We start from the raw sequence: 72,089 nt of genomic DNA, 5'->3' as shown, positions 1-72,089 counted from the left end.
TTGATTATAAATTAATTAAGAAAAGTTCTTAATATTATTAATTAAGAATTTAATTTTTGGAAATTAAATCAAGAGAGAGAATTATTTCTAAAGTGTTTAGAAAAAGGATTAATAATTAAAAGGTGTTTTAATTATTAATGAGAATAATAAATGGGATAATAATAATAATATTTATGGGAAAATTTCAGCTGAAAATTTTGCCTATAAATATACTATTATAAACCCTATTTTTATTCTAACCCCAATTTTTAGAAAAACCTAATTCTCTCCACCTCCTCCTCCTCCTTAACGTCGTTTTCTTGGTGGATACCGGCGGAGTGCTTCACGTTTGAGGAGCAGCTGCTAAAGATCTCCGATCGTTGCTTTTGGATTGCATATTTAAGGTTAGTAATCGATCCCTACGTTTTTACCACGATTTATATGCTTTTATTTGGATTTTATGTGTGTAAAAGTGTTTTACCATGCCTCCGCTGCGATTAAAATCCAACACTACCCAGAGCACTTCGATCGAAAGGCAACGGTTGGGCGACTATTGAGTGTTGGCAGCGTCAAGTTTCCAAAATGATGTTTCCATCAATTGATGTATCTCGTAACTTCATATTTCATCAATGATCAAAGATGTGAGTTTCCTTGAGCGGATAAAAGCCCTCAAGAGTATTTGCAAAAATGAGTTATATACAAGTCTTACCATGTAACTTCATCGATATATGATGAACTTTTGAAACTGATTATACCTTGAACAGTGGTAGTTCAAGTAGTATTCGAAAAGATATAAGTATATTGGATATATTGGAGTATCTTGTAACTTCATCTTTTTAACTTATATCTAGTAAATGATTATCTTATGCATGATAAAGATTTTCAGAAAAACGTTGAGACAAGGTTAGATATATGAGATCACCTTGCAACGATATTTTTAACCAGTTATAAATCGAAACTCTATGTATATTATGCATGGAAGAGGATTTCAAAGATTTTGAAAAGTATATATATATACTGAATATTTTATGACTTCGTCGCGTTAAGATATCAAACTTGGTTCTTGTTTACTTGACCAAGACTTTCATGAGTACTATGAGGATGCTCATATACTGTTAACTACTATACATGTTATTTTGGTGGGCTTGTTGCTCACCCTTGTATTCTTCTTTCATCACACAACAACAGCTAGACAAGATGAACATGACCAAGCTCTCAATTCGCGAGCATATAGGAAATGTTCCGCAGTTTTCCAGTAGGCATTGATGTCGCTGTAGCCGAGGTAGAAACTACCAATAGGCTAGGCTTTCAACTTTTAATGTACTAGACTTATGTATATTTATGAATTGTAATAATGGCAAAGAATATGTAAATTTATTAAGAAACCCTTTAGAGGTGTAATGACTTATAATTGTGGAATAAAATGACTTGTGTTATTTTTGGTATTCATCTCTGAGACTATAACTTGTGGTGTGTGTGTATTATGGGGTCACAGTACGCAGTAGTTGGTTGTTTACTAAGATTAAGTGTTATCAAGGGAAATGGAACTGTGACAACCCGGATCCCCGACCACGGATTTGGGGGTGTTACATAAATGGTATCAGAGCTAAGCATTATAAACCTCAGAGATGATGCGTCGTTAAAATGATAAGTTCACTAAGATAACAAGAACTTTTTCCAAGTTCATAGTCGGACTACCTAACATAGTATTGACAGTTAAAACCCTTACGGGAACTCTTATAGATTTCATGATAGTTACATAGTTCATTATCGTATAGGGTAGCAGGGCACCGAACCCTGAGGTTGAGGAACAACAGCGCGATGATGTTTTATTACTTATTGGAGATCAGATTGTGGATCTGATAGAGCGTCCTAATGAGGGACTGGATAATGCTCATTTTGAGGATGTAGTCGTTGAGGAGGTTGTCCTAGAAGAGATTGTTGTTGAGGAAGATCCTGAGGAGGATCCTGATAAGACTAAAAATTTGACTATTGAGGAATTGATGACCATAGTCAAGGCGACTACCAGAGATAGGAATTGTCGGTTACTACCGTAGGTTTATTCAAAATTTTGCAAAGATCGCAGCCCCTTTAATGCGGCTTACTCGTAAGACTGAGAAGTTTGAATGGACAGAGGAATAAGAGAACAACTTCCAAGAACTAAAGAAAAGATTGGTGACGGCCCCTACGTTGGCGTTGTTGGAGAAAAAAAAGATATTTTATGATATGTAGTGACGCTTCGCACAAGGAATTGGGGGCGTTCTTATACACTACGGTAAGGTAATCACGTACGTGTCAATATAATTAAGAGAATATGAAATTCGATATCCCACCCATAATCTTGGGCTCACGGCAATAGTTTTGCCCTAAAGATTGGAAGCACTACTTGTATGGAGAGAAGTGCGAGATTTACACAAACCAGAAGAGCTCAAGTATATTTTCACACAAAAAGAGCTCAACATGCACCAGAGGAGGTGGTTAGAGCTAATCAAGGATTACGATTATGAGATTCTTTATCATCCAGGGAAATCCAATGTGGTGGCTGACGCCCTTAGTAGAAAGGAGAGACTCAAGATGATAATGTCTTAGGAAGAGTTGATAAGGGATTTCAAGAAAATGGAAATAGAAGTGAAGGTAACCAGAGCCGGTACCGAAAATTTGTTTGTTATTGCAATGCAGCCCAAATTATTGAAAAAGATCATATTGTGCCAAGAAAAAGTAATGAATGAAGACAGAGAGCCAAAGACTGTCACGCTCCAACTTAAGCAGCAAATTAAATATAACTATTACAACATTTTAAAAAGAAGTAAACATAACCAACTCCAAGATCTTACAGTTTAGGGTTTGGAACAGCCCAACACTACCATCTATTACAATTGATTTTAAATAGCGAGTCCTCACACAAAACTACTATCTCTTATTCTACCTGAGCTCGAACATAAGCATCAGCATTACAGATCTTACGGGCAGTCTGCTTGAATCTAACCATAACTGTTAGCTGTAATATCAGGGTAAAGCAAGGAGTGAGCCAAATGCTCAACAAGTGCTAAACAGTATGATACAAAACATAAATCGAGATATACATTAAAGAATGACAATGGAAAGACATAACCAATGATAACGAAAGATAAAACTATGGGTGATGGCATCATTTTGCTTGTATCAAAACAATTTTAAAATCATATCTTAATCAAATCATTTTATGATTCTACGGATTACAGCCAGTGATCAGCCGCGAAGTAATCCCGAACCTCGCTGGGTTCTAAAACATTACTGGGATCCCTAGGCAACTTTTAAGCCTAAAATAAGTGTAGAAAGGACTCGCGTCTCAGTCCAGATCCACTATTCAAAGAAAACATTTATCCCCCTTTGGGACTGAAAATCCACATTTTATTTATTTCAAAAATTGATGCCGATTTATGACCAAAATCTCTTTTAATAGTAAACATTTTTATCAAGAGATTATAGTTCAACTCGAAACACGGGAAAATATGGTACTAAATCTCAGGGACATGATCCACTAAACTTTACTTTATTAGGGTAACTGAAAGGATTTCATATATAAAACTTGGACAAGGAAGTTTAGTGAGGCTATTGGATATTATGAAGGGATAGTGCCAAACTGGGCTTAAAGAAATGGTTTCTCGTCAAGGTATAAGTGCTAGATAATCAAGAAGATAAGCTTCATGAATACTAAGGGTGTTAAGGTATGAAGAATGATCTTTAACTCAGGATATATCAGAATTGTCAAGCTTTAGGATAAGAAAGAGGGGTATCAATCAATTAGGGACAACTTTGATAAATATCTGGCTTTCAGGTATCAAGGTAAGGTTCTATAGGGGTTCAAGTATCAGGATGAAATATCAATACTTAGGAATCATTAGCATGTTAATCAAGAGGATCAATCAAGTAATATAACAACTCTTTATTTTATCATGGCATTCAACTATCATGAAAAGACTTTTGAACTACTTGCAATACGTACTCGAGGGTTCATGGCATTTCTATATGATTCAAAGATGAACATAAGATATGTTGATTTAAATATATTAAAATGACTCAGGATAGTTGTGTCAATATATATGGACTATTTGTTACACAATTGCAGTGAATACGAAGATAGGTTGAATCACTTGCCTTGAGAAAGGCTGGTCTGGTCTGACAGGTAGGAGCAACTGGAAGCTTCACTCGACCTTTATGGCAAGTTTACCCTCATCTCGAGATCCTACATAAATAATAATAATCCTCATTATAATATATTCTCAACTTAACCTATTTACAACCCAAAATTAAACACGGATGGCACTTAGGCCTATATGCACTTAATTTATATTCACCTTATAAATATAATTGCACACACATAGCCACATATACTCACATATCATATATTAATACCAAATAACACCATATACACCATAATGCAACACTAGGCTTGGATGATCTCGATCCCCCAACTTAAGTCACTTGGTCTCTAAACTAGACAAAGTCTTCTAATTTTGGCTTCCTAACTCGAGGTGCCTTTACTAAACTATCCAAGACCTATTGACCCTCACTTGGGCCTTTTGATCTAATGACCTTATACTATCTTACAACTATGGTGGTCAACCTAGATCTCACTCCTAAGTGTTCTAAAACTATGTGTTAAGTGAAAGTGCTCACTGGTGTAAATTTCAGAATGACAACTATGGTTTCTTGAATGCATTAGACACTCTTAAACTACATGTTTTCCTTCAAAACTCTTACACAAGACTCTCCTGACCTTAGGGCATCTCCCAAACTTGATGTGGCTCAAGGGCCTAGCTTGGGCCTTCTTGGGCCTAAGCTTAAAGTCTAAGGTTCCCCTGTTTTCCTGGGCAGAAAATGCCCTGACTTGAATTAACTTGTGACACATGGTTCTAACTCATATCCTATGAACTATGGCTGGAAAAACTTCTCTGACACTCCCTCTAACTAAGGCCCAATAGGGCCTAATGAGGTCCTACCCATGACATGGTCAAATCTCCCTATTTCTAAGTTGCAACAAAACTGTCCCCTACTGGACATATTTTGTGATTCTACTTGTGCACCTAACCAAACGACATGCAATGTAACACCCCCAAATCCGGGGTCGGGGATCCAGGTTGTCACGAGTTCCATTTCCCTTAATAACACCTAATCTTAATAAATAATCAACTACTCTGTACTGTGACCCCACAATAAATACACACACAACAAGTTATAGTCTCAGAGATGAATATCCAAAAATAATCACAAGTCATTTTATTCTAAAATTATATGCCATTACACCTTAAAAGGGTTTCTGAATAAATTTACATTTCTTTGCCATTATTACAATTCATAAATATACATAATCTGGTACATCAAAAGTTGAAAGCCTAGCCTATTGGTAGCTCCTACCTCAGCTACGGCGGCATCAATGCTTCCAGAAAACTGCGGAACATTTCCTAACCGCTTGCGAATTGGAAGCTTGGTCTTGTTCATCTTTTCTATCTGTTGTTGTGTGATGAAAGAAGAAAGCAAGGGTGAGTAGCAAGCCCACCAAAATAATATGTATAATGATTTACAATATGCGAGCCTTCTCATAGTACTCATGAAAGTCTTGGTCAAAAGAAATGAACCAAGTTTGATATCTTAATGCGATGAAGTCGCAAAATATTCAGTATATATACATATATACTTTTGAAAATCTTGGAAGTCCTCTTCCATGTATAATATACACAAAGTTCCAGTTTATAACTGTATAAAAATAACGTTGCAAGGTGATCTCATATATCTAACCTTGTCTCAACATTTTTCTGAAAGTCTTTGATATGCATAAGATAATCATTTACTAGATATAAGTTTAAAAGATGAAGTTACAAGATACTCCAATATACTTATATCTTTTCCGAATACTACTTGAACTACCACCGTTCAAGTTATAATTAGTTTCAAAAGTTCATCACACTGATGAGACTACAAGATAAGACTTGAATAGATTCAATCTTTGAAATATTTTAAAGGAAATGAAGTTATGATATACTTCATTAAGTCCCGATATATATATACACCTATATATATACATACGTTTCCTGAAAACCTCTGTCATGTAAAGTATGAACAGAATTGCAATATCCAATAAATTTGGAAAGGAGAAAACCTTGGCATAAACCTGATATCTTGCTGATTAGGCAAAGATACCAATAAGTAACCTTTTCTACTAGTAGATGGACGAATTCCCCACTGGTCATCACCCTGGCCGCAATAGGACCTTATGCTGGACTGCCACTCAGCCACTTACGCATTTGATGGACTCCCACTGAGCCACTTACACTTTCATGGACGCCCACTGAGCCCATGTTGCTTATGCCGACTCAATAGATGGACTTACTTCCCGAACCTTGGGTAAGTAATCAATTCATTTATCAAAACAGCAACCTCGTTGCGATTATAAAATTCACCACAGAGCCGGATCCCTCTGGTTTTGAGCGAGTATTTAAATCCCCTTTAAAAGGAAGATCTTAAATATATAAAAATGAGTTTTGGGATCCGCTCTAACTTTTAAAAATCATTTTAAAGACTCCAAAATACTTTAAAGAGTGTTTGGAGTAATGCTGATTTAATAAAGTAAATCAGTCCCAATATATTAGAAAATATCTGAATATTATCATTCAAATAATATTCCCATAAAGAATAATCTTTATACAAATAATTGAGGTAGAAGTTGTAAAATTTATACTTGAAATGAGTATTAAATAACCAAAGATATACTTATACGAAAGTACTATCTTTATTTGAATAATCAAGATAAGTTTGATTATCGATACCTTATTCTTTAATAAAATAAAGAATATATCTCAGCAAATAATCGGAGTCATAGATCCTCAAATGAATATTCAAATAATATTCATTAAATAATATAAACTGAGTCATAAGCCCTCGAATGAATATTCAAATAATATTCAATAAATAAAATAAAAGGAGGTATAAGCCCTCGAATGAATATTCGTAATAATATTCATTAAATAAAATAAAAGGAGTCATAAGCCCTCGAATGAATATTCGTAATAATATTCATTAAATAAAATAACAGGAGTCATAAGCCCTCGAATGAATATTCGTAATAATATTCATTAAATAAAATAACAGGAGTCATAAGCCCTCGAATGAATATTCGTAATAATATTCATTAAATAAAATAACAGGAGTCATAAAAATCAAGAAAACCAAAGTTATTTCTTGAAGGTTACTATTCACCATCTTCTTTCTTAATTTATTGGAAGAGATTGTGAAGGAATTAGAAGTTTAAACTTATAGGATATCCATATCTATGTACAAGGAACCTTAGATAATTACCTTGTGATCTAACAATGCTTGGAACTTGATTTTTGATTTTTCTTCCTTTGAAAAAGAAGAAAAGACGAGAGCAAGATGATGAGAATGAAATGATTATGTGTTTTTTGATTTGTTTGGCTTAGCTTGGTTGTTTTTTGTTTTGTTTTTGGTTAATTACCTTAATAACCTTATATTTGTGTGGTTATAAACCAACCACACCTCCTCCTTCCCTATGTCATGCTTGCATCACCTTATTGTGTCATCATCTCTTACTTGCCCTCTTCTCATTGGTTGGATGACCTCATCATCCCTAACCTCCTTGGTTAACCTCCTAATTATTTGTCTAATGACCGTTGATCTGTTATACGGTTCGCTTAACTTGCATTTTCGTTTATCGTTTGAGGGATCATACCCGGGATCTTATTACTTGGGTTTCCTTAACCTTTCTCAATACATTATAATCCTTTTATGATCCTCTCTTATAATCCTTTAATTTAAATCCTTTTTAAACTGTTACCTTATTCTCAATTCTTTCCGTATCTAGTGGATTTCCGGGAAAAATCAAAGTGTTCGGATTTGGATTCTGACGATCTTTACATACACTTATATACCATATAGAGTACTAATAAAATCTCAGAATATCCATAACAGAACCTCTACATAGTGTGACATGAAAAGTTTTCTCATTCAGCATAATCTGCAAAATCACTATTCATAAGGGTTTCAAAAATTTCCAAAAATTGGGGTTATTACAGTCTCCCCTCCTTAAAAGGATCCCGTCCCGGAATCAGATAGAAAATGAATAGGAATACTCTCTTAGCATTGCACTTTCTAATTCTTGAGTAAATTTTCCCACATTGTGGTCCTATCACCAAACTCTGCCTAGTTTGATAACCCTTCTCCTAAGCACTTGTTGCTTTTCACTCTATAACCCTTCCCGGTTGCTCCATATAGGTTACGTCGGGTTGCATGTCTATGCGCTCATATGCCCCTATTTATCTGGCATCCGAATTACACTTCCTTAACATTGATACGTGGAACACGTTATGACTTGCTACATGTTCAGGGGTAGGGCTAGCTCATATGCTCACTTCCCAATATGTCTTAATACCTCAAAGGGTCCAACAATTCGTGGGCTTAGCTTTCCTTTCTTTCCGAACCTCATCCATCCTTTCCAAGGGAATACCTATAACAACACTAGGTCCCCTACTTCCTATTCCTTGTCCTTTCGTGTCAAATCAACATACTTCGTGTTCCCATCTTGGGCTACTACCAGCCGTCCTCTGATTAGATCTATTATATCCTTGGTCCTTTGGACTACTGCGGGTCCGAGCATCTTGCGCTCTACAACTTCATCCTAACATAAGGGAGATCGACATTATCTTCCCTCAAGGATCTCATAAGGCGACATCTCGATAATGACATATGATCTATTGTCGTAAGAAACTCAATCCGTGTTAAGTGATCATTCCAATTTCTTTCAAGTCTATTGCACAGACTCTCATTATAACTTTTAGCATTAGAGCTTTTGCTTCTCAATACCCATTCTTTTCCAGTTCGTAATCGCTACTACCTTACGTTCCTAATATTATACTGGTTATACTTCTGCTCGTTAGCATTCTATAACCTTTTAATAACCACGTCAACCTTAGTATCACGAATGTGTTTCCATTCCGAATACCACCATAACTTTACTACTCCTTTTTCAGCTGTTTTTATTTTTGAAAGCTTGATCCATCATATAGAAGTAAAAGAATTCATTGAGAGATCACTATGATCATGAACACTTGTTACATTGCATAGTTAGTACAGAAGGTGGCCAGCCTTTAGTACTAGACAAGCAATTAAACAATAGCTGGTATCCTACTCGGCTTCTATCACACAGATAGATAGTCATTCGACAATACCTCCCCTTCTGGAAGGGTTGTTCTTCTTAGTTTATATGAAATGAAAAGAAGAGAAAAGAACGAATTGAAGAGAATCGTAAATAAAAAAATATACTGCCATAAAATATCTGGCTTGGAACCTACCTCTGAACTATAGAGGTTTGTCATAGGAGAACAAAACATATATGTATTTATATCAACATCAAGTATTATAGCATTGTATTTCACATGCCTAAATATTTTTGCTATTTCGTCCATCATTCTATGGACCCATGCTCTTCCTCGAGCTTATACACAATCACCTTTGAAACTCCCTCGATATCGAAAATCGAATCTGGGATCTCATTCTAGACATCATCGTTACTAGAATTCTATGCTTGCACCGCAACCTTCCTCATATAGTAATACGACTCTCTTTTCATAAGAAGGAATAAATATTCAATAGGTAGATACTCTACTTAATTAGTCTATCAATGATAACTTATACATTACCACGACCCGATTAGTGGTACTCAATCTCAACATCCATTCCAATACAAATCTCACGGTTGTAATCAGCTCATTACTCGCAAAATCATTGCTGCATTACTATGGTCCACCACTGACCTACTGTCATCATTCACTTTCCATGAAATCTTAATATCTAACCATACGGAGTCCATACATATCATATCAAATCCTTCTAAGGAGGTAACATAATCACCATTCATGATTCATGAAGAACACTCCTGATCCTGCCATACATACATCACATGAAGCAGATAAAATTGCAGAAGAGTTTCAATCAAAGCAACGATAGCAGGTTAATACCATTCTTAATCATATGCCTTCGATAGAAGACTTAACTCAAAGGTTCGTTTAGTCCTTTTGAAACATTGTCCAGGCTCATTTTCAAGATAGTACCTTCTAAGATAGATAGCCCGCTCATGGCGATTACACAAATTAAACCTTTACCAACTACTATTACGGTTGGGTATTGCACAGTCATCAGAAGGAATGTCAATCTTCCAAACCATAATACAACCTTCAGCTTTAACCATCATCACTGTATTCCTTTGGCATAAGTGCCTATAATTATCCTCTTACCTTTAAAGTGTCGGCCACCTCTTTGGCCCTTCCTGATAGTTAAATTTCCTTACAGTCAATGTCATTTTAACCACCTCCAAATAAATTTTCTACCTCATTTCAATCACAGCTTATGTGAAGATGTTTTCCTTAAAATCTGATGAGTAAAAAAAATCACCATTTTTCCATAAGTTATTGCCTCAGTCTTTAGAGGTTAATCACTGTCACGACTGACTCTCAATCATACTTAGAACATCTTTAATCTTAGGTCCTAATTGCCTGGAACAAATTCAACCTTTACTGGTTCGATCCATACTTTCTCGTGGTTTAAAACGTGCCCTACTTGGCATCATTATAATTATGTCATATTTCCTTTATCAAAATTTCTATTCTTGAGAACTTTGAATATTACCTTTCTCCTTGTTAAACCTCTAAGGTTATCCTTAAATCCTTCATCAGGTACACCCTAGGCACAGGGCATATCAAGATACCATTTATTAATACCAGAATTATTGTCTATATAGTTTTGAAAAATTTCCCCACTAATCCTTAAAGGTTGTTGTTACCTTAATCCTTTCCAATTTATACTGTCAAACTCATACTATCCCTATTAAGGGTGAAATGCCAACCTTTATGCATTCCCTTAGGATTCATTCTAAGTTACAGATGTTCTATCCTTAATTCCACCTTTAAAAAGGTACATGCATCCTTCCATGGATAAATTAAGTCATATGTCCTTGATAGATTATCTTATTCAATCATTCCCACCTAGATAGTCTATACCAATTTCACAATAGCATCTTTGTTCAAACTGAGGTCAACCCATATGGCCTTCAAAAGATAACAATGGTTACCCGCTTTTCTTTCCTAATTTGGTAATGACAACAGGGATGTTCTGGAAGATATTGATCATGTTCAACGTGAACTTCTTCTTAATAATTCCTCATTTACTTTTGTTGTTTATCTTAACAGTCATCTCAATGTTGGGATGTCTTTCATGCCTGGCGTCTCCCTTTCTGGGTATCATGCCACCAGTCTTACACTTCACATTCCTGAAGGTCACTCCCTTCATCTAATTTTCCTAATTTCCTACTTTCTTGTCTCCTCAGTCTATCTGTGTCTCATTATTTATCCTTCGAACTATCTCAAGGTTTCCCCGAATCCTTCCAACTTGAAGGGGTACAACATATATATCTCTTATGCCTTCAACCCTCAACTTTAACTCATGGTGAATAACCCTCATCCTGACGATTACATACTTTTCTATTTCTATTGCTACGAGTCTTTAAGGTTTCCTCATACCCAACTCCCTTATCATTCCTCAAACTCTATTGCCTTTATATTCCTTTCCACTTCAGTTTCTTTTTATTTTCCTTTCTCTTATCATTATTTCATGAACCCACTAATCATTGACTTCAAGCATCATATCGTTCTGGGATTCTTGTCATCAGAACGAATCTTGATAACTTTTACAACTTAGCTTCATATTTCATCATACTCGTCCTCCCTGACTATCACATTCAGGGTTTGCCCTAAATCTTATTCCTCAAACTAGCTTTCATCTAAGATCTCATCTTTATGCTCTTGAACATTTGGAACCCAAATTCTGTAGGAATACCTCATTATTCCCTTATCATCTTTCTCGGTATTAATCTTTTATCTAATTGTTAGCTCTCTGCCTTCATTCATCACTTATTCTGGCACAATATGTTCTCTTTCGATAATTCGGACTGTATTGCAATCTCAAACATCTTTTCGGTACTGGCTCCGGTTACCTTCACTTCTATTTCCATTTTCTAAAAATCTCTTATAAACTCTCTCAAAGATATGATCATCTTGAGTCTCTCCTTTTTACTAAGGGCATCAGCCACCACATGGGCTTTCCCCAAATGATACAGAATCTCCCAATCATAATTCTTGATTAGCTCTAACCGCCTCCTCAGGCGTATGTCGAGCTCTTTCTACGTAAAAATGTACTAGAGCTCCTATGATTTGTGAATCTCGCACTTCTCTCCATTCAAGTAGTGCCTCAAATCTTTAGGGTAAAACTATTGCCATAAGCCCAAGCTCATGGGTGGGGATATCGAATTTTAAATTCCCTTAATTGTCTTGACGCGTACGCGATTACCTTGTTGTGCTGTATAAGAAGCACCCTAAGTCCATATGCGAAGCGTCAATACAAATCACAAAATCTCCTTTTTCCATCCGACAATGCCAACATAGGGGCCGTCACCAACCTTTGCTTCAGTTGTTAAAAGTTTTTCTCGTATTTCTCTGTCCATTCAAACTTCTAAGTCTTACGAGTAAGCCGCGTTAAAGGGGCTACTATCTTTACAAACTTGAACGAACCTCCGGTAGTGACCGGCCAATCCTACCTCTGGTAGTTTCCCTAACCATGGTCATCAATTCCTCAATGGTCCTTTATTCATTCTTGTTAGGATCTTCCACGAGATCCTCCTCAGCAACAATCCCATCTAGGACAACATCCTCAACCATTACATCCTCAATATGAACATCATCCGGTCCTGCGTTAGGACGCTCTATCGGATCTACAATCCGATCTCCAATTAGTAATAAAACATCATCGCGCTATTGCTCCTCAACCTCAGGGTTCGGAGTCCCGCTACCATCTACGATAACGAACTACGCTTCTATCACGATATTTATAAGGGTTCCCATAAGGGTTTTAACTGTCAGTACTACGTTAGGTAGCCCGACTATGAACTTGGCAAGAGTTCTTATTATCTTAGTGAACTTATTATTTTAACGTCATATCATCTCTGAGGTTTATAACACTTAGCTCTGATACCACTTCTGTAACACCCCCAAATCCGGGGTCGGGGATCCGGGTTGTCACGAGTTCCATTTCCCTTAATAACACCCAATCTTAATAAATAATCAACTACTCTGTACTGTGACCCCACAATAAATACACACACCACAAGTTACAGTCTCATAGATGAATATCCAAAAATAATCACAAGTCATTTTATTCCAAAATTATATGCCATTACACCTTAAAAGGGTTTCTGAATAAATTTACATTTCTTTGCCATTATTATAATTCATAAATATACATAATCTGGTACATCAAAAGTTGAAAGCCTAGCCTATTGGTAGCTCCTACCTCAGCTACGGCGGCATCAACGATTTCAGAAAACTGCGGAATGTTTCCTAACCTCTTGCGAATTGGAAGCTTGGTCTTGTTCATCTTTTCTATCTGTTGTTGTGTGATGAAAGAAGAAAGCAAGGGTGAGCAGCAAGCCCACCAAAATAATATGTATAATGATTTACAATATGCGAGCCTTCTCATAGTACTCATGAAAGTCTTGGTCAAAAGAAATGAACCAAGTTTGATATCTTAATGCGATGAAGTCGCAAAATATTCAGTATATATACATATATACTTTTGAAAATCTTGGAAGTCCTCTTCCATGTATAATATACACAAAGTTCCAGTTTATAACTGTATAAAAATATCGTTGCAAGGTGAACTCATATATCTAACCTTGTCTCAACGTTTTTCTGAAAGTCTTTGATATGCATAAGATAATCATTTACTAGATATAAGTTTAAAAGATGAAGTTAAAAGATACTCCAATATACTTATATCTTTTCCGAATACTACTTGAACTACCACCGTTCAAGTTATAATTAGTTTCAAAAGTTCATCACACTGATGAGACTACAAGATAAGACTTGAATAGATTCAATCTTTGAAATATTTTGACGGAAATGAATTTATGATATACTTCATTAAGTCCCGATATATATATACACCTATATATATACATACGTTTCCTGAAAACCTCTGTCATGTAAAGTATGAACAGAATTGCAATATCCAATAAATTTGGAAAGGAGAAAACCTTGGCATAAACCTGATATCTTGCTGATCAGGCAAAGATACCAATAAGTAACCTTTTCTACTAGTAGATGGACGAATTCCCCACTGGTCATCACCCTGGCCGCAATAGGACCTTATGCTGGACTGCCACTCAGCCACTTACGCATTTGATGGACTCCCACTAAGCCACTTACACTTTCATGGACGCCTAGTGAGCCCATGTTGCTTATGCCGACTCAATAGATGGACTTACTTCCCGAACCTTGGGTAAGTAATCAATTCATTTATCAAAACAGCAATCTCGTTGCGAATATAAAATACACCACAGAGTCGGATCCCTCTGGTTTTGAGCGAGTATTTAAATCCCCTTTAAAAGGAAGATCTTAAATATATAAAAATGAGTTTTGGGATCCGCTCTAACTTTTAAAAATCATTTTAAAGACTCAAAAACACTTTAAAGAGTGTTTGGAGTAATGCTGAGTTAATAAAGTAAATCAGTCCCAATATATTAGAAAATATCTGAATATTATCATTCAAATAATATTCCCATAAAGAATAATCTTTATACAAATAATTGAGGTAGAAGTTGTAAAATTTATACTTGAAATGAGTATTAAATAACCAAAGATATACTTATACGAAAGTACTATCTTTATTTGAATAATCAAGATAAGTTTGATTGTCGACACCTTATTGTTTAATAAAATAAAGAATATATCTCAGCAAATAATCGGAGTCATAGATCCTCAAATGAATATTCAAATAATATTCATTAAATAATATAAACTGAGTAATAAGCCCTCGAATGAATATTCAAATAATATTCAATAAATAAAATAAAAGGAGTCATAAGCCCTCGAATGAATATTCTTAATAATATTCATTAAATAAAATAAAAGGAGTCATAAGCCCTCGAATGAATATTCGTAATAATATACATTAAATAAAATAACAGGAGTCATAAGCCCTCGAATGAATATTCGTAATAATATTCATTAAATAAAATAACAGGAGTCATAAGCCCTCGAATGAATATTCGTAATAATATTCATTAAATAAAATAACAGGAGTCATAAGCCCTCGAATGAATATTCGTAATAATATTCATTAAATAAAATAACAGGAGTCATAAGCCCTCGAATGAATATTCGTAATAATATTCATTAAATAAAATAACAGGAGTCATAAGCCCTCGAATGAATATTCGTAATAATATTCATTAAATAAAATAACAGGAGTCATAAGCCCTTGAATGAATATTCGTAATAATATTTATTAAATAAAATAACAGGAGTCATAAGCCCTCGAATGAATATTCGTGGTAATATTCATTAAATAAAATAACAGGAGTCATAAGCCCTCGAATGAATATTCGTAATAATATTCATTAAATAAAATAAAAGTTATCGAATAAACCTTATTCGATTAATAGTTTTGAAAACTATATCAATATATATATATATTTAAATATATATATATATATATATATATATATATATAATATACTCGGGAACATCGACTCCCGGTTTTAGAAAATGTTCACCTTTGGGTCCCCTATAGTAAGGGTATACGCAAATACTGCTTATCTCTAGCATATGTATTATGCAACTTATAAGCAATTGAATCAACAGATATATATCAAGATTAAGAAACAGACATGCATATATACCATATCAGCATGCTCCAATATATCGCAAAATTTGCTAATAACAACCATGCACTTATCACAAGATAATGCATATACATATATTTACATCACAACAACAGTATAACGGGTAGAAAACTTGACTGAGTGCTCCCGGATAGACTTAAGCTTAGAGTGGGTCCGATAACCTATGAACAACAACATAAGTCAGAATTATACCCCGGTCGCTTAAGAAACTAAACTTTAACCATTTAGAGTCCTAACGTTCGCTTTCGCGCTTAACGATTCACTTAAGTCGCTCGAGTACTCTCGGCTCCACCATTTTTAATAAATTAACCATTAAGGGTTTTAAGGCGATTCTTTCGCGAGTGTCTTACCAACTGCCTAACACACTTAAAATAGTTGTTTCATACTTCAATTAGTCATTTAAGGTCTTTAACCTATGTTTCGAAGTAAGGCGAGGGGTAATGATTCGTTCGCGAAATGTCGTTACTTAAAACGGCCGATCTCCTAAACCGTACATCGGAATCAAACGAACCACATATCAAAACGAAGCTCGTAACATGAACTATCTAAAAATGGCAATGGTCAAAACCTATCAGGGAGTTCTCGGGTCCTAATGTTATGAACAAAAGTAGTCTAAAGTAAATCGGACATTACGACGGCTATGTTTACGCGATTTCCCAATTTTATACCATTCCAATTCAACCACCAATCAATCCCAATTCAATCATACAATCAACATTCATCCAAAACACACTACAACAGTCCTAACACCTCAAGTTCTTCCAATTTATGTTATTCTCATCATGAACTTAAACTATACTTAATTCCTTTAACAAATTAACAAGATTCAGCATTCATACCACTACCACTCCAACCCAAACTCTAAACAAACAAGTTTCATGCTTCACATATACTATATTAGTCATAACCATTCCTAAATACTCAAAACTAAAGCTAGGTTTTGGAGTTTATACCTTCTTGAAGCTTCTTAATCAATGAAAGATCCTTGGAATGCCCATGGAAGCCTTGATCTATGCTTAAGCTACCTTGAACTTTCATAAAAATCAAGAAAACCAAAGTTATTTCTTGAAGGTTACTATTCACCATTTTCTTCCTTAATTTATTGGAAGAGATTGTGAAGGAATTAGAAGTTTAAACTTATAGGATATCCATATCTATGTACAAGGAACCTTAGATAACTACCTTGTGATTTAACAATGCTTGGAACTTGATTTTTGATTTTTCTTCCTTTGAAAAAGAAGAAAAGCCGAGAGCAAAATGATGAGAATGAAATGATTTTGTGTTTTTTGATTTGTTTGGCTTAGCTTGGTTGTTTTTTGTTTTGTTTTTGGTTAATTACCTTAATAACCTTATATTTGTGTGGTTATAAACCAACCACACCTCCTCCTTCCCTATGTCATGCTTGCATCACCTTATTGTGTCATCATCTCTTACTTGCCCTCTTCTCATTGGTTAGATGACCTCATCATCCCTAACCTCCTTGATTAACCTCCTAATTGTTTGCCTAATGACCGTTGATCTGTTATACGGTTCGCTTAACTTTCGTTTTCGTTTATCGTTTGAGGGATCATACTCGGGATCTTATTACTTGGGTTTCCTTAACCTTTCTCAATACATTATAATCCTTTTAAAATCCTCTCTTATAATCCTTTAATTTAAATCATTTTTAAATTGTTACCTTATACTCAATTCTTTCCGTATCTAGTGGATTTCCGGGAAAAATCAAAGTGTTCGGAACTGGATTCTGACGATCTTTACATACACTTATATACCATATAGAGTACTAATAAAATCTCAGAATATCCATAACAGAACCCCTACATAGTGTGGCATGAAAAGTTTTCTTATTCAGCATAATCTGCAAAATCACTATTCATAAGGGTTTCAAAAATTTCCAAAAATTGGGGTTATTACATGCAAACCTCCAACCAACTCCTAAAAACTTTTATATACTCCCAGTAATAACTTCTGGTGGCTTGGGCCTCAAAGTGCACAACAAATGCTCATTCAAAACTTCCCCATAAACTAGTGCATCAAATCTGGAAAAAATGAAAACACCAACTAATCCCTTTCCACCTTAACTCCCACTTAAAAACCAAGCACCCAACTCTTTCCAAAGAAAACCTAGTGTCTTAATGTCCTAAAATAGTGTCTCAACAAAAGGGGAGATCATCCATGCCCAAAACAACAACATGCAACTAAATATATAACATGCAACTCATGGAAAACACATAACAAGATTTCGGCTAGGCATAAAGTTTTAAATGCTTGCAAAATCGAGTTGCACCTATTACTCATCCTTAATAATCATGAAATATAACTTCTTTTAACTATTAATAAGAAATTTATCATGGAAACAATCTATTCTAAGCACACATATTTCGAATTTACAGATTTTTAAACATAACAACATGATTTCGAAAAGAGTAGCATGCAAAACATGGTTGATCATCATTTTAATGTCTTAAAACTAGCATGCATGGCTAAACATAAATATATAATGAAATTTCAGTAGCATGCAAAGGATTTTAAAGCATGATATCTCCATAAAACACTTAGTTAGCACGTATACATAATATATCTCATAGAGAGCTCTTGAATTCACAAGAATCAAGAGTTTCTCTTTGGAGATCACATAAGAACTACACATGCATCCATGAACTTCAACTTTCAAGTCACAAAACACTTGGAAAGTATATAAGATGAATGTAAATAGAAGATTTACACTTGTGAAGATGAAGAATGAATTGAAAAATGGAAGGGGGTGGGGAATTTGGCCTTCGGCCGATAGCAGGGGTGGGAGGGGGGAGGAGAAAAATTTGTGGGGTGTTGGAGTGTGGAATGAGTGGAATGACTTCTCATACTTAAACTTTTGTTTTATGCTTTTTGGTTGACAAATAATGAGTGGAAGTGAGAACTTACAAAAATGTCCTTTGGCTAAAGTTAGGCCATTTTGCATGCAAGGCTAATGTAGTAATTTGGTAATAATCAATTGAGTTAGTGGGGTTGGAAAAGTCTTATTTGCCCTTTGAGAGAATAGAAGGGTGATTTGCCTGCAAGGTCTCTTATGTAATTTGATAATTATAACCAATAAAATTTGTAAAGATTTATTTTTATAAAATAAAATACAAGTTCAAAAATTATAAAATTTATACCGTAAAATAACTTGGATTTTTAGAAATTTTATAAAATCACTTTTGAAATTTGTGAATAAAATAACTTTTAAAAGAAAATTTCTCCAAGGGTTAGAATATTCCTTATAAATTAAAAATAGGGGAAATAAATAAACTCTCGCTTTGAAAAATCATATACTACATAAAGCAAATTTAAAATGCAGAAATTTTTCATTCACACAAGGTACAACCATTAAGTATATTCACTTACGGCTTTAATATCACACAAAATCCACAGATAATATTACATAAAATGCCGGTCGTAACATCCTCTCCCCCTTAAGGGATTCTGTCCCCAGAATCTAAGAGAACAGATGAGGATACCGGGAACGCATATCAGACTCTAACTCCCAAGTTGATTCTTCGACCTTGGGGTTCCTCCAAAGTACTTTCACTAACTTTACCGACTTATTCCTAAGACTCTTTACTTGCCAGTCGAGTAATTTGACAGGTTGCTACAAAAATGACAGGTCTGCCTGAATTTCTACAGGTTCATATTCTATCACATGGCTAGCGTCAGGATTGTACTTCTTAAGCAACGACACATGTAACACATTATGCACATGCTGATACTGAGGTGGTAAGGCCAACTCGTAGGCCACCTTCCCCACTTGACTCAAAATTTCAAAAGGACCTATATATCTAGGTGCTAACTTCCCTTTCTTGCCAAATCTAAACAACCCTTTTTTAGGTGACACCTTCAGCAAAACAGCTTCACCAACTTGGTATCGAACATCCTTACTCGCTGGATCCGCATACTTCCTCTGTCTATCTTGAGCAGCAAGCAAACTTTTCTGAATTAACTTGACTGTGTCATGCAACTGTTGTACCAATTCCGAGCCGAGAATTCTTCCTTCTCCTACTTCATCCCAACTTGTTGGTGATCTATATTTTCACCCGTACAAAGCTTCGTATGGTGGCATGCCGATACTGGAATGATAGTTATTATTGTAAGAGAATTCAATCAACGGCAAGTGGTCATCCCAACTTCCTGCAAAATCGATTGCACAACTACACAATATGTCTTCGATTGTTTGAATTGTCCTTTTGCTCTGACCATCAGTCTGCGGGTGGTATGCCGTGCTCATATTCAACTTCGTGCCAAGACATTCCTGAAATTGGTTCCAGAATCTCGAGTTAAATCGGGGATCTCTATCTGAAACTATTGATACGGGTACTCCATGCCTTAGGACAATTTCGCGCACATACAGATGAACCAATTTGTCCAATGACGACTTCTCGTTTATTGGAAGGAAATGCGCCGACTTCGTAAGACGATCAACTATAACCCATATAGCGTCATGACCGGATTTCGTTCGTGGTAGTCCCACTATAAAATCCATAGCAATATTTTCCCATTTCCATTCTGGAATCTTTAGGGGCTAAATTTATCCACTTGGTCGTTGATGTTCTGCCTTCACCTTTTGACAAGTATAACACTTCGCAACCCATTCTGCCACGTTTCGCTTCATATTTGGCCACCAAAAGTTCTGATTTAAGTCCCGATACATCTTGGTGCTTCCCGGGTGGATTGAAAATCTTGAATTGTGGGCTTCTTGTAAGATCTCATTCTTCAATTCAGGTACATGAGGAATCCAAATTCTTGAGGAAAACCTTAGTATCCCTTGCTCATCCCTTTGAGTATTAATCTCCTCTCCAGATAACTGATTCTTCTCTTTCTCCATTATTTCTTCTTGACATTTCTTTATCTTTTCCACTAGTGTTGGCTGAAAAGTCATTGCACAATAAACTTCTTCAACTATTCCATATTTACAAAGTTTTAATCTGAATTTCTTAATCTCTTCAGACAATTCCTTTGGTGTTGCCATCATATTCAATCTCTCCTTTCTGCTTAGTGCATCGGCCACAACATTCGCCTTTCCGGGATGGTAATTTATCGACCAATCGTAGTCCTTGATCAATTCCAACCATCTCCTTTGCCTCATATTGAGCTCCTTCTGAGTGAAAATGTACTTTAAACTCTTGTGATCTGTGTAGATTTCACACTTCTCTCTCCGTAGAGGTAATGTCTCCAAATCTTAAGTACGAATACTATGGCGGCTAGTTCCAAGTCATGCGTCGGGTACTTCAACTCATGCGGTTTTAACTGTCTTGACGCATACGCGATCACCTTACTGTGTTGCATTAACACACAGCCCAATCCCTTATGTGAAGCGTCGCTGAATATCACAAAGTTTCCTTGGTCATCTGGAAGCACTAACACCGGAGCTGTTACCAATCTCTGCTTCAACTCTTGAAAGCTATCCTCACATTGTTCACTCCATTCAAACTTTTGATTCTTTCTGGTTAACTTGGTCAATGGCGTAGCGATTTTCGAAAAATCCTTGACAAACCTTCTGTAGTATCTTGCCAATCCTAGAAAACTTCGCACTTCCGTAGGAGTCTTTGGCCTCTCCCAACTCATAACTGCCTCAATCTTTGCCGGATCCACTTTAACTCCTTCATTTCCAATGACATGTCCCAAAAATTGAACTTCCTTTAACCAAAACTCACATTTGGTAAACTTGGCATACAACTTCTCTTGACGAAGTATCTTCAATGCTATCCGGAGGTGCTGTTTATGTTCTTCTTCCGACTTAGAATAAATAAGGATGTCATCAATAAATACCACTACGAACTTGTCTAAATACTTCTTAAATACTCGATTCATCAAATCCATAAATGCGGTCGGGGTGTTGGTCAATCCAAATGGCATTACTAGGAATTCATAATGCCCATATCTGGTTCTAAATGTTGTCTTGGGAATATCTTCTTCTTTGATCTTTAATTGATGGTATCCCGATCTCAAGTCAATCTTTGAAAAGCGTTTTGCTCCCTTCAACTGGTCAAAAAGGTCATCTATTCTTGGTAGCGGGTAGCGGTTCTTGATCATTACCTTATTCAACTCCCGATAATCTATGCATAGCCGCATACTCCCATCTTTCTTCTTTGCAAACAGAACAAGTGCTCCCCATGGCGACGTACTTGGTCGTATCACTCCTTTATCCAACAATTCTTGTAGCTGGCTCGCCAACTCTTTCATTTCTGCTGGTGCCATTCTATATTTGGCCTTTGAAACTGGTTCTGTGCCTAGAGCAAGGTTGATCTCGAACTCGATTTGTCGATCTGGTGGTAAGCCTGGTAGTTCGTCTGGAAACACATCGGGAAACTCGTTAACTACAGGGATATCTTCTATGTTGGGGTCGCCCTTTTCTGAATCCACTACATACGCTAGGAATGACTCACAACCTTTTCTAAGTAGCATCTTAGCCTGAACGATTGTAAGAAATAGTGGCTCTAGCCTCTGCCCCTTAAATACTACCTTCTCTCCACTCTTCGCCTTTAAATACATTTTCTTGGTCTTACAATTAATCTGGGTGTTATTCTCTCCTAACCAATCCATACCTAAAATTATATCAAACTCTCCCAACTTGAAGAGTATCAAGTCGGCTGAAAACTTATACCCCAAAATATCAATCTCACACTTCAGACAGAATTGATTCACAGGAATCTTCTCGTGGTTCGTAATTACCATATTTACTACCTCGCTCATAATCATTTTATCACATTGGAGCTTATCAACAAAAGTTTCTGATATGAAAGATCTTGTTGCTCTCGAATCAATCAATACTTTAGCTTTGACATTATTGAGTAAAAGTGTACCTGCTATCACCTCAAAATTCTGAACAACATCCTTCATCTTCCGATCAAATGTCCTTGTTGTTGCTTGCAGGGTTGGTGTAGATGGTGGAGGTAATGCCAATACCTCAACTGGCACGCTTGCACTGGTACTTGCCCCGTTCATCAGAGCTTTGACTGGTCCAGTTGCCTTGCACTCCCTAGCTATGTGTCCAGTTCTCCCACACTTGTAGCACGTAACTCCTGGCTTCGGTATCTTGCACTCATTTGCCAAATGTCCCTTCTGATTGCACCTATAACATGTCATGCTCAGTTTATTACATACTCCAGGGTGCCTTCTTCCACAGTGCTTGCATTCCGGTCTCTGGAACCTGTTTTCTCCAACTTGCCCTTGGCTTGCCTGATTGTTCCCCTTCGATTCTTGCCTTTTGCCCGAATTTCCTTTCTTTTGAAAATTTCTGCCCTTATGGAATCCAATCCTCTTTACATTCCGATCTTGTGAACTTCCTACTTCAGACTTTTCTCCATAAAATGGAACCTTCCTCTTCTTGTTATCCCTTTCCTTCCTTGACTGCGTCCCATTATTCTCAATCAGAGCAGCTTTCTGTACTGCTCCCGCGTAGGTTTCAAGTTCAAACATAGCCACTCTATCTCAAATCCAAGGCTCCAATCCTTGCTGAAATTTCTTTGCTTTTTCCTCCTCCGTGCTGGTATACTTTGTCACAAACCTTGACAACTCAGTAAACTTCTTCTCATACTCCAGTACAGTCATGTTCCCTTGCTTCAACTCAAGAAATTTAAGCTCCATCTGATTCTGCATGTACTTAGGGTAATACTTGTCCAGAAATAACTTCTTAAATCTCTCCCAAGAAACCTGTTGAGTTGCTTCCATAGCTTTTACTGACTCCCACCAATAGATGACTTCGCCCTTCAAGAAGTAAGTAGCAAATGGCGTCTTCTGATCGTCTCCTAAATGTACCAACTCAAAAGCCCTTTCCATTTCCTTAATCCATGTGTTAGCTATTACTGGATCAGTGTTATCATGAAATGCAGGTGGATTCACATTCTGAAATGCCTTGAAAGTGACAACTTATCTAGGTGGTACTGGTGGTTCAGGTGGTTGGTGTGGTTTACGGTTATCTTGGTTTTCAATTCGTTGTTGAAGAGTTAGTTGTTGTTGAGCTATAGCATTGGTTTGTTGTTGTAAAGTTTCTAGTAGTCGAAGAATATTTGGGTCTGTGGTGGATGTGGTTGTTGGGTTCAACTCGAAACACGGGAAAATATGGTACTAAATCTCAGGGCCATAATCCACTAAACTTTACTTTATTAGGGTAACTGAAAGGATTTCATATATAAAACTTGGACAAGGAAGTTTAGTGAGGCTATTGGATATTGTGAAGGGGTAGTGCCAAACTGGGCTTAAAGAAATGGTTTCTCATCAAGGTGTAAGTGCTAGATCATTAAGAAGATAAGCTTCGTGAATACTAAGGGTGTTAAGGTATGAAGAATGATCTTTAACTCAGGATATATCAGAATTGTAAAGCTTTAGGATAAGAAAGAGGGGTATCAATCAATTAGGGACAACTTTGATAAATATCTGGCTTTCAGGTATCAAGGTAAGGTTTATAGGGGTTCAAGTATCAGGATGAGATATCAATACTTAGGAATCATTAGCATGTTAATCAAGAGGATCAATCAAGTATTATAACAACTCTTTATTTTATCATGGCATTCAACTATCATGAAAAGACTTTTGAACTACTTGCAATACGTACTCGAGGGTTCATGGAATTTCTATATGATTCAAAGATGAACATAAGATATGTTGATTTAAATATATTAAAACTCCATCATGCCTTTTACCACATTACTTACACACCGTTATTGGTGTCCTGACCGACTTGACTCAATTAGAACTGATTCAGGTGCTACTAAATTGGTTCTGAGAGAGGTTTTGTCCTTTAAGTCCCTTATCCACATTCCTTCCAAACTTTCTCTGAAACTTCTGACGGAATCCTTCTTGATCTTGTTTTCCTTTCACAACACCCAATTTTCGTTTCTTACTTTCTTTTTCCTTAGCGTTTAATATCTGGAAGGATTTAAAATCAATGGTACGGTTCACTCCTTGATGTGGCTGCTATAATAATAGTTACTGCTACTAAATCTGTTGGATAAACTGCTGTTATTGTTGTTGCTGTTGGCACAACAAATCTAGAATTTCGTTTATAGATGGACCCTCAGCAAAACTAATACTATTTACTTTAGACTTGGTAGCTTTCTTGGGTGGCATTTTCCTGAAATATAGAAGTGGATTTATTCAAAAATATAACGAGAATGTATGACAGAAAATATTACCGTTTAAATGGTGCACCTGCATCAGGAAAATGCTAAGGGAACTAGGAACGAGTTCTTCAAGATGTCATTGGCCAAGCGCCCCCCCTGAAAGTATGTTACAGCTCCAAGATAGGGCCGGGAAATACATCAAAGTGGAGGAGAGCATAAGGAAGATAATAGTGAATAACGAGCCCGCTGGTGGCAAGAAGCGAAAGACTGATCTGGAATATATTTCTAAGGACAAGTATCCTAAAACTGAGCAAAACACTGATTCGACCCCGAAGAAGGGAGGACCTGGGCAAAAGTTCACTGAATATGCTAAGTTGAATGCTCCTAGAAGCCAGATCTTAATGGAAATTGAAAGAGATAGGTAAGTCCGTTGGCCTAAACCCCTGAAAGCTGATCCTACTAAGCTAGATAGAAGCAAGTATTGTAGATTTCATAAGGACGCCGGACATGACACCGATGAGTGTAGGCAACTAAAAGATGAAATAGAATTCCTTATTCGAAAGGGAAGGCTAAGCAAGTATACTAGAGATGGAGGAGATAGGAATAATAATGGAAGAAGGAACTTTGATGATCGCAAAAGGGATCAGGACGATCAGGGGTGAAATCCCCAACCTAGGGGACCGGTGATTAACACAATCTTTGGAGGTCCACGACTCTGATGGCCAGTGATAAATACGATCTTCGGAGGACCAACTGCTGCTGGTTCATCCAAAAATTCGAGGAAAGTATACACTAGAGAAGTATGCATATTGTCGGAGAAGCCCCGAAGAGGGCTAGGACAGGAGTAACAATGACATTTGATGATTCTGACTTAGAGGGTGTGAAATTTCCTCATGATGATCCCCTGGTCATAACATCGATAATAGGTAACAGCCCGGTGAAGAGGGTCCTTGTAGACAATGGAGCCTCGGTGGACATTTTGCTCCATGATACCTTTTTAAGGATGGGTTGCAATGATTCTCAATTAACCCCGACAGATATGCCGATATATGGATTCAGAGGAGTGGAGTGCTTCGTCGAAGGGAAAATTAAGTTGCCAATGACCATAGGTCAGGAGCCAAGACAAGCAACATAAATGTTGGACTTTGTAGTGGTAAAGGCTGGATCAACTTACAATGCAATCATGGGAAGAATGGGAATACATGCTTTCAAGGCAGTCCCTTCTTCCTACCATTCAGTTATGAAGTTTCCCACCTGGAATGGGATTGGAGAAGAGAGAGGAGATCAAAAAATGGTAAGGAGATGTTATGTGGCCTCTCTTAGGGCTGATGGAGTTGGGGGCATGTTCTGCCTATTAAAGATCTGGATATCCGTGAAAATGATGAGAAAAGAGGGAAGCCAGCAAAAGACTTGGTTCTGATTCCTTTGGCTCCCGAGGATCCTGAGAAAGTAACTTTCATTGGAGCATCACTAGAGGAGCCCCTTAGAGGGAAGTTGGTGAAGTTTTTACAAGAGAATCATGATGTGTTCGCATGGTCGGCAGCTGATATGCCAGGCATAGACCCGGAACTGATTACTCACAAGCTGATCATGGATCCAAATTGAAAGACTCTGAAGCAAAAGAAAAGAAGCTTTGCTCCAGAGAGGCAAGAAGCTATTAAGCAAGAAGTAGAGAAGCTCTTAGAGGCTGGTTTCATTGAAGAGATACAGTTTCCGGAATGGTTAGTAAACCCTCTAATGGTGAAGAAGACTAATGGAAAGTGGAGAATGTACGTGGACTTCATTGATCTAAATGATGCATGCACAAAGGATTGTTTCCCGTTGCCGAGGATAGATACATTGATAGATGCTATTGTTGGTCATGAGATGCTGAGCTTCATGGATGGATTCAGTGGATACAATCAGATCAAGATGCATAAGGATGACATCCCAAAGGTATCATTCATTACTGACTTTGGTGTTTTTTGTTATCTTGTTATGGCGTTTGGTCTCAAGAATGCAGGAGCCACCTATCAAAGGTTGGTAAATAAGATTTTCAAGGATCTTATTGGTAAGACTATGGAAGTTTATGTCGATGACGTGTTAGTCAAGAGTCTAGTGAGGATTGACCATATAACCCATTTGAGGGAAGCTTTTGAGGTCTTGAGGTAACACACAATGATGCTAAATCCTGTGAAGTGTGCTTTCGGAGTGGGGTCTGGAAAGTTTTTGGGACTGATGGTCTACAAGAGAGGAATCGAGGCCAATCCTGATAAAATAAAGGCTATCCTAGATATGGAATCACCACGTTCCATAAAGGACGTTCAGAAACTCACCGGAAGGGTTGCAGCTCTAGGATGTTTCATCTCCAAATCTGGAGACAAGTGCTTGCCCTTCTTTAAAACCCTAAAGAAGGTAAAAGATTTTATATGGACTGAGGAAAGCCAGGTGGCATTTGAAGAATTAAAAAAAATATATGATTCAGGCCCCGTTGTTGGCCAAGCCAGCTCTGAATGAAACCTTGTATTTATACTTAGCCATTTCAGAAAATGCCTTGAATGCTATATTGGTTAAGGAGGAGCTTAACCAGAAACCCATATACTATGTTAGTAAAATTCTGCATGGCACTGAGTTGAACTATTCGACTATTGAAAAATTTGCTCTAGCCCTGGTGATAGCCTCATGGAAGTTGAGTCCTTACTTCCAAGCTCATAAAATTGAAGTGCTGACAAATCAGCCATTGAAAAACATTATTCATAGTCCCAAAGCTAGTGGGAGGCTGATTAAATGGGCAATAGAATTGGGAAAATTCGACATCAAGTACAAGCCACGAACGACAATAAAAGCCCAGGTGTTGGCTGACTTCGTGGTGGAATGCACCATACCCAACCAAGAAGTCGGGGGGCAGGAAGATACTATACCTCAAGACACAGAAGGTGATAAAGGAAACAAAGAAAAGGGCGTTAACGAGAAGGAATATTGGGTTCTCTCTTTTGATGGAGCATCAAAAACAAATTCAAGCGGAGTAGGGCTAGTTTTATAAAGCCCCGATGGGTTCTTGATTGAATATGCTATGAAGCTAGATTCCCAACTATAAATAATGAAGCAGAATATGAAGCTTTGATAGCTGGCCTCGGCCTGGCAGGGATATTGAGAGTCAAGAAATTAAAAGTTTGTGGAGACTTGAAGTTGGTCATATCCCAGGTCAAGGGAGAGTTTGATGCAAGGGATAATAAAATGGCTGATTATGTCCGCCTGGTAAGGGCTGTAATGACTCAGTTCGATGAATACCATGTTGAGCATATCCCACACGTGGAAAATGCTAAAGCGGATGCGTTGTCTAAGTTCGCTTCATCAGAGATAGAGAAAAGTTCAGGAAGTGTATATTTCCGCGTTTTAAAAACAAGGAGCATTGATGTTAAGCTTGTAGCCTCTATAGGGCTGGGGACATTATGGATAGATCCCATTAAGGCCCATATTCAAACTGGTTGGCTGCCAAATGATGTGACTAAAGCACGGAAATTGACTGTTCGAGCACTGAGATATTCCTTGATCGATGGAATTCTGTATAAAAGATCTTATGTGGTTCCTTACTTAAGATGTCTCAGGCCTGATGAGGCACACTTGGCCCTCGAAGAAGTACATGAAGGTATTTGTGGGCAGCACTTGGGGGCAGAGCACTGGCTCATAAGATAACTCATTTAGGCTTTTGTTAGCCAGAGATGATGGTTGATGCCAAAGAATATGTGAAGAAGTATGATCGTTGTCAGAAACATGCACCGGTTGTTCGGCAACCCCCGAGATGCTGACTTCCATCAACTCTCCCATCCCCTTTCCCATGTGGGGAATGGATATACTTGGACCTTTCCCCATGACCACGACACAAAGGAAGTTTCTGATTGTAGCTATTGATTATTTTACTAAGTGGATTGAACCTAAACCTTTATCCAAGATCACAACTAAGCAGGTTCCATAATTCCTGTGGGAAAACATCATGTGCAGATATGGAATCCCGCCCATCTTGGTCATTGATAATGGAACTCAATTCAATAACGAAGAGTTCAGGAAGTACTGCGAGGAGAATGAGATCGAATTATGGTTCACCTCTGTAGCTCATCCACAAGCCAATGGGAAAGCGAAAGTAGCAAATCATATAATTCTAGATGGGTTAAAGAAGAGGATTGAGAAATCCAGGAATAATTGGGTGGATAAAATACTCCCAATAATTTGGGCTTAAAGAACCACTTGTAGAGTCACTACTGGAGCAACTCCCTTCATGTTAGCATATGGGGCAGAAGCAGTTATTCCTGTAAAAATATCGCACTCATCTCCCAGAATCTAAGCTTTCAATGCTGAGGAAAATGAGGAGAGGCAAAGATTAGCCCTAGATTTAATAGATGAAGTACGAGATGCGGCGCACACAAGGATAGTGGAATGTCAGAAGAAAGCCTCCTTTTATTACAACCTAAGGGTAAAAGAGACATTCTTCAAGAAAGGAAATTTGGTCCTAAGGAAGTTAGAAGCCTCTGTTGTAGGGCAGAAAGGAAAGCTCTCCCCAAATTGGGAAGGGCCGTACAAGATTAAGAGCGTTTAGGGAAGGGGATCTTACAAGCTAGAAACCATGGATGGAGCAGAAATACCCCGGACTTGGCACACTCAAAACTTGAAAGTTTACTACCTATAGATTATACTTACTATAGTGGTAACAAGGTTCAAAAGCACCTGGAAGCTTTGCTTGCGTAGGATTTTATATTTTGATTTCAGTTGGATTTGCATTTTAGTTCATGATTGTTAAGGGTTGAACCCATGCTATATAAGGTTTTGGAAAACCAGACTATATATTACTGAGTTGGAATTATTTCAATCTTTGGATATCCAAGATGTGATAATACTTTGTGTGATTTTAGCAGAAATCATGCTTTGATCACTAAAGGAAGAAGACTTCAAGAATTCTTTCATTATAAAGAGTGCTCGCTGCACAACTCTTAGAACTAAGTAGTTCAAATTATTAATCATCCTCCTTAAAAGTATAACACTTAGAAAGTGCTAAAAAACTTAAAGGGAAGGTTATGAAGAAGGAAATAGCATAAATAAACCCCGAAGGGTAATAAGTTCCAAGTATAAATAAGTTAATACATAGAAAGCCACGATGGGCCAATAATAAAAGGAAACTAATCTAGATCCTTAAACAAATCATCATCATCATTTACCCCATCAGTAGTAGTAGAAGGGGGAACAGGCTCGTCTCCCATAGGGTTAGCATCCCGAGAAGGAGAAGCTATGGCCTTAGCAGAAGTAGTCAGAGTGGGGGAGAGAGGAATATCCTCAAGAAGGGGTCATGTCCCTGGAATAATAGGCACTGGGTAGTCAGCAAGGGTTACCTCCGGGATCTTCTTCCCAATCTCCTCCACTATCTGCTCCCAGCAGCTAGAAAAGGTCTCAGGAAAGTTAGCATCGTACTCGGCATTCACGACATCCTGAAAGTCCTGAGATGCTTTTTAATCCGCTATCACCTCAGCTCGAGCCCTCTGAGCATCCAGTTCCAGCCTGCAAACCTTTTCCTTCTCCTCAACCAATTCCTTCTCCACTTCATGAAAGCTAGTGAAGTTAGCCTCTGAGGCCTTGAGATACCTGTCCCTATCCCTTTCGGCAACGGTCAGGCTAGTCCTCACCTCCTTCAGGTTGTGAAGGGCTGCCTAGAGATAGGTATTCATCTCCACAAACATGTTCAAATATAATAAGTTGTGTAAAGAATGGAGGAAAGATCATAAAAACAGTTAAAGAATGAGTTAAGGAAGAAGTTTACTGAAGCTATGGCCTGAGCACCCAGGTGCTCGATCTTTAGGTTGTCAGAAGACTCTACTATCTAGGCCCTATCGCAAGGTGTAACCACGCTCTTGGACCAAACATCAGCAACCTCGGAGCTCCCCACTACCGTGTCCCTCTTCGGCTGGCCCTAGATGGACGGGGAGCAGCTTGGGGAATCTGGGAGTGGGAAGAGTCAGAATCCACCATGAATGGTTAAAGCTCAAAACCCAGAAAGCTCTTGAAGATGAAGGAAGGAGATGAAGATTCAAACGGAATCTTCAAGAAAAGCCCAGAAAACGGCAAAGAACTACGGTGGTAAGAAGGCCGGAAATTTCTTTACGGTGGCAAAAAGGGAGAGAAACTATTCTATGAGAGGAGAATTTTGGAGAGATTTGAGTAGAGTGTGAGATATGAACTCACAAATCCACTCCTTTTATAGACGAGTGGAGGTAACTTAATCGATTATTGGGCCAAAGGAAATGGGCTTGATAAGGGCGGGAAGCCCATAAAAATTGAATATTAAGGTACCCTTCCAAATTCGGGAAGGATCTATAATGTTCTTTGCCAAAAAACCTGAATTCTGAGAAAAAATCACAAAAAATAAATACTGAAGGCCAAACCACGTCTAGGAGACATCATTCCTAGCCGTGGTTAAAACCATGTCTCCTAGGCGGGGGTTACCCATGCCTAGGATATATTGAAGCATAGAGTTAAGGGTCAAACCACGTCTAGGGGGCACCATTCTTAGGCGTGATTAAACCATGTCTCCTAGGCGGGGGTTACCCATATCTAGGATTTAATAAGGCATGAAAGCCAACCATGCCTAGGAGACATAATTCCTAGGCATGTTACAATAGTCATCTCCTAGGCGGGGTAACCCACGCCTAAGAAGTATTGAGCCATGAAAGCCAAACCAAGCCTAGGAGACATAATTCCTAGGCGTGGTAAAATAATTGTCTACTAGGCGGGGGTAACCCACGCCTAGAAAGTATTGAGGCATGAAAGCCAACCACGCCTAGGAGACATATTTTCTAGGCATGGTACAATAATTGTTTCCTAGGTGGGGGTAACCCACGCCTAGGATGTACTGAGGCATGAAAGTCAACCACGCTAGGAGACATAGTTCCTAGGCATGGTACAATGATTGCTTCCTAGGCGGGGGTAACCCACACCTAGGACTTATGGAAGGAAGATACACAACCACACCTAGAACACAAAATTCCTAGGCGTGGTAGGCAAGTTGTCTCCTAGGCGGGGGTGACCCACGCCTAGGAAGCTGGGAGGGAACCAACAGTGCCTAGGAGACAACATTCCTTGGCGCTGTTGGAAATATGTCTCCTAGGCGGAGGCGACCCATGCCTAGGATGCATGGCACCATGAGAGCCCATTTTCTGATTATTTAATTAATCAGAAAATGCACCAAAAATCAGGAAAATTGCTAAAAATTCCCAAAAAACAGGGAAAAATAAGAAAAAAATCCTAAAAAATTAGGGAAAATTAGAAAATAATTTTCAAAAAATATTTTTGATAAAATATTCTTGAAATATTAAAGAAACAATACTTGTGAGTATCAGAATATTCTAGAAAATTAGGAAAAAATCCCAGATATTAAAGGAAAATTCCTGAAAAATACCAGAAAATTCCTAAAAAGAAGGAATAAGGTAATAGGGAGGTTCTAAAACAACCCTGAAGCTGTGTGCAAGGAAAATCATTTTAAATGTGTAGGTCTCTCCACACTTTACGCAAAAACGATACCCTGTAAGGGAACAAATGAACTTAACTTTTGCGAAATCTTTTACGATTTCCCAGAAGTCGGGGGGAAAATGATATGGGCCTAAAATTAGTCTAGAGATATAATTAATGTTGAATTGATTAAGACCTGATACGGTCCAATAACGAAGCCCAATTAACGAGGCCCGAAGCCCTGATTATTTATTAAATTCGTAATTAATAAATAGGTAGGATTAACAGCTCATTAAATGAGTCTTATCGGTGATATAAATCTATAGAAGATAGCCTTGAGGGCACCTACACCAACAAGGAGTCTGATTCTTTCATTCTAGGACTTCAAAGTCTATCCAAAGTCTGAGACTTGTTCAGGAAGTCTCCTAACCCTAGTCCAATTCAAGGACATTCAACATGTATATAAATGGCCTCACCCCATCAATCAGAACTACGTTTTTGGCTTGATTCTCTAATTCACAGAGATACGTAGGCATCATGTAAAAGCAGAGTTAAGCTATGAAACACGAGAGCAGCCATTAAAGGCCTTGAGCTCCCGAACCCTAGTAATAAAAACAGCCATTAATACACCCTAGTTTTCTATCCATAATTAAAACAATATTTCATCAATTATTTATTCCTAAATGATTTTCTAATTGTATTTTAATATAATTTTCGTATTAAATTCCAGAATATTTCAAAAATCATGAAACTCATATTTTCTTAAGTTTAAACTATTTCAAAAATTTAAAAATTATTTCGGAAATTTTTTGGATTAAATTCACCCACATGTTTGTTCGCTAAATCGTAAAATACGGATCTAGAGCGCGATTCAAAAATGTTTTAAAAATTATGAAAACTTTATGTGATTAGTATTTAATTATTTTGAGAATTTTTAATATTTATTTGGCAACTTTTCGGGTTAATTTCACCCGCAAGTTTATTCGTTATTTTGAAAAACTTGGATAAAAAAATAAGGTTTACAATCAAAATAGACACATGGCACAACCTTATAAATTGTTAAAAACATATGTTAGCTTCTCAGATTATCACCTGCTACGTGTTGATTTTCAGAAGTGTGGTGGATTAATCAAAACATATTTCATTCATATTCTAAAATTATTACTACTCTCCTTTCTCTCTCCTCTCTCTCCCTACCTCATCTCTCTAATCTCCCTCCCCCTTTCTCTTCTTTTTCCCCCACCGCTTTCCCCCGTGTTGCTACCGCTTGCTTCCGATCGCCGCCGCAATTCTGGTTTCTTTCCGGTGATTACCCGGCCTGGTCCCTGTTTGCTTGTGTATGTGTATATATATATAAGTGTGTATATATGTGTGTGTACCATGTGTGTGAGTGTTTGTACGATGTGTATGTGCTATTTTGTGTGTGGGGGGCGTGGGGCGCGTGCGTTGTAATAGTCCTGCTCGATTCAATTGGTTTTGTGATTCTGATTGTAATTTTTTTTATTTATTTCCTACAGAAATTATGTGACTAATATTCGTGAAATAAATATTTTTGTGCGGGATAAATTCTTAATTAATCAGTAGGATTCACGTTGGAAACCCAAAATAAACGGGTACCTGTGAATTTTAACGCCGTCGACGATGAGCCTCGGCGAGTCGATGGTGGACGGTGATGATTAATTCCGAGTCCTAAAATTATAAAAATTAAAATTAAAATAATATTTAATTCGTAAAAGTTATTTCGAAGATCGAGTCGGTCGTTAATTAAATATGGTTGTCAAGCATAACTGTTCGTCTAACATAGGGTATTTCCACTCTGTAGGTTTTAGTCGGAAGACCCGAGAGTTGACGTCGGACTAGAGATAGCCTAATGGTCAGTCGACAAGCTCAACAAGGTTCCAAGCGAAGGACCTGAGTGTTGAGGTCGGATACAAGATATTCTAATAGTTAGACGATAAAGCCCGAGTGTCTAAGTCGGTCCAAAGTTAACCAGTAATAGTTTTAAAGCTCTGCAAGGCAAGTACCTTTGAACATACTTTTATGGTTCAGTATATATGAATGAACTGTTGTTTTATTTTTGAACAGGAACAAAAACATTTTAAGTTACGTATCCCCTGTAGTTATAATTATTTATTTAAACTCTCTTTTGGGGAAAAGTAACTTTGAAAAGGTTCCTATCTCCAAATGAAAATAATTTTTGTGAACAAAATGATGTGTGTTGTTGAACGAACTGTTTTAAACTGTGATAGGTACAAGTGATTTGAAAATTGGATAAAAACGATCAGATATTGGATATATAAAGGCTAAAGTGGTCTAATGTGGTTGCGTAAGCGGCTAACTTGGTTGTGCACACTACTTAACCGATTAGTCCAGCAGGCTAGAGACCTAGCTAGTCTTTGAGTTCCGGAACAGGTTTATAGGATGACAGATGGAGCCGTCTAGTATTGATAGCCTGATCACCTGTCTTCACATGTCCAATACGTATCTGATTTGGTTTTATGGTTCCTATAATGGAAGAAGTCATTTTTATAGTTGAGTTATAAATGTGAATAACATGCTAAAATTGGACTCTGGTATTTATACACAGCACATGACTGATGTTATTATTTTACAGAGTATGCTAGTTTTGGATATCCAGTTTATACATGTTTTACCTGTTGTGTAACAAGTTATGATTTTTGTTCCTATCAATATTTTTCATAAACTGTTTACTTGCTATCCATATAGTGGTACTGCTGAGTAATTTGTTTGCTCACCCTTGCAAAATATTTTATATATGTATCTTGCAAATGCCTAAGAGACCTTTCTATTGTATCCAAGGCAGAGTTCCAGTTCCTTCCGTACCAGGCTCCTCTGAGGTAGTTGCGTCAGACCAGATGTGGTCAATTGAGTTGCTGTATTAAGTTACTTGCTTCGGATTTGTTAAAATAAGTTGGTTGTATAGTTTTATAACCTAAGTCATACTCAAACCTGGGAAAGGTTTTGGGAAGAAGGGGGTTGTGTTTATGTATTAATAATGAGTTGGGTTGTATTATGTTTGTTGTTATTGTTGTTCATGACGTCAACTGCTGACCCCAGGGTTGAGGCCGTCACAGGTTGGTTTCAGAGCTACAGGTTTGAGTCCTTGATTTATGTTAGGAGTAGAGTCAAAAGAGTTTAGAAAAGATTATATAAATGTGTGAGTCAGCAACTCATATAGAGGAGCGAGTCTAAGATTTCAATCGAGGGTTTCGAAGGCATAACCCTGGTGTCTATTGAGGATTGGCTGGATCTGCCCTAGCTTTTAGTATGTCTCCCTCGTATATATATGTTTTATTAGCAATGTCCGATAGAGATTTCTGGTTCTCACGTTCGAGAGAACGAGTCTGATGATGAGAGTTCAGATTTTGCACGGACCCTTGATGTCTTGATTGGAGAGACACTTGTGCCAGCCCCACGTGTCACTTATTCCATGCCTTGCAATATTGCTGGACCGAGTGTGTGACCTTGGTGAGTTTAAGTAGTATGTTATGATAGTAGTCAGTGGCTGCTATGACAACCAAGTCTTGCGGAGTATGTGGATCAATACTGTTATTTATATATTGAACCTTTACACACATTTCTTGAGACACATTTTGTTTCCCAGAATGATTGTCTATTGGCTAACAATTCGCTTGTTTTCCCGTAAGAAAGTCAAAACTCGAAGTAAATAATTAAAGGTTATGTTGATTCATCATGATCCAGATTTTCCTCCCTACCTATAAATTTTCTATTTATACATCATTTCTTACCTCAGTAATTCTATCGGTTGATTGGGGTAGATAATGCATATAACCTGACTATTTGTCTGTATGACAAAGGGTCTGGTGGGACGCCACCGAATTATATGTTCTAAACTGTACGATACTAAGACTGGTCATTTATGTACTTGTATGGTTGCTTTCAGTCATATATATATATCTTCTTCACCTTTCTTTCCTTTATAATTGATTCCTTGATTTCAAAATTCCATTCGATATTCCATGGAAATGAATTCGTGGGTAACCTCTGTAGTTAGACAGTCCTAGTTATTGAAAGTAAACAAAAGTTGACTATCAGGAGGAATAAAAGTCCTACACCCGGTTGCTATTTTAGAATAATGGCAGCAGAGAGGATTCAAGATTCAATGGGGAAGATTGCAGCCTTATAAAGGTTAATTCAGTGGTTAGCAAGTTACTTGCAGGTGATAGGAAATCGCCTTTAGAAGAATGGTTGGTTGAAACTCGTACTAGTGTGCCTAGTAGAGTCCAGAGTTCCTTAAGTTAGTGCTATCATAACTACCTTTTCATCAAGATCCGGGACCTTCAAGGCTTCCTTGGTGAAACGATTCAGATAGTCTCTCAAAGATTCTTTTGCTCCTTGTATAATACTCATGAGGGATGCTGAAATTTTATCGCACTCTCCCACTGATGAACTGTTTGATAAAAGCTTGGCTTAGATCTCTGAAGGATCCAATAGCTCGGAGGCAAACGACTCTTTGAGCCATTCCAGACAGGGTTAGAGGAAAGGCCCGACACTTAATAGCGTCATTCACGGGCTGCAGCAACAGTGCACTAGAGAATGTCCTAACATGATTAGCGGGATCTTCAGCGTCATCATAAGCCTTGATGGTGGGAATCTTAAACTTTCTTGAGATATGGGCATTCATTATCTCTTCAGTGAATGGTGGAGTGGGATCATCACGATCTCCTAGGGGCAGAAGATCACTTGGATCAGCCCTTGGGGCAACAACCCTTCTTGGTATTGGACTATCCAGGTCTATGACTGGAGGATTTCTCCTCCTCAGGGGTAGTGGGGTCTTAGGTGCATCTCCAGACCGCATTTCAGCCTTTGGATCTCAGCTTCATGGGCCCTAATCCTCTCCTGTACTTCCTGGGTATTCGTCCCTTGTGTGGTTCTAGGGCATCAATTAGCATCAACCATAGGTTCTTTACCAGCACGCCACCTTCTTGGAGCCACATCATCATCCGAAGATTCGGAGTCTCTTTTAGTGTAAGGTCCAGAGAATTCTTGGTCCTCCAGAATTGGAACCAAACCTCGTATGTATGGGGTGTTTGTCCCCGTGCTCCACTTCGTCCAGCATATCCACTTCCTCTAACATCGGGGTACAGGGGCATCCCATAGGAAGGATTAGTGGTAACAATAGTTGAATATTCATACCTTGCGGGTTGAGCGTTCACATGAGCATGTACCTGCTGAAGTTGGTGATTCGTCCTTTGAGGAGCCGGGGGATTCATCCCTTGTAGAGCCAGGGAATTCGTCCCTTGTGGCTAAGGCTCAGTTGCCCCTATCGGGGTTCCTCCTTGGGTGGAAGCGAAGGATGAGTATGGGGGTATCTCCATCATCGATGAAATCGTTTCAGTTTTCCCAGCTGGTGTTTCTTTAGGGGCGGTGTTTCCACTCCTTGTTCTTGCCATGGTTGTTGTTACACTTTCCCACAGACGGCGCCAAATGTTATGGATAGAAAACTAGGGTGTATTAATGGCTGTATTTATTACTAGGGTTTGGGAGCTCAAGGCCTTTAATGGTTGCTCTCGTGTTTTGTAGCTTAACTCTGCCTTTACGAGATGCCTACGTATCTCTGTGAATTAGAGAATTAAGCCAAAAACATTGTTCTGATTGATGGGGTGAGACCCTTTATATAGATGTTGAATGTCGTTGAATTGGACTAGGGTTAGGAGACTTGCTGAACAAGTCTCAGACTTTGGATAGACTTCGATGTCCTAGAATGAAAGAATCAGACTTCTTATTGGTGTAGGTGCCCTCAAGGCTATGTTCTATAGATTTATATCATCGATTGGACTCATTTAATGAGCTGTTAATCCTACCTATTTATTAATTACGAAATTAATAAATAATCAGGGCTTTGGGCCTCGATAATTGGGCTTCATTATTGGACAGTATCAGGTCTTAATCAATTCAACATAAATTATATTTCTAGGCTAATTTTAGACCCATATCAGTTTTCTAAATTTTATAAATTCCTAAAAGTAAATAATAAAATTATAAAGCAATAAAAATGATTTTATAAATAATCTCAATATTTATAGAAATAAATTCTCCATAAAATCACTTTTAAGAGTAAAAATAAACCAATACAACTCAACAATTAATCACACGAATAATCCTCGCACACCACGGAGTCACATACAGATAATATTAAATATCACACACCGATGACAGAACCATAACACACTTTATTTATTTATTTATTTATTTAATAATTACACTTTTAATAATAGAAAAATATGAGTCGTTATACAAGTAGTTTGTGCCATCATGGGGAATAATAGCTCTAACATTGTTGGATGCCATTGATATTGTTTGAATTTGAGTGTGTAAAAAAATTGAAAGAGAAAGAGCTCGAAATAAGAGAGAACGGTTAAGGTTTTCAAAAACTAGGTCACTTGAGATCTCGAAAGCGTAAAAAGGGGTTATGTCGAGATGTCTGGGTATCTATAGAAAAAGGTAAGTGACTTGTCGAGAAGTAAGAATAAACGTTTGAGATTTTCTTATCAAGGAGTCACGTGAGAGAATAGATAAATAACGATATGTCACTTTCCTGATTCTTATCGAGAACTCGATAGTGACTTATCGAGATGTCAAATAAATACCCAGTTTGTCCTAAATGGACTGAATTTTTTAAACTTTTATTTAAATAAATCAAAATAAAATTAGAATGATTTTATGTCAAAAGTATTTTATTAAAATAATTTATTAAATTAAATTATTCCAGTTCTAAGTTATCTAGAAGTCTAAAATGGATACTTGTAAAGAACTCTATGGATTAACATATGACGAGATCTCTACAAGACTTATCGAGATTCATAATGAAGCTTGTCGGGAAGTCCTTCGAGAAGTCAAGAAAAAATCTTACCGAGAAGTCAGTTAGACTTATCGAAAAATCAGTTCTCTATATACTTTTGTATTTTTTGGTTATGTCTTATGTTAAGTTCACATATTGAAAATGTAAATTAACATTTAGACAGTGTTTCTTCGAATTTGAAAAATTCCAAGATGAATTTTGAATTTTGAAAAATAAATATACAGAGAAATCTAAAATATTTATAAACTATATTCCAGTTAATTTCCAATTAAATCAAATTTATTTTGATTTAGTAGAAATTAATCTGCTATAACATATTAGCTGAGTTCTTGCCTATAGGATGAAGAAATTAACATTCCAGTTTCACCAACAAGTCTAGTAAAAGTTGATTCATCCAAAGGTTTAGTGAAAAGGTCAACTAATTATTTTTCTATTGGAACAAAAATGAGCTCAAAAGTACCATTTGCAGCATGTTCTCTTATAAAATGGTACCTTACATCAATGTGCTTAGTTCTACAATGATTAACTGGATTAGCAACAATAGATATAGCACTAGTATTGTCACACATAATTGGAATTTTGGGTAACACTAGGCCATAATTCATTATTTAATTTCTAATCCAAAGCACTTGAGCATAGAAACTTCCAGCAGCTATGGATTCAACCTCAATTGTGGAAGTTGACACAAATTGTTGTTTCTTACTGTAGCAGGATACAAGTCTTTTTCCAAGAAATTGACAGCTTCCACTAGTACTTTTTCTATCAATCCTACATCTAGCAAAATCTACATCTGTGTATCCAACAGCTTCAAATCCAGTTCCCTTAGGATACCATAATTACAAGTTTGGTGTTCCCTTCAAGTATCTGAAAATTCTATTTACATCCATTAAATGTGATTCCTTTGGATTGGCTTGAAATCTTGCACACATACATGTTGCAAACATAATGTCTAGTTACTAGCATTTAAGTACATCAAAGATCCAATCATTCCTCTATAACCTGAAATGTCTACACTTTTTCCTTTATTATCTTCATCCAACTTTGTAGCTGTAGACATGGGTGTTGATGCATGTGAACAATCAACCATTCCAAATTTCTTCAATATATCTTTAACATACTTGGTTTAGCTTATGAAGATTCCATCACTTCTTTGACTGACTTGAAGTCCAAGAAAGTAACTTAATTCTCCCATCATGCTCATCTCATATTCACTCAACATGAGTCTTGCGAATCTTTGACATAATTTTTCATTTGTAGAACCAAAAATGATATCATCCACATAGATTTGAACAAGGATCATATCACCACCATGTTGCTTGTGATATCACTATACCATAGATGGCCTATAACAACAGCAAGAAAATATTACAATAAAACCAAAAAAATATTACCACAGCCAGCTAAAGCCCTAAGGTAACATAAAAATTAAGTTGGTTTTTTCGAGTTACCTTTATCCCTTAAGGTAACATCCATTTTTCCTTGTTGCAACATTGACAATTGTCTTACAATTGAAATCAAAGGTAACATCAAAGTATGTATATAGTATCACACTATGTAGGTTACCTTTGCACTTAGAATTTACAAAAAAAACGGGGCCCACATATGGGCCACAAAATCATTATAACATTTTTTCCGTACTGTAAAAGTTTTAAATTATTTTTATTATATTATACCAATTTGTTTGTAGTATTTAAGTACCTAATATGTAACACCCCCAGATCCGGGGTCGGGGATCCGGGTCGTCACGGTCTTTCTTTCCACAATATCACTTCACTTAATTAATAATAAATAACCTTATGCTGTGACCCCACACTAACACACACCACAACCCGTTATAGTCTCAGAGATGAAATTGAAATAAGTACAAGTCTTTGAATCCACAATTTAAAAGTTATTACAACCCAAAATGATTACTTGATAATTTACAGTTAATTGCCATTATCTGCCACAAGTTATAATTATACATAATTTGATTCTCAAAAGTAGATGGTCTGATCTACAATAGATCTACCTCTGCAGCTATAGCAGCTACAACATCATCGGGAAGACGCGGGACGCTTCCCACGCGCTTGCGCTGGGTCTGCTGGAGTCTGGCCATCTTTCCTAACTGTTGTTGTGTGATGAAGAAATAAAGCAAGAGTGAGCCTTACAGCTCGCAAGATAATACATAGTGATAACAATAATATAAGTATCTAAATGGATACTTACTAAAATCTTTTATCATGTGTAAGATAATTACTTACTAGATATAAGTAAAAACAAGGGATGAAGTTACCAGATACTTCACTACACTTATATCATTTATAAAGCTACTTGAACTACCACTGTTCAAAGTATAATGAGCTTTCAACAGTTCATCACATAGATGAGACTACAAGACAAGATTTGAATAGATTAAATCTTTGAAATATTATTAAAGGAAATGAAGTTATGATATACTTCATTAAGTTCTGATATATATATATATATATCCACATATACCTCTTCTTTATACATTTCCTGAAAACCTCTGTCATGTAAAGTATGAACAGAGTTTGAAACATCCAATAAATTTTGGGAAAGGAAAAGAATTTTGGCATAAACCAGGTATCTTGCTGATCAGGCAAGGATACCAATAAGTAACCTTTTCTACTAGTAGATGGACGAATTCCCCACTGGTCATCACCCTGGTCTCAATAGGACCTTATGCTGGACTGCCACTCAGCCACTTATGCATTTTATGGACTCCCACTGAGCCACTTACACTATCATGGACGCCCACTGAGCCCATGTTGCTTATGCCGACTCAATAGATGGACTTACTTCCCGAACGTTGGGTAAGTAATCAATTCATTTACCAAAACTGCAACCTTGTTGCGAATATAAAATACACCACAGAGCCGGATCCCTCAGGTTTTGAGCGAGTATTTAAATCCCCTTAAAAAGGAAGATCTTAAATATAAAAATGAGTTTTGGGATCCGCTCTAACTTTTAAAAATCATTTTAAAGACTCAAAAACACTTTAAAGAGTGTTTGGAGTAAAGCTGATTTAATGAAGTAAATCAGTCCCCAGTATATTTAGAAAATGTCTGAATATTATTATTTAAATAATATTCCCATAAAGAATAATCTTTATAAAAATAATTGAAGTAGAAGTATTAAAACTTATACTTGAAACGAGTATTAAATAACCAAAGATATACTTATACGAAAGTACTATCTTTATTTGAATAATCGAAAATAAGTTTGATTATTGACACCTTATTCTTTAATAAAATAAAGAATATATCTCAGCAAATAATCGGAGTCATAGATCCTCAAATGAATATTCAAATAATATTCATTAAATAATATAAACGGAGTCATAAGCCCTCGAATGAATATTCAAATAATATTCAATAAATAATATAAAGGAGTCATAAGCACTCGAATGAATATTCAAATACTATTCAAATAATAAAATAAAAGGAGTCATAAGTTCTCGAATGAATATTCAAAATAATATTCATTTAATAAAATAAAGAAGTCATAAGCTCTCGAATAATATTCGAAATAATATTCAATAAATAATATAAAGTTATCGAATAACCCTTATTCGATTAATAGTTTTGAAAACTATAACCATATATATATATGAATATATATATATATACATATATACAAAATCTACTCGGGATCCTCGACTCCCGGTTTTAGAAAATGTTTTCACCTTTTGGGTCCTTATAATAAGGGTATATGCAAAATACTGCTAACCTCTAGCATATGTATTATCAACTGAACCAACAGATATATATATGGCAAGAATACGAAACAGGCATGCATATGTACCATATAACATGCTACAATATATCGCAAGAATCTGCTATAACAAATATGCATTTAACGCAAGATCATGCATATACACAAATACATCACAACAACAGTATAATGGATAGAAAACTTGCCTGAGCGACTTGGGGTGATAAAAGGCTCGGGACGAGTTTGGTAACCTATAAACAACAAGTAAGTTGGAATTAAACCAAAGTCACTTGTAAATCTATACTTTAACTAACTTAGACTCTAACGCTTGTTTTGCGCTTACTGATTCTCTTAAGTCACTCGGGTACCCTCGGCTCCACTATTTTTAATAATTTAACCTTTACGAGTTTTAAGGCGATTCCTTCGCGAGTGTCTTACCAACTGCCTAACACACTTACCATAAATGTTTCATACATTAACTAACCCTTTTTGGTCCTTAACCTATGTTTCAAAGTAAGGCGAGGGGAAAAGTTTCGTTCGCGAAACGCCGTTACTTGAAACGGTCGTTTCTCCTAAACCGTGCATCGGAATCGAACGAACTACATATCAAAACGAAGCTCGTAACACGACTATCTAGACATGGCAATGGTCAAAATCTAGCAGGGGGTTCTCGGGTCCTAATGTTATGCACAAAAGCAGTCCAAAGAAAATCGGACGTTACGACGGCTATGTTTACGCGATTTCCCAATTTAAAACCATTCAAAACCAACCCAATTCAACCTCAAATCAAACATACAACCAACATCCATCCTTATCACATCATATCAGCCCCAACCAATTCAATTTTAACATTCATACTTATGCCTAAGCTTGAATTTAACTATACTACAATCTTTTAACCAAAACAACAACATTTACCATTCCATTTCAATACCATTTCAATCCCAAACTCTAAATCACAAACATTAAGCTACAATATCCCCCTACTAATCAAAATCATCTTATAATACATAGGAATCTAGGGTTTGGAGATGATATACCTTCCTTGAAGTGGTGGGAGGAGCTAGGAAGCCTTAAGAAGCCTTGAGAAGTCTTAGGAATGCTTGGATCTTCAAGGAAATCAAGAAAAATTTCAAGTTAAAAACTTGAAAACACTATTCATTGTCTTCTTCATTGATTAAATGAAGATGATTGAGAAGGAATTGATGGCTTAAACTCATGATATAGCCCTAACTAAGAATAAAGATGATTAGGGAATTAACTCACCAATTTAGGAAGCTTGGATCTTGAGTTTTGAATTTCTTGCCCTTTTGCAATAGTAAAAAGCCGAGAGCTAACTTGCTTGAATGAGGGAATTGATTTTTGTGTTTTGATGAAAATGATTTGCTTGGCTTGGTTGGTTTGATTTTGTGTTTGTTTTAGTAAATTACCTAGTTGCCCTTGATTTTTTTGTGGTTAAAAAGCCACCACATCTCCTTCCTTCCCATGTCATGTGGTGATGTCATCTTTCCCTCCTTGTCCTCTTCTCATTGGTTGGGTGACATCACTCTCTCTAATCCCTTTGATTAACATCCTAATTGTTTGCCTAATGACCGCTGATCTGTAATACGGTTCGCTTAACTTTCGTTTTCGTTTATCGTTTGAAGGATCATACCCGGGATCTTATTACTTAGGTTCCCTTAACCTTTCTCAATACATTATATCCCTTTTTATGATCCTCTCTTATAATCCTTTAATTTAAATCCTTCGTATCCTATTACCTTATATTCAATTCTTTCCATATCTAGTGGATTTCCGAGAAAAATCAAAGTGTTTGAATTTGGATTCTGACGATCTTTACATACACTTATATCCCATATAAAGTACTAATAAAATCTCAGAATATCCATATCAGAACCCCTACATAGTGTGGCATGAAAAGTTTTCTCATTCAGCAAAAACACTATTCATAAGGGTTTCAAAATTTCCAAAAATTGGGGTTATTACATAATATAACATATTTCTAAAAAAAATTGACAGGATTTGTTTGTAAATTGAACATGCCATAAACCTGTTTTTCATACAAGTTAACAAAATAAATAAAAATGAGAATGATTAGTTTTGGTATTAACTCAAAAACTACATGATTAAATGGACAGAGCTTACGCGAAAATTTTGTCTGCACTCTTGGGTGTCATCTGCAGCTTGTCTTGGTCTTGTAATAGTTAGTCTTTAACCAGAGCTTAGCCATCTCAAGATCTTTGCTCATCTTTCTCTTGTACATCTCAGCAAATGTAATAGGCTCTTCTATAATTGCCTTATCTCCCTCCCTGATCTTTAATGGATATACTATGGCATTTGGAGCCGGGTTATTTTGTTCCAGCAACTTGAAGCCCATATGGATCAAGACTGAAAAGAGTAAAGTGCAAACAGTCATAAGGACGGAGAAATTGAGAAATATTCACATATAAAGGTCATAATGCAGTGTTAAGATTATGACGCTGCAACACATGTGAAGACAATGAGCAATATCAAACATATTCTTTGCAGGCTTATTCTTTTTCTTTGATAATAATTCTCCACCAGCAGCATTAATGTACACCAAGAGCAATTCCAAATGACATAAAACAAAGCATAGCAAGAATGAAACCAGAAATACCTGTATATCCTACGGACTGCAAATGCGGTTGTCAAATACTGAAGATATTAAAAGATAATTCTTTCAAGAAAATTAATAGCACTATACACACTATGATTCCAAGACGTTGAAAGTAGTAAATCATATTAATTAACATCACAAAGAATTGCTTCAACTAAATCATGAAAGTCTAAGAATATACAAATGTTTCAGAGCAACAGCCAAGCATATTGATTTATAATACCAAGCATGCAGCAACTTGAACTTGGTTTAGAGAGTCCAATAATGGAAAATACTATATATATAATAGAACAATTTGACTTATTTGTTTCCTGCAGTATAAAAAAATTACTGTCATGCTAGTCAGTAAAATGCACCATATAGTTTTCCTTCTCTGTGGTTGTCTCACTCAATCGTAAGCTACCGTCTCAAGTTTGTATTATATGCTTTGTTTCTATCTTTGAAGTGTCACAAGGAGAATGGGGACAAGGTAAGATAAAAAAATGTGCCTCAAGCTTTTCTTAAGGGTAAAAATCTGGTTGATGAGAACTGAACCCAGACAAGTAGTAATACAATATTTTCTTAAAATTAGTACCACAACTCAAACCAACAAGCTGCAACAAGAGACCAAGAACAAACTTATTCACACTCATTTCTAGGTAAAGACTTGCACAACTTAATGTCATAATTTCTGCCTCTACTCTTAAACTCAAAATTAATAGTACTCTGTACGATTAAAATAAATGCAACATATGTGATCAACTTGGCCGGTTCGTAAGTACGGATTTGCAACATGCATCATAACTTAAGCAATGCTGTTAAAGTTCATTCTAAAAATTTAATTAAACATCTCTGGCTTAAATCTGCATATGTACCTGGTAGGTGTAAAAGATAACAAGGAGATCATAAGAAAGTAGCAGTTAGCCAGCCTCCTCAACTGCCATTGTAAAAACAAACAAACTAAGAAGGCAGAAAAGCAAGTACAAGAATACAAATAATTGATATTGTAAGCTATAGTCTCATGTTGAAATTGTATACAAGACCAATTATTGTGCTGGTAAAAAAATATTATCAGGTTAGAATTCACAAAAATGACACCATTGAATTAGTGGATAACATCATAGTTGTGTAAAATATTGGAGCACATTAAGACTTTAGGAAGAAATAGCATAATGATGGCATTAAATTATTCTAGTTCTATAGTTACTTCAGGAAGAAAATTAAGTAAATCACCTGTTCATACAACCCCTTCGAAAGAAATGTCAATAAATTGTATTTTGTCGTTGATATGAAATTCCCCTGAAACATTTGATAGATGTCACTGATCAGACAAGATCATATTCATAACAGCGTGTTCCAAATCATTAACTTGTTTCACTATAAATTGATTGATCATTATAGGCTTTTCATTTAGATTTCATTCTTTATGATAAACGTAAGAAATTGATTAGTATACTGAAGAATCTTGTAGGCTAACTCACAAATTTTTGGGAGGAGCCAATACTATATTCTTACGACTCTGATTGAAGGAACTGTTAATTCAGGAAATTTCACATGGACATACTTGAGACAAGTTAAATCTGGAAAGATAAAAATGACTCTCGATGATCGGAATCATAAACACTTGGGAAATAATATATTATAGAGGAGCTTCCGTACACTATATATTTCCTTTTATCAATATTTCTTCCCTTTCTGCTCTTCCACAACCAAAACCAAACAAGGAGCAAAGCTTTCTGGATCTTTAGTTCTATTGATAGTAAGATAATCGGTAAATTTTTATCTTCGCATAACTATACATGAAAACTAATAAATACATGTAGAAAAGGTTAAAAATATCTATGTTAAACCAAAATAAACATACCCACTATCCGCCACTCGGAAGTATGCCTTCACCTGAAGTACTATGCAGAAGAAAATGGTTTACACTGTAGAAACATGGAATAGTATCTATCTGATGCTCCCATCTTCACATTATGAAAATATTAATAACCTGCGAAAAAAGTTTATGATAAAACTGATCTAACCTGAGGTTGAAGAATGCCAATCTCAATCTCAACATCTCTTCCATCTCCGCGCCCAAGACTACCCTCTCAATCTCGTAACCTCCGATCTCCCCACAATCCCACCCTCTCAAAACGACATCGTAGAAGAAGACCCATATGAACAAACCGGGTTCATAACCGCTTTCTCCACACTACCCGATTTTACCTCTGACAGAATAACCGTCAAATACCCGAAGAGAAGTAGTACCTGTAGAATCCCAAAGCTGATTCGAGCCCAAATCTAATTTGATCCCAATTTAGCACCGGAACAAAGAGAAAAAACGAAATTAGTAATGGAACCCTATTAAAACATTAAAAATCTAGTTTTGTTTGAAGCTCGAATCGGTTCAAGTAGTATTCGTATCCATAGATCTGTAAAATTTTAGCTCTTAACCAAAATTTTTGCTTTAATTTACAGTTTAATTGAAAGAAAGCTGAGAGAGAGAGTGAGAGCTGCGAGAGAGAACGACCAAAAGAGATATATTGAGAGAGGGTAGGGAGAGAGATGTTTTCAGAGATAAGCATTGATTTTCCTGAATTTTTAACCCGCACTATCCAAAAAGTAAATTGTCCGCTTGCCAAAATATGAAAGTCTGTCTTAGCCCGCTTGAGCCCAACTAAAAATTGCTAATTTCACTTTATTTTTATTTTTTAATTTTTTAATAAAAAATTTACGTATAAATAGTATTCAAATTTTTTATTAATAGAAAAATATCAATTACTTAGTATAGTTTATATAATTAAACAAAACATTTTATTTTAGCTAATTTTAAAATAATATATCATGATAATTTGTAATATTTTTGTTTTAAAATTGGTTTAAATAATAATATAAAACTTATAAGTACTTTAATATTTAAAATAAATATAGAATTATTCAATTATTTGATAGAAGTTATATTTTAATATTATTTCTTTATTATATTATCAAACTTCATTAATTTTGGAGTCAAATAATTATATAAATATACATATATAATCATCTGTAAAATGTTATTTTTATCCATTAATACTCTATTATAATATAAGTTTCCACATGTTACCGTATGTACCACTTTGTAGATATAGTAACATGTTCCAAAGGCTATGGTAACATCAAAAGTACTAGGCTGCGTTAGGCTAAGATGGGTATAACTAAGGTAACATAATTGATAGGAAATAAAAATGACCCTAATTGTGGAGTTAATGTCCCATTAATTAGACCTGACTTGGTCAAAGGGAAAAGCCCAGTTAACGAGGCCCAAAATCCTAATTATTTATTAATTTCGTAATTAAGAAGGGGCTAATTACACAACCCAATAAATGTGTTCAAATAAGTAACTACATCTACAAGAAGTAGCCTTGAAGCAACCTAAATTCAGAAGGAAACTAATTCCTACTTTCTAGGACTCCAAAGTCCAATTAGAGGTGGAGACTTTCCCATCAAGTCTCCCAATTCTACCCTAATTCATAGACTCTCAACATCTATATAAAGGGTCTTACCCCTTCAATTTCAGCAGAACGTTTTGGGACAAGAGCTCCACACGTCACAAAGCCGCGAAGGCATCCTACAAGCCACAAGGCCATTACCTGGAACAATGTTTTAGACTCAGTCCTCGAAGGACATGAAAGTCACTACGTCCTTGGTGAGCTCTCGCTGCCATAGCCCCGAGGGTAAGCATCACCAAGAACTACATTTTGGCTTGATCCATGGCATACGCCAAGGTACGTAAGCATGTTGTGAGGGTGGATTCAATCCACGAAACGCAAGCGCAGCCATTAAAGCTCGAAGCTTATCAAACTCTAACATTAAATACACGTAATAAATAAATACATATTTTTACCCATAACATTTGGCTCCGTTTGTGGGAAAAGGATGACAACCATGAAAGCACGAAGAAGCACCGAGAAACCACCTATTGTGATGCAAAACATCGCAACTAGCATTGAGATTCCACCATAGTCAAACCGCAATATGTCACACCCCCAACTTAAACAGCAAAATAAATATAGCTATTACATCATTTTAATGAAGAATACATAACCAAATCCAAGATCTTACAGTTTAGGGTTTGGAACAGCCCAACACTACCAACTATTACATCTGATTACAAATACCGAGTCCTCACACAACTATTATTACTTATTCTACCTGAGCTCGAACATAAGCATCATCATCACAGGTCTTACGGGCAGTCTGCTTGAATCTAACCATAGCTGCTAGCTGTAATATCAGGTTAAAGCAAGGAGTGAGCCAAATGCTCAACAAGTGCTAACAGTACGACACAAAACATAAATTGAGATATACTTTTTAGAATGATAATGGAAAGACATAACCAAAGGTAACGAGAGATAAAATTATGTGAGATGGCATCATTTTGCTTCTATCAAATCAATTTTAAAATCATGTCTTAATCAAAATCATTTTATGACGCTACGGATTACAGCCGGTGATCAGCCGCGAAGTAATCCCGAACCTCGCTGGGTTCTAAAACATTAACGGGAATCCCTAGGCAACTTTTAAGCCTAATATAAGTGTGGAAAGGACTCGCGTCTCAGTCCAGATCCACTATTCAAGAAAACATTTATCCCCCTTTGGGACTGAAAACCCACATTTTATTTATTTTAAAAGCTGATGCCGAATTGTAACAAAATCTCTTTTAACAGTAAATATTTTTATTAAGGGATTATAGATCAACTCGAAACATGGGAAATATGGTACTAAATCTCAGGGCCATGATTCACAAAACTTTACTCTATTGGGGTAACCAAAAGGGTTTTCATATGTCAGAATTTGGACAGGAAAATATGGTGAGACAAATGGATAATATGAAGGGGTAATGCCAAACTGGGCTCAAAGCAATGGTTTCTCGTCAAGGTACAGGTGTTGGATCATTAAGAAGATAAGCTTCACGAATACTATGTGTGTTAAGGTAATGATCTCTAGCTCAGGATGTATATATATATCAGAATTGTCAAGCTTTAGGATAGGAAAGAGGGTATCAATCAATGAGGAATCATGTTGGTAAGTTTCTGACTATCAGAGTTCAAGGTAAGGTTCTATAGGGGTTCAAGTATCAGGATGAGATATCAATACTTAGGAATCATCAGCATGTTAATCAAGAGGATCAATCAAGTAATATAACAACTCTTTATTTTATCATGGCATTTAACTATCATGAAAAGACTTTTGAACTACTTGCAATACATACGCGAGGGTTCATGGCATTTCTATATAATTCAGAGATAAGCGAGAGATACGCTTGATTTAAACATATCAAAGTGACTCAGGATGATTGCATCGATATATATGAACTATTTATAGTAAATATGAAGGTCAAGTTGAATCACTTGCCTTGAGATAGGCTGGTCTGGTCTGACTGGTAGGAGCAACTGGAGCTTCACTCGACTTTTATGGCAAGTTTTCCCTCGTCTCGAGATCCTACATAAATAATAATCCTCATTATAATATATTCTCACTAACTTAACCTATTTACAACTTGAAATTAAACACGGATGGCACTTAGGCCTATACGCACTTAATTTATATTCACTTTTAAATTACAATTGCACACACATAGCCACATATTCACATATCATATATTAACACCAAATAACACCATATATACCATAATGCAACACTAGGCTTGGATGATCTCGACTCACCACTTAAGTCACTTGGTCGCTAAACTAGAAAAAGTCTTCAAATTTTGGCTCCCTAACTCGATGTGCCTTTCCTAAATTATCCTAAACCTATTGACCGTCACTTGTGCCTTTTGATCTACTGATCTTATACCATCTTACAACTATGGTGGTCGACCTAATACTCACTTCTAAGTGTTCTAAAACTATGTTATAAGTGATAGTGCTCACTGGTGCAAATTTCAGAATGACAACTATAGTTTCTTGAGTGCATTAGGCACTCTTAAACTACAAGTTTTCCTTCAAAACTTTTACACAAGACTCTCCTGACCTAAGGGCATCTCACAATCTTGATGTGGCTCAAGGGCCTGGCTTGGGCCTTCTTGGGCCTAAGCTAAAAGTCCAAGGTTCCCCTGCTTTTCTGGGCAGAAAATGCCCTGACTTGAATTAACTTGTGACACATGGTTCTAACTCATATCCTATGAAATATGGCTGGAAAAACTTCTCTGACACTCCCTCTAACTAAGGCCCAATAGGGCCTAATGAGGGCCTACCCATGACATGGTCAAATCTCCCTAATTCTAAGTTGCAACAAAACTGTCCCCTGCTGGACAGATTTTGTTATTCTACTTGTGCACCTAACCAAATGACATGCAAACCTCCAACCAACTCCTAAAACCTTTTGTATACTCCCAATACTAACTTCTGGTGGCTTGGGCCTCAAAGTGCACACCAATGACATGATCTAAACTCACTCTAAACCTCAGGGTACTAAACTGATTTTCTGCGGAAACTATAACTCTCATTCTCCAAGGTTTTTGACTTGACAAACTCAACTAATAACAATTCAATACTTAAACCAAGACTTATACATGGTATTCTAATGAACTAACTCCCTTATTCTCAAAATAACCTTGGTGAGATCATCTTTACCTAAGGTACAATTATGGCAAAAGAAGAGAATCTACACTTCACAAATCACAAATCTTCATGCTTTTGAAACAACAAGGTATGCATTTTTATAAAAGATAATCACGAATTATTACCATGCAACAAGAAGCATAAATCAATATTAACACATTATACCTACTGAAATTAAGGCTCACTAACAAAATCTTTCCAAATGATCAAAATCTTACAACATTCTAAGAGAAATCCTCATGCATGCATGCCTTCGGGTTTTTCAAACCAAAACAACACATTTTCTACATATATTCCATCTTAAAATTGACATGCAAGCCTAGAATAAGGTATACCTAGATGATCACTTAGCATGCAAGGAGTTTTATCAAATTTTCACCACAAAATTCAAGTCATTATCACATAAACATGCAAAAATTGATCAAAACAACAAGAATGATTTCAAGGACCATTCATTCGGCTCCCATATGGTCATGGCCGAATGAAATGGATGGAAATGGCCATTAAATCATCAAGAGTTTCCTTCTCATGACTTGGCACTTATCCATTCATTGTAGTCCTCTCAAAAACAACCTTAAATTTATAAGAATCAAGATTGTATTTTGAGTTTCACTAAAACCTTTACATGCAACCTTTAAACTTAAACTTTCTACTCAAAACTCTTTGAAATATGAGTGATCATGGTATGGGAAGTAACATTTACTTGTATAAAGAGTAGAATCTTGGTGGAGGAATGAAGAAAAATGGGGAGGGCGTGGTTCTCGGCTAAACCCGAGAGTGAGAGAGGGAGGGCCGAGATTGAGGGAGGAGGAGGGAGAGAAGAATGAGTGTGGTGTGGGTGATGAGTGAAAATGATCATGTCTTTGCTTGTTTTTATGGTATTTGATTTGACAAAATTTGAGTGGAAAGGAGAATTGACAAGTCTATCCCTCCACTTATACTTGGTGCATTTTGCATGCAAGGGTAAAGAAGGAAATTGGCTAGAGAAATAAGAGTTAGTGGGGTTCGAATTGTCCTCTTTGTCCTTGAAAAGAATGAGAGGGCGGTTTGCATGCAAGGGCTTTCTTGTAATTTGCTAAATATGACAACTAAAATTTATAATGATTTATTTTTATAAAATAAAATACAGGTTCAAAAATTATAAAATTTATACCATAAAATAACTTGGATTTTTAGAGACTTTATAAAATCATTTTCAAAATTTGTGAACAAAATACCATTTAAAAGAAAAAATTTCCAAAGCTTAGAATATTCCTTATAAATCAAAAATAAAGAAATTAAATAAACTCTTGCTTTGAAAAATCATATACTACACAAAGCAAATTTATAATGCAGAAATTTTCGCTCACACTAGCGTACAATCATTGAATATATTTTCATTTGACTTTAATATTATACCAAATCCACAAATAATATTACATAAAATGTCGGCCGTAACACAATATATGAGGGACTAACCTCTCAGGGACGAAGATTCCCATTACCCAACTGCTGAATCAAAGAACGATCTATAGTCTCAAGGAATGCATAATTAAGGGAAGAGTCCCAAACTATAGATGGTGCTCTCACTAATGAGCACCCGAATTTCAGATGTTAATAATTGTGTTTGCCTCAAGGGTGAATGATCAACCACTTTACGGTATGTAAAATTTCGAGGAGGAATGCAAGACCGAGTATATGAGAAGTACAAACATCGATATTTGTAAGGGCTAAACCTTTTTAAAAGAAGAAGTTATGGTTTCTATGATCCTCATATAGAGGATATTGATTGTTCATACAGAGAGGAGATCTCCCCAAGAAGGGTGTAGCTGATTAAAGAACCTGTTGTCAAAGGGCGTTTCTAACCCGGAAGACGTGAAGGGGAGAATTCCCAAATCATAAAGAGGATTCGTGTTCATGAAGCACACATGCGGGAACCCAAATGATCTGGAGTCATGGTGAAATCAAGATCTACTAGCCATAACTCAAGTTGTCACTTCCATCGTTGGAGTTCCACAACTCTCAATCACAAAATCAAGAAGTCGGCCCCATAATTATGGGATTTCTTATGACCCGAACGCTGATTCAAAGGACCGATACCCAATCTCAAGGAGCAAAAAACCAAGGGATGAATCCCCAATCATATTTCAGATGTTAACAATTATGTTTTCGTCTAGGAGGAACGCTAACCCACCTGATTAGAGTAAACTTCAGTGTCGACCGCATTAGGAGTACGAATTTCGGTATTTGCAAGGGTCGAGCCCCATTCATAAATAAGTATGAGATTTCTTTTGTCCCAATACCTAGGACAGTGATCGTTCATCTGCTAAGGACACCAAGCCAAGAAGGAGACGACCAATCAAAGAGCCCGTTGTCAGAATACTTTCTCAGCCTCGAGGGCACGAAGGGGTGATTCCTCAAACCATTGTAAAAAGAATTCGAGCTCATGAGGAGCACATCAACAAGATTTAACAAGTTTAGAGGTGCGTTAGGAAAAACCTGATTTTAACCCGAAGGACGATTTAAGATCTCCAATTTCAAAAGATAGAATTCTCAAATTTAAGGGTCGAATCCCCAATTTCAGACGATAGTTGAGACCTTAGCTCTGTCAATGTTCTCATTTCCCAAACCATGGATGATCCGGGATATGGATTCAAAGATTATGACCAAGGAAACGGAATTCAACATCAACCGTGCAAAGTCCATACACCCCCTTATATTCAGGGATTAAAACCCATCAATGACCAAATTTGTGATTATTCCAGTCCCTATACAGAGGATGATGAAATCTGAAGTGATAATGATGCCACTCCAAGAAGGTAACATCCAAGAAGTGACCGACCAAAAGAAGATGTCCCAAACCTCGAGGGGCTCAAGGACCGAAATTTTAGGATGATGAAGAATGAATTTTTATATCATCAAACTCATGATTTAATGCATGAAAAGAAACTTAAGAAGGGGACAACAAACTCGACTACTTGCAAAATTTGTACGTCCTAGAGCCCCGAGGATCGGTTCTCCGATAGAGTTGGTTAGAATGGCCTTCCATGAAGAAGGAAGACAAAGATTCTAAGGACTGATCCCAAAGATTTAATGCCCCTTGAAGGCCTGAATGACCCAACGTATCTCTCTACAAGAGAAACTACGAATATCTATATTTCAAGGAAGTTGAAGGTACTCCAATCTAGTCGTATGATAGACTCAGTAATTCGGATAACCACGTAAGAAAGTTTTCAAACTCTCTACTACAACAGTCGATGCACGATTGATAAAGTGCATGGAATTTTCTTAAACCCTGGGGGGCATGACTCGATAACGGTCCAAGAGTGCATGAGCTATTTTGCATCCCCCATGAACATGAGACGGGGATATAAAGAATACATGTACGATATGGTCCGATTCAATGAAAATCCTTGATCACTACATACTTAAATAATAGGATGTCCATGATAGTCCAACAAGAAGCTTGGGATGTCAACTTTAAGTTATCATTGGCCGAAACTAATATGAAAAGCATACACAAGTTGCAACCATAGAAAGGCGAAAATAAACAACATGAAGAAGAATTTAGCCCCTGATAGGAGGCGATGAAGATAACAACTAGAAGCAGAAGAAGGATCAAAAGTGTGATGCTAATGATAAGTATCCTTGATGGAGACTCTCCCCCGAGAAAGAACAACGGAGAACTAAAGTTCACCAAGTATGCACGTTTTAATGCTCTAAAAAGTTAAATCTTGATAAACATGTAAAGATAAAATGGTCGATGGCTAAAGCCACCGCGCGTCAACCCTAAAGAGAGGAACAAGAATTTGTATTCACGATTTCATGAAGAGGACATCAACAATTGGCATCAACCAAAGTATAAAATTGAGTTCCCAGTCCAAGAGAAGAATACCAAACAGGTTCACCAAGATAGTGAAGGAAGCAATAGAGTGAAAGATTATAAATAATAAGAGGGGGGATTAAGATACTCTAGGAAAACACGCCGCCCCAAGGGCCAGTTATCAACATGATCTTTAGAAGACTACTGACTGTTGGGACTTCAAGAAGCTCAATAAAAGCTTATGTCCGAAAGGTAGTACACCATAAGAAGCGACAGTGGAAATTTCCATTAACTTTGATGATTCTGATTTGGAAGGGATGAAATTCCTCCATGAAGACTCGATGATCGTCATACTATGATACAAAACTCTGAAAGATTATTAACAAATGGGACTCGCTGATTCCCAACTTATCTTTTATGATATGTTGCCACGATAAAAGGCCCGATTTGTGACGGCCTCAGCCCAGGGGTCAGGAGTTGACATCATCAACAACCACAATAACAAAAATAATATCATCAATTCCATGATTGAATATAAATACGACCCCATTTTCCAAGATCTTTTCCAGGTTTAAGTATGATTTAGGCTACAGTTATTACAAGAATAACTTACAACAAACTATCATGACGCAGTTAACCTAATACAATAACTCATCAGACCATCTTTGGTCCAACACAACTACCTCATACGACCCTGAAACGGAAGGAACTGGAGCTCCGCCCTGACTACCACAAAAGAGTCTCCTAGGCCTCTATAATACATATATAAAACATTCTACAAGGGTGAGCAATCAATTGCTCAGCGGTACCACTATATGAATAACAAGTAAAACTGTTTTCAATAAAACAGTTATAGGAACAGAATTCATAGTTTGTTAGAACACAAGTACAACATGTATAAACTGGATATCAAAACTAACATGCTCTGAAAAACAATATCATTAGTCGTGTGCTGTGCAAAAATACCAGAGTCCAATTTTAGCATGTTATCTCTATTTTCAAAACCACTGTTCCATTACAGGAGCTATAAATCATCTGTCTCGTTACGGGGACAACGAAAACACTTGTCCTGTTACAGGAACTACTAAACCAAAATCAGATATATAATTGGACGAATCCTAGGTACAGCTGATCAGTCTATCCCACCATAAACCTGTTCCGGAACTTAGAGACTAGCTAGGTCTCTGTCACACTGGACTAAGTGGTTTAAATAGGGCGCGCAACCGACTTAGCCTCTTACGCAAACCTGCTCGCCGTTACGGGCCTCTTATGCAACCATCCAATTCTGATCCATTTTATCTAGTTTTCAAAATCAATTATACCTATCTCTTTTTAAAAAATTATATCACATCACACATTCTAAAATCTTTCCAATTTAATCACAATATAGAGATAGGCATTTTCAGAAGTTACTTTTTCCCCAAGACATCAGTTAACAAAACATATTTAAATACGGGGAATATGTAACTTAAAACATTCTGTTCCAGTATATTAATTAAATTAACGATTATTCATATATGCTAAATAGTAAAAGATTGTTCAGGGGTACTTGCCTTGCAGAGCTTTACAACTAATACCGATTGACCTTGGACTGACTTGGACGCTCGACTTTACCGCCTTACTAACATTTTATCCTAGATCCGACTTCGACACTCAGGTCCTTCGCTTGGAACCTTGCTGAGCTTATCAACTGATCACTAGGTTATCTTTGCTCCAACGCCACTTTCGGGTCTCCTGACTAGAACCTACAGAGTCAAAATACTCTATGTTAGACGTCTAGGTATGCTTGACATATCCTCGCTAACAACCTACCCATACGATAACATATCCTGACTCGTAATTATTCATATTATAATAATAACACACACAACAATTAGGGTTCACGTTCTCAGAAATCGGTTCGGTGTTCGTTTCAAGAAAATACGTATACTCGTAATTTTACGAAATTAGGGTTATTGATTTTGGAAAATATTTCATCACATCGAACAATCAAGTTTTCGAATAAAACACATATGTATTTATATCGTCGCTCGACGTCCCGATAATCACCGGATACGCTCTCGTATTTCCGTAGTTCAATTTCCCGGAAATCGGACAGCGTCTCCTTTGTTTATCGGACCACCCGTCGAAGCAATTCGACGTCAACCAACAACAATCAAATTCACAACAACCACAATCCAACAATCACAATCAATCGATTACAATCCGACTACATAATTCGCAATCCCAATTTTAACCTAAACAATTATATCTGATTATTTACATTTCAAAAATAATTGTACGAATTAAATATTAAATATTATTTTATAATTATAGGACTCAGAATTAATTCATCACGGTCCACCGTTGGCTCGCCGACGGCTATAAAATTCACGGGTACCCGACTAAATTCAGGTTTCCAACGCGCATTTCACCAATTAGCAATTATATTCACGGATATGAGTCAAATATTATAGAAGAAAATATTAGTAATAATAAAAAAATTCAAAACGAAATAAGCATAGCCCCAAACAGAATAAGCGAGCAAAACAGCCCGGAAAATAAAGTATGATCGGAGCAATCGCAACACAGCAACACAACAACAATACCCTCGACTGAAATACACACGCGTATGCGTGTGTATATACATATACCAACAATCCCAACTGAATCTGAGGCCAGGCAGCCGGAAACAGAATAGGTAGCCTGAAAACAAGAAAATGGCGGCACTTACCAAACTCCAGGGACAACACAGGAAGCAGAAAAGAAAAAGGAAGTTGGAAGTGGGAGAAAAAGAGAAAAGGGGAGGAGAGAAAGTAAGGAGACGGGAGAGAGACGAGTAGAGAGTTGGGAGATTGAGAGGTGGGGGAACAAGATACAGGGCGTGCGTGTGTTTATTTTTATTTTTATTTTTTTTATTTTAGAAAAACAACAGCTTGACAGGTGTAAGAAATAGGAATAGAAATTGAACATGTGTTAACTAGATTAATACGAACATTCGTGCAGCCCAATTTTATCCCGAACTTTGCGACTAAAACGAATAATTCGCTGTTGAAAGTTTATCCGAAAAATACCAAAATAGTTTTAAAATTTATAAAAATCCAGAAACTAATAAAATTAAATTTTCATAATTTTTACAGCATTTTTGAAATGTCATTCCTACCCGCATTTCACAATTAACGAACCGAGCTGCACTTAAAACAAATTCAGAAAATCACGAAAATAGTCTTAAAATGATACAAATATCCTGAAGTAAATAAAAATATAAATTTCAAACTTTTAAAATAATTTCTAAAACATAATTTATACCCGCTTTTTAACAATTAAACGAATCAACGTGCGGGTGAAATTAATCCCAAAAATTTCCAAAATAATTTTAAAATTCTCGGAATATTTTAAACTTAAATAAATATGAATTTCATAATTTTTAAGGAATTATGGAAATAAATACATAGTTTAAAAATAAATGCAATCATAAAATCATACAAGGCTAAATAATTGATGAAATGTTGATTTCTAAATTTTATAAAATCCCAAAAATAATTATTGTAATTGTAAAACCATAAAAACAATTTTAGAGACATTCTAAATATTTATGCGAATAAATTTGTATTAAATACACTTTTAAAAGTGAAAACAATTCAGTACAACTCAATAGTTAATTACGCGAACAACCCGGTACACCATAAGTCACACATAAATAATAATAAAACAACACATAGCTGATAGAAGCTATACACATATTTTATTTGATTATTATTCAACATTTACACATTTAAATAGTATAAAGATATACGAGTTGTTACATCCTTCCCCCCTTAAAAGATTATGTCCTCAGAATCTGAACTAACCTGACAAGTGAGGATATTTGTCAAGCATATCTGATCCTAACTCCCAAGTAGATTCTTCTATTCGAGGATTTCTCCAATTAATTTATATGAATATCTCATTTCTAAAGACTCACTCTCAATGATCTATGATTTGGATCGATCATTCTACGCAGAATAAATTTGAATGAGAGCCCTTTGGCTCCTAATCAACGACTTGGTTCAAATCAGGAACATATCGCTTTAACAGTGACATGTAAAACACACTATAATTTTATTGCAACTGCGGTGGAAATATCAATTCCTGGGATACTTTACCTATATTTATCAATACCTCGAACGGTCCACTATATTTAGGACTCAACTTGTCCCTTCTATTCAAACCTAGCCAATCTCTTTCAAGGTGAAACTTTAGTCAACACCAATGATCCTACTTCTACATCCATACTCCTTCGATGCAAGTCCGCCTTCTTTCTTTGTCTATTCCGAGTTGCTTCAAAGCTTTCTCAAATCAACATCACTACATATTCGGTGTGCTGAATTTAACTTGGAACCTAATAACATCTCTACTCCCACTTTCTCTCACTAGTGCGGGGACCCACACTTTTGTCCATACAAAGATTCGCAAGGTAGCATTCCCCTACTAGCATGATAACTGTTAGCATAGGAAAATTTAATCAATGATAGGTGATTACCCCAGTTTCCTTTTAGATCCACAATATATACTCTCAACATATCTTATATTGTCCCGATCGTCTTTTCACTTTAGCCCTTCGTCTACGGATAATAGATGGTACTCACTTTCAACTTAATTTCCAAATATTCGAACACTTCTTACTCTTTCCATCAATTAAGGTTGGAAAGTACTCTCATATCTTCACTTCTTCTCACCTTCAGGTATTTGAACTTCACATTCCACTCTTTCCAATTCTCTTATTAATTCCTCAGCAATTTTAATCACATTCAATCCTTAATAGGGGTTACTTATTCTTATTCGTCGTCTTGTTAAACTCCTGATAATCAATACACAATCTCATAATTTTATCAATCCACAACATCACTGGTGCACCCCAAGGAACTATATCTGGTATGCTCACTTTCCTTTCCAATAACTTTTACCATTATCGAACTAACTATTTCATTCCATTGGCCTCTAGAGAGACTCCAGGGCATTTGTTTATTACTCAAACTTCCTCCAGCTTAAGTATTTTCTTCTTCGTATCTTTACTCATGGTGGATCTACCTTATATCCTTATCTTATTACTCCTTTTCTCGCATAATTAGGCTAACTTCTTATATTGCTTCTTCACCAAGAAACTTACCTTACTACTGGCTTCTATACACTTTATAATTCGTTTCTTCTAAAAACCAATTAGGATCTCAAGACGCAACAACACCTATGATGCAAGGAATAATAGACTTACATCACGATATCTTTTTCTTCCTCATTCTGATTTTGGTTTTCGTATCACGGATCTTAGTTCTCCTAGCCTTACTACAGGACAACCAACCCGACCTAAAAATCACATCAAACTCTTCTAGCTCGAAGGGTATCAGATCAGCTATAATTACGTCCAAATTCTAGATGCTCGATCTCTTGGTCCTTTTTAAAAGTTCTGCCTTTAGCTGTGCTGGGTGTTGGCCCTTGGAATGTAGTATCTTGAATAATCGTTCTACAACTCCTTGCAATATGCCCAACCTTTCCACGATTGTGACATGTAACTCCTGGATTTTCTGAATTGCATTTCGATGAATAATGACCCTTATGACCACACTTGAAACATTGCACATTCTTTTTGCACGAACCACTGTGTCTCCTGTCACAGGACTTGCAATCCACTGCTGACTTTCCTAACTGAGCTTGAGTAGAAGCAACTGAGATAGTATCATACTTATTCTGGGAAAAACTCTGTCTTGTGAATCTTTTACTCCTATTTCAGCCAAACCGGTTCTGAAATTCTTGACTGGATTGTCCTTGGTCTGCCTTGTCATAACACCTTCAGACTTCCTTTTCTTATCATTCTCTTCCTTAACGGCCAACTTCTGGTCACTTTCCATTACCAGGGTGGCCTGAACCATAGAGCAGTATGTCTTGAGTTGTAATGCCACAACTCCTCTGCGAATTTCAGGCTTCAACCCTTGTTGAAACCTCCTTGCTTTCTGAATATCCGTACTTACATACTCAGGAACTAATCAGGCCAATTCTGTAAACTTGGCCTCATACTCCAACACACTTCTTTCACCTTGTTTCAGTTCTAGAAACTCAACTTCCAACCGATTCCTTAGACCATCGGGAAAATACTTCTCCAAGGGTAATTCCGTAAATCTTGTCCAAGGAACATGACCTTCTCCTTCCAACGCACGAGTGGATTCCCACAAATAATTTGCTTCATTCTTAAGAAAGTAGCTCGCATAATCGGTCTTAAGATCATCACTTACTTGCGTGAGGGTAAATGTCTTTTCTATTTCCTTAAGCCAATTTTGGCAACGACAGGATCCAATTCGCCCTTAAACTCCGGGGGCTTAACAAACTGAAAGGATTTAAAACTAATAGTTTGGTTTATCTCCCCTTGTTGTTGTTGTTGCTGCTGAATCTATTGGATTAACTGCAACTGTTGTTGCTGCTGCTGGTGCAACAAATCTAGAATTTCTTTTATAACTAGACCCTCCGCCAAACTACTACCATTTTCTTTAGACTGGGTAGCTTTCTTGGGTGGCATTTTCCTGTATCAGGAAAATGTTACCCAATAAAATACCCATGTCCTTAATATCAGGGTCCATTTATAATAGAGATCTAGATTAGCAACACTAGCAACAATAGAAACAATGACAGTAGTAGAATCAACCACAGTGCAGAAAAACTGAAATATAAAGAAACTAATCACCGTAGCATGGCTCCTTAATACAACAACAACTGACTAACTTCCCGTCACTACTCAATTACCACATCCACACTAATTTGATATGCTACAAGACTTGGCTGGCTATATCAACCACCAATTACATAGAACAAACTGGTAAATTAGGTCAACTTAAGGAACGTTGGACTCCTCTAGGCACCATAGTCCAAATTTCAACCAACAATTCCTCTAAGGATGATTTCTTATCACCCACAAGTAATTTACCAACCACTAAATTACTTTTCCCGAGGCTATAACTCCACCGATAGATTTTAAACCTTCGTTGCTACCCTTATTCTTAAATAACATCCTGATATAGGACTTTCATTCTTCCTGACAGTCAACTCTTATTTGCTTTCAATAAGTAAGATTGTCTAATTGCAGAGATACTGAAGAAATTCATTATCATGGAGTACCAAATGAAATTTCACAATCAAGGGAATTGAATAAGAAGGAACAAGGAAGAGGATGTAGGTATGACTGAGGGCAACCATACAAGTACATAAGATGGTCAGTCTTAGTACCGCACAGTTCACAACACATAATTCGGTGGCGTCCCACAAGACCCTTTTGTCATACAGACAAATGGTCAACTCATATGCATTATTTTCCCTAATCAACGGGAAGAGTCACCGAGGAAAGAAACAATTTTTAGATAGGAGATTCACAAATAAGAAGGAGAGAATCTGATTTGTAATAAAATCAACAGAACCCTAAGCTGCTTACTTCGCGTTCTTAACTTTCTCACAAGAAAGATTAGCAACTTATGGGATAGTAAACTATTAGTCTAGAAATAAAATACATTTCAAGAAAGAAGGGTTCAAAATATAAACCACGATACTGATCCACATTCACTCTGAGACTTGGCTTTCATAGCAGCCGCTGCTTATTACACTACAAGAAAAATGTTAATAGACATCACACATTAGACATCGGTCACTGATGTCACTGATATCTAAAGCATAATAGACATCACCCCATGTTTATTCAATGTCTTTCTATTTTTAAGACATCATTTATTTGAAAACCGATGTCTTAAGTTGATTTTTTAAAAATTGAACGCGAGGCCTCCCCAATTCTTTTCCCCTTAACAAAATTTTTACTTTCTCCTTAACAAATTTTGGTCATGTCTCTCTCTCACAGCTCTCTCTCACAGCTCTCTCTCTCACACACAGCTCTCTCTCTCACTCACTGCTGCTCACCACCTCTCACCATATTTGCTATGCTCTCTTTTCCTTTAAATCCTTTAATCGAAACCCTAGTTTTTAGAATTGGGGATTTTTTGAAATTGAAACCCAAATTAAAGTACTGTATGGTAATTCCGCCATCTGTGTTAGAGGTAGCGATACTATCGTTCTCGATGTTGAGAAGAAATCAATCGTCAAACTTCAAGACCCTGGGTATCCTGTTCTTTATATTCATATATGTTCAATTGGGGTAATTAAAGTTTATTTGATAGGTCCTGTATATATTAGTTGTTAAGGAGCTCGACTTTTTTTTATAAATAATTGTCCGTTGACTGTAATTATTATTTTAGTGATATTATTATTTTATCGGTTACTACATAGTCAAGGTTCAATTGTAGTACGTATCAACTTGATCAAATTTCTGGTGGTGCAGTTATTGGTTTCTCTTTTCTTTATGATGATTGACAATGGAGTTAGTCTATTATTCTAAAATTGTAGCCGTGATTTCTTCCAGTAGTCCTCAGATGGTATCAACTTGATCAAATTTCTGGTGGTGCAGTTATAGGTTTCTCTTTTCTTTATGATGATTGACAATGGAGTTAGTCTATTATTCTAAAATTTCGTTGCTTGTTAGGTGGAGCAACTACACAAAATATTCAAGTTATGTGGCTCACCATCTGAGGACTACTGGAAGAAATCACGGCTGCCAAAAGGCAACACATTTTAAGCCACAATATTCGTACAAGCGTTGTACAACAGAAACCTTCAAGGATTTTCCATCTTCTTCTCTCCCTTTAATTGATAACCCTGGAGAGCGTGCCTCTGCCAGTGTAGCTTTGAACAATGAAGTGAGTAATACAAACAGTTTTCCTACACAAATAGTTCAATGTTTTAACTGTTCCCCAACTTATTACTGGACAATAAGTATTTATCTATGCAAAGAATCTGTAGAATAGTTCTAATCTCATAAAATTCAATTTTGGATCCTAAGATTCGGAGGATAAGTAAAAAATGAGATGAAAGTAAACTAATTGTAGAATGTATCAGAAATAAGTTGACTTTGTGGCCAATATATTGAAAATAATCTGTTTATGTGGTGCAATTTCAATTTGTACAGTTTTTCTCTATGGAATCTTATGCTTGTGAGCCATCATCTCTACCGAAATACCCTCCTAGCAAAGAACTGGATATGAAGCGAAGAGATAAATAAGCTAAAAGGTTCATCGGTCATTCTTTCAAGTACCCAATGTTAGGATGCTACTATGCTAAGTCAAACTAATTATTCGAATATGTTTTATATACAGGAATAGATGTTCGAGTGAGAAAGCTCATACTATAGAAAGTGCTATAAAAGTACCACATGATGGCAACAACAGGGCTATCCCTGCCCCGGAAGCCAATGTAGTTATTTGGCTGAATAACTACATGTTCCTGAACTTGGTTCTACACATGATGTTGAATAAAACTCTACAGTTGGAGAGGCAGGTCAACTACCTGCTGGTGTCCAAGCTGAAAATGTAGAACTAGATGACAGGATTGTCAAACAGCGGGATGAAGGTTTTCTTGCTGTTTAAGGGTAACTCTACTAAATAGAGTGGACTCAAATTGAAACGTCGTATAGTTTGCCTTTAATGACATAGGCGTTATATGTCCTAGCTGGAAATTATATTGAAATATATATTTCTTAAAATAGAAGATGCATGTGTCCTTCTAAATGTGTGTCATCGGTTTATATTTTGTGAGGGTAGTATCTAATAGAAAAGGCGTGGTTCTGCAGGCAATGATCTCCTACTTGTTGCTGAATTTCAAATTCATGGTAAAAAGAGATGCCCGGGCACTAGAATAACTGGCATTCAGGTTTCTAACCGTAATACTTGCCTAGTTTTCCTTTGATTAAGTTAAGTAACATTATTAAATGAAGCATTTTCTTTGTGTAGTTCCTGGAGCACGATTCCCAAACAGTTATGATAACATCAGAGGACTCCAAAATTTGTATTTTTGATGGGCTTGACATGGTCCAAAAATACAGAGGTACTTGACTGACTTGATTTATTAGCTCTGTTAATACCAGTGTAATCATTTAAAATTCCAGTACAAATTCTAGTGCATTCTGCATTATGAATTAGATTATGAAGAGATCATTTTGCAGTCATCTTCAATAACAGCAAGAGATAAAGCCTCTGGTTTTAAACAACTCAGTACAATTGTAATCATGTATTATCCTTTTTGTAGAATGGTAATATTATTAAAATAAATATAATCTTGCATTTCACATGATACCGATGTTATAGGCTTTTGTTCTATAACTTTGTTTTGTGAGGCTTATTCTTAATGAAGAATGTCTGCATAAACTGCATTTGCATGCCACACTGATGAATGCAAGTCACAGGAAAAGGTTTTATTTGTTAATTTATACAAGTTTTAGTCATTTTTTTGCAGCTATTCTGGTGATCTGATCCTTGACCAGTCTCTAATCATTTGACAGTTGTGTTTATTTCGTTTCTTTCTTGGCGGGACTAACTGTTCTTATTAAACTTCCAGGAAGAAGACAAGAATGATTGATACATTTGATGCATGAGGTATTTTTGAGAAATTTGGATATAATAAATGGGGAGAATATCTTATCCGTGAAGCTCATCTTTCTCGAAGGTTTGTGTATGATGAAATGGTTACTGCCAATGTCGTGCTTCAATACCTTTCCCAGAAAAATGGGAGTAGATTATTAAATTTGCATATATGTCAATGGTTAAACTTTCAAAAAAAATTATATCCTTTAGTTGCTAACTGGTGCAAGTATATATAAATATTCACCTTGTTGGTTATTCTTAACCTCAGGAAGTGGAAAGAAAATATCTTATGTGTATGGATAGTAATTGCTGCAGCGATAACAGTTATGGTTGGCATCATCATTTTGATACTTTGGAGTGGAAAACTGCCAGGTAATTACTTTAAATAGCTTACCTAGTTTTATGTTCTCTCAGCACCTAAACAAGCTAATATTTACTTATAACCTATAACTACAGGAATCACAAAGGCAGACAAGATGAACGGAAAAGTCATATTTAAAGCACCAGGTGCTGGTTGTTGCTTTAAATCAGTGATTGTACATTTTATTGTGCTGGAATATAAGTTTGGTTTGTTGTATTTAAAGTTAACATGGGTATTTGTATTGTTTAACCAGGAGAAACAATCACAAAGCCCTTGGCCAAAGGAAGAAATATGGTCATTTGAGAAACCAATAAAAGTTGTAGGCAACCCAATGCTAGATGTTGTTTTACATAATGCTCCACTGGAGAAGGAGTTGATGCATTGATTGAAGCACAAACATCCTAATTTTCCATGCCAAATGGGATAGGTAGTAGTTTCTTCATAACCCATGAAGTAGCAGCAGCCGCTATATAGTAGTGAATTTCTTCTAGTTGGTTGGGAATGTAATCTTCCATGAGAGTAACGTAGGCTTTGTAATATTTATAGTGGTTTGCCCACAAATTTAAAATTTTGTTTTCTTGGTCTAACTTCCATGTTTCATGAACAATAGTAAAGAAATAGTTTTTATAGCCATCACCTTTGACAGTAAATTGAATATTGAATGGAAATTTATATACTTTGTCTATAAACTTCTTATACATCACTTTTAATGAATTAATACTGATGTCAAAAAAATAATTGTACATCACTTTTAATGAACAAATACTGATGTCTCCAAAGCAACGGTACATCACTTTTATAGAAGAAAAACTGATGTCGAAAAAGTTAAGGTACATGGCTTTTTGATAGAAGACTGATGTTAAAGACTGACATGTTCAAGTCTAAATTGAACATAAACATCAATTAGTTTGGGATAAAACTGATGTCTATGTGCAAATATAGACATCACTTTTTACTGAATAAATCGATATTTAATATCTTATTTTACATCACATAAATGAAATGATTTGATGTCTATGTGGAAAAAAACATAGCTCATTATATGTTTAATATGTTGTAATAGGTGTAATTTATTTTTAAAAATTATTTATTCCTAACATTTTTTTTAAAAAACAATGCATGGACATCAACTTTTTTACTAGAAACGATGTCTAATCGAGTAAAGACATCATGTTTTAACCGATGTCTAGAATAGACATCACCGAGATCAACATCGGTTGCTTAACAACATAGACATCGGCCAAAAACCGATGTCAATTGACATTTTTCTTGTAGTGTTATCATACTATCCGAACTCACGGAGGTCACACACTCGGTCTAGCTACAACACCTAACATAGAAAATATGATCTTTAAGAACAACGTTGGTTTCTCTTCAGCTGACACATCAAGGTCCGCTCAGAAGCTAAGTTCTTGCGATCAGACTCGTTTTCTTGAGAGGGATATCTAAAACTCTATCGGCATTTCCAACGATACATATACACAAGGGAGACCTATTAAAAGCTAGGGAAGTGTTATATATATTGTGATGTCATGTCTAATAATGATTTGTGTTTAGTTTTCAGATCTTGACTAACAGGACAAATCAGGACTTTACTGGAAATCAGTACTTATACTGAAGTCAGAACATAAGATATCAGAACTTAAGTTATTAGAACTTAAGATATCAGAAGATATTTATCAGGAGATAATATCAGGACTTAAGAAAACATTCAGATAAGGAAGACGGCTGATTGAAGGAAAGAAGATTAAGATAAACACAAGAAGGGATATGCATGGAGAAGAATTCTATGAAGAATAGAAGACTTGGAGGAAAAGATAACTAATAGATATATTTTAGGATGCAGACTTATATTCAATATCAATTAGAAGATTATCTTGTAACTGTGTGTCTATATAAACACAGCATAGGGTTTACACTATAAGTGTTATCTTAATCGAGAATATTATTCATTGTAACCCTAGCAGCTCTCGTGATATTTGTTCATCACTGAAAGAGAACGGTTCGATTGTAATACTGTTTTATTAATAAGATTATTCTGTGTTTCATACTTGTGTTCTTAATTCGATTTGATTGTAGTATACACTGTATTCAACCCCCTTCTACAGTGTGTGTGACCTAACAAGTGGTATCAGAGCCAATCTATTAACACATATACGATAAAGATCCAAAACAATCATGTCTGAAAAAGAACAAACTCCAACCAAGCCCACCAAAACTGAAGAAACTCCAAAGACTCAAATCCATAGTCGATATGAGACTATTAGGATTCCCATACTGAAACCTTCTGAGTATCCCATATGGAAAGTGAGGATGACTATGTTTCTGGAAGCTAAAGATCCAGAATACCTTGACAGAATTAATGAAGGACCACATAAGCCAACCAAGCTCTCTGTTGTAGTTGCAGATCAGCCAGCACATACTGTACCAAAGGAGAAAAGTGAGTATACAGCTGAAGATATCTCATCTATTTCCAAGGATGCAAAGGTAAGACATTTGCTGCATAGTGCCATTGATAATGTCATGTCGAACAGGTAATTAACTGCAAGACTGCAAAGGAGATATGGGATGCCTTGGAAATAAGATTCCAGGGAACTGATTCAATTAAGAAGAACAGGAGGACTATACTCACTCAAAAGTATGAGCACTTTGACTCAAAACCTGATGAGTCATTAACTTGTTTATATGACAGATTTGTCAAACTCTTGAATGATCTGTCACTGGTGGATAAGGAATATGATCTTGAAGATACTAATCTTAAATTCCTTTTAGCTCTTCCAGAAAGTTGGGACTTGAAGGCAACTACTATAAGAGACAACTATGCTCTTGATGAAACTACTCTTGATGAAATTTATGGTATGCTCAAAACTCATGAACTTGAGATGGATCAAAGAAGCAAGAGACATGGGAGAAAGTCAAGAACAGTTGCTCTTAAGGCTGAGGAGGAATCCCCCAAAGTGGCTATCTCAAAGAAAGGCAAAGGAAAGGCTATCATCACAAAGTCTGATACTGAGTCATCAAGTTCTGATAGTGATGAGGATTCAGAAACTGAAAGTCTATTTGAGATGGATGCTGATGAAGAGTTGATGAAATTGTGTGCTCTTATGGTGAAGGGTATCACAAAGATAGCCTACAGGAAATTCAGAAGGGGAAAGAAATTTTCCAGGAAAAGTGGAAGTTCTGATAAGAAGGGATTCAGAAAATCTGAAGGCAAAGCAGGAAAGTCTGACAGAGGAGATTACTCAAATGTTAAATGCTACAATTATGGTGAGAAAGGCCACATATCTCCTGATTGCAAGAAAAAAAAGGTGACAAAGGCAATGCACTTGTCACAAAGAAGAAAAGCTGGACAGACACTTCAGATTCTGAACATGAGGTGAACTATGCCTTGATGGCAAATGCTGATAGCAGTTCTGAAGCTGCTGAGTTAAAGGTACCTCAAACAACTTATGCTTTTCATACTGATGATATTACTAAGTTGAGATCTTATCTTAAAACCATATTTATTAGCTATAGAGATCAGACTTTAACATGTGATAGGTTAACTTCTGAAAATCTGGCTTTTAAGAAAAGGAATGACTATATAGAAAAAGAGTTAGTTATTTTCCATCAAACTCAGAAAGAAAGAGATGATGCCTTTTATGTTAGAGATGAAGTGTTAAAATTGAATCAATCTCTAAAAACTGAGTTAGAAAAGGAAAGAGAGATTATCAGGACTTGGACTAACTCTGGAAGAACAACTTAGAATTTACTAAGTAGTGGAAACTGGAAAGAGGGCTTAGGTTATGGAGATGATAAAAGTGAAACAGGAACTAACCAAATTAAGCCAATTATTGTCAAACAGACTAATAATACAAAGGTAAATCCTCTTAAGTTTGTAGCTAAAACTGTAAAGTCTGATTCTGAAAAGATGAAAGATAATGATACAAAAGTTAAGGCAGAGTCAACTTCTAAAAAATTAAAACAGGATAAACCAGTTGAAGTTAACATAGGCTTAATGACAAAGAAGCAGCTTAAGTACAAGCTGAAAGAGATTAAGGACGTAAACAAGATAAAACCTTCTTTGAAGAAAGTTAGCATTATTCCTTCTAGTGTAAGTTCTGATGCAAAGTCTGATACTGTAAATTCTGATAAGAAAAATATTAACTTAAACTCTGATGTTAAATCCGCTGCAAATGTTAACAAACTTAATAAGGCCAAAGGATCCAAGCAAGTCCGGGCCCTTAAAATTAATCATTAGTGGTCTTTGTTATTGCAGGGCAACATGAAAAACATCCTAGTTCTGGACAGTGGATGTTCAGGACATATGACTGGAAATAAAGCCCTACTATCAGACTTTGTGGAGAAAGCTGGCCCAGGAGTTTCTTATGGAGATGGCAACATGGGAAAAACTCTGGGATATGACAATATGAATCTTGGGAATGTCATCATTGAAAAAGTAGCTCTAGTCTCAGGACTTAAACACAATCTGCTGAGTATTAGTCAAATCTGTGACAGAGGTTATCATGTGGATTTCTTTGAAGAACACTGTGAAGTTGTAAGCAAATCTACAGGCAAAGCTGTTCTAAAGGGATACAGGCATGGAAACATTTATGAAGCCAAGCTTTCAACAAGTAATGATGGTTCTGCAATCTGTCTGTTGAGTAGAGCATCAATTGAAGAAAGCTGGAATTGGCATGAGAAACTCTCTCATTTAAATTTCAACAATATAAATGAACTAGTCAAGAAAGATCTTGTGAGAGGACTGCCAAAATCAGTATTTGCTCCTGATGGCCTTTGTGATTCCTGTCAGAAGGTAAAACAAAGAAAATCTTCATTCAAGAGCAAGACTGAATCTTTAATTCTTGAGCCTTATCACCTACTACATGTTGATCTATTTGGTCCAATGAATGTCATGTCTATTGCAAAGAAGAAATATGCTATGGTTATAGTAGATGAGTTTATCAGATACACATGGGTGTATTTCTTGCACACAAAAAGTGAAACTGCATCTATCTTGATTGATCATGTCAAGCAACTGGATAAATTGGTCAAAGATTCTGTGAAGATCATAAGAAGTGATAATGACACTGAGTTCAAGAATTTGATCATGGAAGAGTTCTGCAAAGACCATGGAATAAAGTAGGAATTCTCTACTCCTGGAACTCCACAGCAAAATGGAGTTGTTGAAAGAAAGAATAGAACTCTTATTGAAGCTGCACGAACTACTTGATGAAGCAAAGTTACCAACCTACTTTGGGCTGAAGCTGTGCAGACTGCTTGTTTTACTCCAAATGCAATACTTATCAACAAGCATGGAAAGGAACCGTATGAGATAGTGAAGAAAAAGAATCCAAATCTGAAGTACTTTCATATATTTGGATGTAAGTGTTT

General features: G+C 36.4%; 1 long non-coding RNA gene across 7 annotated transcripts; it reads right to left on the bottom strand.

The window, feature by feature from the left end:
• Window positions 1-39,860: 39,860 nt before the first annotated feature.
• LOC141717933 (uncharacterized) lies at window positions 39,861-48,100 on the bottom strand. 7 transcript variants are annotated; one of them, XR_012573852.1, is made up of 7 exons: window positions 47,534-48,100; window positions 47,371-47,434; window positions 46,740-46,805; window positions 46,382-46,443; window positions 45,035-45,277; window positions 41,184-41,279; window positions 39,861-40,515 (listed from the first exon to the last, which is right to left on the bottom strand). It is a non-coding gene; the product is annotated as an uncharacterized LOC141717933 (long non-coding RNA). The 7 variants fall into 7 exon arrangements; XR_012573853.1 differs by lacking the exons at window positions 39,861-40,515; window positions 41,184-41,279 and adding exons at window positions 43,082-43,140; window positions 43,930-43,998; XR_012573855.1 differs by lacking the exon at window positions 41,184-41,279 and having other exon boundaries at window positions 39,863-40,515.
• Window positions 48,101-72,089: the final 23,989 nt, after the last annotated feature.

The sequence above is a fragment of the Apium graveolens genome, chromosome 4, assembly GCF_009905375.1.
Source record: "Apium graveolens cultivar Ventura chromosome 4, ASM990537v1, whole genome shotgun sequence".
In the NCBI taxonomy this organism is placed as follows: domain Eukaryota; kingdom Viridiplantae; phylum Streptophyta; class Magnoliopsida; order Apiales; family Apiaceae; genus Apium; species Apium graveolens.
This window is presented reverse-complemented; position numbering and strand designations above follow the sequence as displayed.